This window comes from Anopheles maculipalpis, chromosome 3RL, assembly GCF_943734695.1.
Source record: "Anopheles maculipalpis chromosome 3RL, idAnoMacuDA_375_x, whole genome shotgun sequence".
Taxonomy (NCBI): Eukaryota; Metazoa; Arthropoda; class Insecta; order Diptera; family Culicidae; genus Anopheles; species Anopheles maculipalpis.
The window spans coordinates 46,215,857-46,278,942 of record NC_064872.1 but is presented as its reverse complement, the minus strand read 5'-3'; the positions used below and the strand labels follow the sequence as shown (position 1 = coordinate 46,278,942).

At 41.9% G+C, this 63,086-nt stretch overlaps 12 protein-coding genes across 12 annotated transcripts in view; 8 read left to right on the top strand and 4 right to left on the bottom strand.

The window, feature by feature from the left end:
• Positions 1 to 116, bottom strand: part of LOC126560679 (golgin subfamily A member 6-like protein 6) — a 1,986-nt gene extending 1,870 nt beyond the window's left edge. Inside the window, exon 1 of the mRNA XM_050216635.1 lies at positions 99 to 116. Within this exon, the coding sequence (XP_050072592.1) occupies positions 99 to 116 (18 nt within the window). The remainder of the gene's footprint in view (positions 1 to 98) is intronic.
• Positions 117 to 19,341: 19,225 nt separating this feature from the next.
• On the top strand, positions 19,342 to 20,659 carry LOC126565194 (proteasome subunit alpha type-1-like). Its single transcript, XM_050222344.1, has 2 exons — positions 19,342 to 19,428; positions 19,580 to 20,659. The coding sequence occupies exons 1-2, from the start codon at positions 19,426 to 19,428 to the stop codon at positions 20,411 to 20,413; spliced, it is 837 nt and encodes a 278-aa protein (XP_050078301.1). The 5' UTR covers positions 19,342 to 19,425; the 3' UTR covers positions 20,414 to 20,659.
• Positions 20,660 to 21,701: 1,042 nt separating this feature from the next.
• On the bottom strand, positions 21,702 to 22,796 carry LOC126565584 (60S ribosomal protein L23). The gene is made up of 3 exons (XM_050222776.1): positions 22,685 to 22,796; positions 22,213 to 22,424; positions 21,702 to 22,075 (listed from the first exon to the last, which is right to left on the bottom strand). The coding sequence occupies exons 1-3, from the start codon at positions 22,695 to 22,697 to the stop codon at positions 21,878 to 21,880; spliced, it is 423 nt and encodes a 140-aa protein (XP_050078733.1). The 5' UTR covers positions 22,698 to 22,796; the 3' UTR covers positions 21,702 to 21,877.
• A 482-nt stretch (positions 22,797 to 23,278) lies between these two features.
• LOC126563902 (coatomer subunit alpha) lies at positions 23,279 to 27,132 on the top strand. Its single transcript, XM_050220693.1, has 2 exons — positions 23,279 to 23,375; positions 23,455 to 27,132. The coding sequence occupies exons 1-2, from the start codon at positions 23,296 to 23,298 to the stop codon at positions 27,068 to 27,070; spliced, it is 3,696 nt and encodes a 1,231-aa protein (XP_050076650.1). The 5' UTR covers positions 23,279 to 23,295; the 3' UTR covers positions 27,071 to 27,132.
• A 438-nt stretch (positions 27,133 to 27,570) lies between these two features.
• LOC126565094 (uncharacterized oxidoreductase Mvan_2161-like) lies at positions 27,571 to 28,587 on the top strand. The gene is made up of 2 exons (XM_050222233.1): positions 27,571 to 28,331; positions 28,396 to 28,587. Exons 1-2 carry the CDS (start codon positions 27,585 to 27,587, stop codon positions 28,585 to 28,587), a joined length of 939 nt encoding a protein of 312 aa, XP_050078190.1. The 5' UTR covers positions 27,571 to 27,584.
• Positions 28,588 to 29,544: 957 nt separating this feature from the next.
• LOC126564038 (solute carrier family 12 member 9) lies at positions 29,545 to 32,866 on the top strand. Its single transcript, XM_050220942.1, has 7 exons — positions 29,545 to 29,844; positions 29,964 to 30,098; positions 30,177 to 31,788; positions 31,862 to 32,239; positions 32,312 to 32,390; positions 32,457 to 32,587; positions 32,664 to 32,866. The coding sequence occupies exons 1-7, from the start codon at positions 29,559 to 29,561 to the stop codon at positions 32,860 to 32,862; spliced, it is 2,820 nt and encodes a 939-aa protein (XP_050076899.1). The 5' UTR covers positions 29,545 to 29,558; the 3' UTR covers positions 32,863 to 32,866.
• A 1,462-nt stretch (positions 32,867 to 34,328) lies between these two features.
• LOC126560677 (zinc finger matrin-type protein 5) lies at positions 34,329 to 34,912 on the bottom strand. Its single transcript, XM_050216634.1, has 3 exons — positions 34,782 to 34,912; positions 34,579 to 34,716; positions 34,329 to 34,495 (listed from the first exon to the last, which is right to left on the bottom strand). Exons 1-3 carry the CDS (start codon positions 34,906 to 34,908, stop codon positions 34,329 to 34,331), a joined length of 432 nt encoding a protein of 143 aa, XP_050072591.1. The 5' UTR covers positions 34,909 to 34,912.
• Positions 34,913 to 35,187: 275 nt separating this feature from the next.
• LOC126565308 (exosome complex component RRP40) lies at positions 35,188 to 35,924 on the top strand. Its single transcript, XM_050222475.1, has one exon. The coding sequence runs from the start codon at positions 35,208 to 35,210 to the stop codon at positions 35,922 to 35,924; it is 717 nt and encodes a 238-aa protein (XP_050078432.1). The 5' UTR covers positions 35,188 to 35,207.
• A 362-nt stretch (positions 35,925 to 36,286) lies between these two features.
• Positions 36,287 to 37,929, top strand: LOC126565092 (probable serine hydrolase). The gene is made up of 3 exons (XM_050222231.1): positions 36,287 to 36,371; positions 36,461 to 36,529; positions 37,085 to 37,929. Exons 1-3 carry the CDS (start codon positions 36,347 to 36,349, stop codon positions 37,927 to 37,929), a joined length of 939 nt encoding a protein of 312 aa, XP_050078188.1. The 5' UTR covers positions 36,287 to 36,346.
• Positions 37,930 to 38,385: 456 nt separating this feature from the next.
• LOC126565661 (uncharacterized) lies at positions 38,386 to 38,822 on the bottom strand. The gene is made up of 2 exons (XM_050222859.1): positions 38,737 to 38,822; positions 38,386 to 38,662 (listed from the first exon to the last, which is right to left on the bottom strand). Exons 1-2 carry the CDS (start codon positions 38,820 to 38,822, stop codon positions 38,386 to 38,388), a joined length of 363 nt encoding a protein of 120 aa, XP_050078816.1.
• An 18,235-nt stretch (positions 38,823 to 57,057) lies between these two features.
• Positions 57,058 to 57,876, top strand: LOC126560676 (protein G12-like). Its single transcript, XM_050216633.1, has 3 exons — positions 57,058 to 57,421; positions 57,500 to 57,666; positions 57,730 to 57,876. Exons 1-3 carry the CDS (start codon positions 57,058 to 57,060, stop codon positions 57,874 to 57,876), a joined length of 678 nt encoding a protein of 225 aa, XP_050072590.1.
• A 2,042-nt stretch (positions 57,877 to 59,918) lies between these two features.
• LOC126560675 (uncharacterized) lies at positions 59,919 to 61,523 on the top strand. Its single transcript, XM_050216632.1, has 2 exons — positions 59,919 to 60,023; positions 60,129 to 61,523. Exons 1-2 carry the CDS (start codon positions 59,919 to 59,921, stop codon positions 61,521 to 61,523), a joined length of 1,500 nt encoding a protein of 499 aa, XP_050072589.1.
• Positions 61,524 to 63,086: the final 1,563 nt, after the last annotated feature.

Here is a 63,086-nt window from a genome sequence, read left to right as displayed (position 1 = left end):
TGGCAAACTAATCCACACACTACACTTCTTGACCACGCTGGTCTTGATACTGTCGATAAATTGAAGAAGATCGTGCATTTTATACCGAAAAAACGTACCAATTGTGCACCTTCCATTTCTCCTGCGAAAACGAACGCATGGTGCAAGTGGATGGGGGTTCTGCAATAGCCAGCCGAAGGCATGGAGGCTCCAGCCATACGATACTGCCAACTGACTGCTGCAGCGAACGCTAGCGAAGTTCTCTAACAAGCCCCCACCTTGCTGGCGCGCTGGCTGGTGCCGGGTCGCTCTCATAGCTTGGTCGCTGATTGAAGTCTCCCCCGTTCAGTACAGTTAGGGCGCGCAGAAGAAAAGCGAAAGCACTCGCCAAAAAAGCTGAAAAGTCTACATAAGTATGCTGGTTTTCCGCGTTGATGAGAGGGACAGCGTGGCGTACGTTGGCTGTAGAATGTGGCTTAGAGCCGCGGCCAAACGAAAGTGACAGTGATATCGAATTCCGAAGTAGCCCCACCATCGGTTAGTGGCGGCAGACACAGCCGGCCGCAGGATGCAGTTGCGTGAAACGAACTTGCAGTTCGCACTTTGGTTACACTGTGGTACGACGGTGTTTGGTGCTGCCTGGCATGGAGCCTTTGTGAGGCGGATGCGATGTGTGGTTTGGGAGTGCGAGCTTCAGCAATGTGTTTTGAAGTATTTGGGACAGTGTGTTTATTTTTGTTGACTTTGATTTAGGTGATGCCTGTAGTACACCCGCATGGTCAGACCAATCGGTTTTATTTTTCTATTTTCCAATGTAAAATTAACTATGGATAGAATTTATTAAAAACACAATAATGGATAGCTCACATTTTTTCTTTAAAAGTTTTTACCAATAAACTGAATCTAGTGTCACGAAAAATTTCACAAACTGTTCATCAGATTCTCACATCAGATTATCTACGCACAAGGTTAGTGGTATGCCAAGTGACTTGAAAACCTATTCGGGTCAGAAGTTGACCGAGTCAGAAATGGTCGGAAATACAAATCATTCACCTGCGAGGTTATTTGTTTAGCCGTATAGCCGATAGACGCCCCAATACCATTGTAGTTGGACTTGGATAAAGATTCTCACAATTTCTTCTTTTGAAAGATGATAAAGATTCAACCGGAGGAATCTAGATGTGGGAAACTTCAATGGAAAGTTGTATTTATTAATAACTTTTAACATTTGTACATTGGGGCCGGCCCGGTGGTGTAGGCGTCAGCAGCGCCGTTCTTCAAACGGCAGGACCGGGGTTCAAATCCCATCCAGACCGTCGTCCCCCCGTAGTGAGGATTGATTAACCACAATTACGTAGTTATCGGCAGTCTAGTAAACCATATTTCGATGGCCGGCATGACCTTTAGTGGTCGTTAAGCCAAGAAGACGAAGAACATCATTTGTACGGGTGCAAAAACCTATTTTTTATATTCACCAATTATCTTGCTTTATTTACCCTTGCTGTTTTATTTCCGCTTTCCCAAGGATGAAACATAAATCGAGTCTGCTAGTTTCTTCGATTCGTAACGCTCTGTGCAATTACTTTTTGAGTTAGAAATTTATCAGTAGAAGAAACCAATCCAGCAGTACTATTACTTCTTCTTCTTGGCTTAACGACGTCTAAGGTCTTGCCGGCCATCGAAATATGGTTTTCTAGACTGCCGATACCACGTAGTTCGTTAGTCAGCCCTAACTTCGGGGGGACGCTCCGGATGAGATTTGAACCCCGGTCCTGCCATTTGAAGACCTGGGGCGGCCCCCAGCAGTACTATTTATGTTTATTAAATATTACAAAACCTTCACCTTAATATAAGTAATCGACCTTTTTTTAATACGGTAATTTGAAAAATTCCAAGAAGAAAAATGTGACTTGTTTACATACCAACTGTGATAAAAGTGAAACAACATCATTAAGTAAGGGCTTCCCAAGTATGCAACATGCAACATAAAGTACAAAGCAATACGTCCTAAGAAGATCTCTGTAGAGCTCTCATAAAGTGTCATGTACGCCAAAACGGTTGTTGACCTTAACATCTTCCACCTTTTCTGTCACGCCTCAAGAGTATCCTTGATGTCAGCTAAATCGTCTGGTTATTTTTAACCATGCATGATTTGCATTTTTTGTTGTGATGTTGGCAGCGGCGATGGCAAAGAGATCGCCAAAAATCAACCAAGGAATGGTTGGTTCACATAATGAATGCGCTGTGATGGATTGCATTTTTCTGTTACATTCTAGACCTGTTTGTATTAGAATGATATATATGTTTTGCTTTGTAACACGCCCAATTAATCGCGTTTATCATGTTTTAAAAAAAAAAAATCCTTTGAAAACACTATTTGCAAACCGGCACATGGGTAAACTAATTTAAGCGAGGCAATAGCAGTCTCCATGCGTGTCGATCTTCATACGCCAGGAACGAGTATCAGCACCGCCATTATCGGTAAGTTTAGCAAACTATTAGATGATCGGCTTAACCCAACAGATAGCAAACCTAAAAACAGAATAATAATAGTTCACAATCAACAAGTTTAGTCCGATCTTTTGCATTCTAAGATTAATGTTGTTCAATTTAATTGCAATCATATAGAGATGCGTCTTTCTGCATCTCACTGCTAGTCTGCTAGTAAATTGAAAGAAGCAACGCGCTCGTTCGATTGAGGGTGTTTTAGGGTACATTCAAAAGTGTCTGCTTTATGATCATTCTTCATTCCCTTTTAGGATATCAGACACATAAAGCAACGCACGTACCCCTATTGCATAATAACCACTCCGTACAATAGGGGGACTGGATTTTCCTTCAACATGATCTTCTGACTTGCTGGTAAATAGGGGCTTTTTTTCGGTAAAATTTTAATTTTGTTTTCGTTTCTGGCTGCTCGCCTCTTTCTCATTTAACCTCTTCCTACGCTCTTCACTCATTATGGAGTTCAACGATACGAATGATACAGCTCCTTTTCTCGGTCACGTCACAACCCGAGGCTGCGTGGAATGCGTACAATCACTTTTTTGGGGATTGTTTTTTCCTGCTTCCCCAACAGCGTCCCCATGGGAGGCAGGGTTACTTTTTTTTTTACCGATCGTTTCTGGAACAGCTTTGATACTAACTTTTACTTTTCTTTTCTCGTGCTTGAAGCTGTAGCGCCTCTTCTTTGTACCACTTTTCTGCAGCAATAATCGTCTCGAAGGTCAAATCCATTTCGGGACACAGAGAGATGTATCAGTGACCGTAAATTTGCGACGCTTTTGTTACATGTACCAGTAAACGTGAAGCTGACAAGAAATGTAATCGTTGTTTCATACGTGTGTGTGTGAGCGCCGAGCTGATCGAAATGCAGCCATCACTGTTGAGGAACAGTAAAAACAGGGCGATTAAAACAAAGTCATCCTACTTTGTAGTGTGTTTGTTCAAATGCTCACACCGCTTCGGTTAGAGTCCATTAACTGTTTCAGCTACTTAGGATTATTTGTCACAAGATTATCTGAAATTTTCGGAACACTGGCACTTATGTAACCATCCCTTTTAAATCCGATCCAGGATAGTTCAATGTGGCGCTGCATAATAGATCATATAATAGGGGCACCTTTTTCCCTATAAAATTAGAGCTCTGACACATGACGAGCGATCTGAAACAGATCGATGTCGATGTCAGAAACTGAGCAAAGAAGCGAGGCAAAGGAAGCAATGCGTAATCATATTTGGATCGGTTGACATAGCCCAAATATTACCATGCACGAGCAACCAGAGCTACATGTTAAAAATAGGCCTTCGGGAAGCTTATGCTACGGCTATATAAATCACTCATCAAGCAGACAGGCCGTATGACGGATATCGTTTATTGATCACCTAAACACTTGCGTGTTCAGAAATATAGATCAAATCAAAACTATGTGATCGTCTGTCTGAAGTGTTATCCAACGATCGTCAATCAAAGTTTGTCGCCGTCTTGCTTTGCCGGATGCAAGATACCAGGGGATACCGGAACAGGTCTTTCGAAAAGCGCCCGAAACAAATAAAACAAATATAGCAATTATGTTTTTGTTGAATTAGTGCTTTGTGAAGTCGGTGCATTGGGTGTAAGATGTCGTGAAATGTTTGACGTGCAAGTAGTGCAAATTAGCGCTAGAGAAATTTCGAAACCACACTTTTTATAGCATAGCAAATCCGGCTTGGAATGGAGTCCCGATAAGCTGTAATATTCTACGTTATCAAAATGACATTACTCGCTTCTCCATTGCGCATATTAACAATTGCATCACATTTTAGCAGCTGAAAAGCTAAATCTTATCTAATAATTAAAAAAACAAGTGATTACAACTGGCCCATCCCTTGGCCGTGACTTCTACCTCGCGTGGTGTGGCTCCCGTCGCGTCCCGTTACGAAGAACGGACGCTTGATGATGCTTGCGAATTGTGGCAAAGAAGTAACAGTCGTCCACTTTCTTGCGGGAAGCCTTTACTGTGCAGGATTGAGCACAGCAGAGGACCAACCGTCGTCTACGGTATTGCATAATGTCTCCCATACGCTACCATACGCTCACGAATACGATTCGATAATGGACGGTCGCTACTTGCACGCTGAAAATAACCACCAAGTCGAAAATGGCCCGTGCTCTCACTCACTAGCCCCACTCCCATCCAGAAGCCTGCTGAAATTGAACGGATTACCAGGCTCGGAGGAAAAAGTTCATTCCGTGCGAAGGATAGATAGGGAACCTGTTACTCGTGCAGGCAGTGTGAGCTTAGCACTTTATCGGCTGCAGCGGTAACCAGGAAATCAAAATGTCATACCCGAACTCGTTGCATCGTTTGGCTACTTGGATGGAGCATACGCGTTGATAGTGACAAGACGCGCAATTCGGTAATGGAATGAATAACCCATAGCTCGTCGAAATTCTATTTCTGCGCTTACAGCTTCAAGATTGGCACCTGTGCGTTGCATTACGGACTCATGGGCGTGAGGTTCGGGCAAAGTATCGCCTCTTCTTGTTCCCTTCAAGTATCGCCATTAACTTTTACTTTCTTCTTGTTTCGTTAGATGAATTTAGTCAAAGTTGTGTTGCAAAGTTTTTGGCTGGAAGATGCGATTTAAATTGTATGTTTCGCAGCTTTTCCACTGTTCCGGGTATTGATTAAAATAAAAAAAAGACGTGTAATTATGATATTATTCAAGACATCCAGAGTCATGTAATCAATTTACATAAATTTGAGCTACAAATATTTGGAAAAGAAGATGACAAACATGTCAAGTTAAGAAAAAAATTGTATTTTTGAATCAAACAAACAGTTCGTATTTAAACAGAAGTCTAGTAAACTTTTGTGGAAGAAAATGGTTTTTCTCAACCCTCTCAAACTTTAAATACTCGCTTTTCTATCGATTCCGTGCACGAAAAGCTTCAAGGAGGTTTGGGTTAGGTTTATTTGCAAACAAAAATCAAATAACCAAACCACGTCACTTTAATTAGCCTCGGTGGCGTTGCTATTAACCTTTGTTACGCATTATCGCGTGCTCGATCATCATCGTCATTCCCACCGATTCATTGGTTGTGTTTCGTTCACGAAGAAAGACCGACCGCCATCAGACCGCTGCCTCATCGTGCAGTTGCCTGTGCTGGTGATTTTATTATTACGTTTGTCACGCCTCGTTCGTTTGTTCAGTTGATCGAAAGTGAGACAGGATTGTTTGCGCATTAAGATGCTATTTTGTTTGAATGACACATCGGTAGAAGAATTAGACGAAGCGAACCAGTGTCGTGCACCTTAGCCCCCAAAGTACCCCAAACATCCTGCAACAAATATGATATAAACAAGGAAGAACGATAGAAAAAGGCAGGTTCATGATCCAGTGGGTAATGTTATGCCAAACGCGCACAACTGCATTACCCCGTTGCGTGAGCCATTCCGGGGAAATTACCCCAAAAAACAAAACACCGTTCTCTGCCGTACGCACGCGTTATTGGGGAGAGCTCATCGGTACGAAATCCGCGGGCAAACAGGGCAAATGCGGCATGATCGATCGATCGTGTCTTGTCCACACATGCTTCACTGACTTTGCACCCGCATTGCGTCGTTCGCAACACGCGGCCGAAAACTGGCAAATGTTAAACATGAACCTTCCGATCACCAAACATTTGCCTCGTACGTTGGCTGCTGGCGCCTTATGCGTAACAATGCACAAAAACATCTACGTATGTTCTTTGGCAGTACAAATTGTACAGTGTGTTATGTGTCGAATATTCGAATGAGTTTGTTTGTATCGTGTTCTACCGTGCTTGCGTATATGGTTGCGTAAAGATTACACACAAAGTTATAGCCATCGATTAAAAGCCTTTAAAATATTGTAACGAAACAAAACTTGGTGTTTCGGTTTGAACTGAATAAGATGATTAAACATTTTACACCGAGAACCACCTACTGGGTGATTGATGAAACCTTATCGCGAATGAATTGGAAGAAAAAGAAAGGTGTTGTGCGTCTAGTGTTGCCCACAGACACAGTGTTATTTAAAAGTTTTACATAACTAGAAGCAGTGACAAAAATGTTGATAAATATTTGAAATATTGAGCAGCATTTGGGATACAGTTTATCGAAGTTAGATACGTTCTTACCAGTACGCATAGCTCTTGGTATTGATAAATACACTTTACCATTTTTTTTTTTGAGTTTTCCAAAATTTAAACTTTATTAAATTTCCCGATAAGACTGATTTCGATCAATGGAACAAATAATTCAGATGAAGCAAGTCATCCTTACAAGTATCAGGTCAATAGCTTTACTTAAATCTAATGTCGCAAGCACAAATGTTGCAAAAGAATATTCATGTCGTCCATGAAGTGCGTATTCTGCATATTTTATTATACTTCCAATTATCTATAAATAATGCAGATGGCGTACGATGCGCAAGACTGGGCCAATGGTTACTTCAAGTTCGAATTGAAGATTCCACGGCTGTGCGACTACTCAAGCACACACACACATACACCTTTTAAAAAAAAAACATCGAGCTTCAAAACATGATCATCAACATGTATGTAACTGGTGGCAATAGCAGTAAGCAAGTTTATTGCCGTGCTGCAGTAATGGAACCCAACCCCGGCATTACAGGTGTGATTACAAGAAGCCGTGTAATGTAGCTGAAGTAATGTTTGGATGTTTGAAGTCAGTATTAGTTATTGAGAATAATACGTCCCAAAAGTAAAAATTGAAAAAAACGGACAATTTGGCATCACTGCCGAACTCATCGCCTGCTATACGTTGAGTTGAACCAATGTGGAATAAAGCGTTCAGAAAACCATCCCACTGTGTGTAGTGTTCTGAAGAAAGCGTTTTCGAAAGACATTATCCAACGTTTTCCCAATATTAGTAGCAAAGTTAATTTACTATCCTTCCAAACTTTATGCAATTGTTTTTCATCTTGTTATCTATCATAAATCCTTTCAAATTGGAAGCAACCACCATGTTTTATTTCATCTAAACGTAATTTATGTTTCGATAATGCGATAGTAACGTTCCTGACAGCCCAAAAAGGTCAAAGAATCGCGATGAAATATCATCGCACTAAAATGTTTAGCAGCCATCCGTAGGTGGTTCCTTTCCCGCCAACTAAAACATTTCATCTGCTTCCTCGAAATCTCGAACGTACTCAGATAAAGAAATGATGGAAATAAGGATATGAAAAATGCACAAAATGTGATGCACTTTTCATTGGATCGCACAAGTCACCGGTAATATTGCATCATAGCGGTTCAATGATAGCGAAGCTTGCAAGTCACGAGTGCACCAGGGCGCAGTATAGACAACTATCCCGCGACAACAGCAAAATCACCATCTTTACCAAGATATCGTGTGTTTTTTTTCTTCCACTGAATCTTACGTGATTGTGTAACTTTCAACTTTAAGGCGATCTAACACTGTTACACTCAAGATCCCTTCTTCATTCCAGCGTGCGTGGGGACCGTACCGACGGCGTCTTTAAATTCTCCATTCGCAAACATTGCCTGTGAAGTGTAGAGCTTACACCTTCTCCAGGCACACGGGGTCGGGTGAGCGAAAGTAAACAAATCACATGTTGACTCCTGTACTGTGTCAAAATATCAAGTTTGTCGGTCACGAACTGCATAGAGGCCTGCGGGAAAACAAAACACAGAAACAGTAGTATTTACAACACACCCTTAGAAGCATAACAGCTGAACTAGATCATTGTTGGTAGTTTGGGGTGCTTTTGAGTCACCCCAAATGAAGCTCCAAATATAAGATCATCTACTTCGTTCCATTTACGTGCTCGAAAGTCATTAAGCGATGGGTGTAAATATGCCAGAGCAATTGTTCGCCCGACTAGCATAATAAGAGTTTGCGCGGGAAAATATGAAAGCAGATGATGGCAACGCAGCCGCATGGTTAGCGCTTACCAAACAGAAACATCGTGATTAATCGCCTTTTCGTTATTTCTTAACATTTTTTTTCGCATCAGTTTCTGTTTGGGAAAAGCAAAGACCTATAAAACCGAACAAATCATTTAATGATTCCCCATTCATCAGAATAATGTAGGGGCATTGGTTAACTGCAACCCAACGTAACTTCGTCCAAAATAGTTATGTGTCGAAAATTCCAAGACGTATGGAGGATTTAGCAGATCCGACTCTTCAAGGACAAGAAGCGGAGTTTCGAAGCGTCGGACGAGCAACTGATGCAGCATTTATCCCAGTCGGGGGAAACTCGCAAGTTCTACAGGATGTTGAATGCGGCACGGGGCGGTTTTACTCCCATAGTCGCTATATGCCGCAGTGAGGAAGGAGATATCCTGTCGGACGAGTGAGAGGTGATCAACAGGTGGAAGTGCTACTAGTGCACCGAACTAGGCGCAGGAAGCAGAGGAGTGCAGGACTACGACAGCCAGCATGACGATGACGAGGTACCCCCGCCATCCCTGGACGAAATCATCAGTGGAAACAGGGTGTCATACACCCGGTGTACAAAACGGGCGACAGCATGGAATGTGCTTACTTCCGGGCCATCACAGTCCTGATGGACCGATGGTCCTGATGAATCTTTACTCTACGGCAGATCCTCCAGAAGTGCCGAGAGCGCCAGATCCTTACGCACCACATGTTCATTGACTTTAAGGCGGCCCACGATACCATAGATCGAACCGAACTATGGAACACCATGCAGCAGTACGGATTGCCTGGGAAGCTGGTACGGTTGCTAAAGGCCACTATGGACGGGGTGCAGTGTAAGGTGAGAGTTTCGAGCATGCTGTCGGAATCGTTCGAATCTCACCGGGGTCTGAGGCAAGGAGACGGACTCTTCTGTTTGCTGTTCAACATCGCTCTGGAGGGTGTCATGCGATGCGCGGGCTTCGACATCCGGGGCACGATTTTCACCCGAACCTTCCAATTTCTTGGCTTCTCCGGATGACATCGACATCATCGGACGGACAACTGCGGCGGTGTGAGAGGCGTACACTCAACTGAAACGCGAGGCCAATAGAATTGAATTGAGCATCAATGAGACGAAGACAAAATACCTGCTTGCCGGAGGCTCTGACCGTGATAGAGCCCGAGTGGGAAGCAGCGTGTTAGTCGACGGTTACAACCTCGAGTTGGTAGAGGAGTTCTGCTTCCTTGGTACGATCGTAACTTCGGACAACTACGTAAGCAGCGAAATCCGAAAACGCATTGTTCAGGGAAATCGTACCTACTACGGACTCCACAAACTTCTGCGATCTAGAACACTCCAACAAGACACGAAATGCACGATTTAACGCAGCTTGATACGTCCTCTGCGGGTACGAGTCTTGGACTATGCTGACGGAGGACGCCAATGCCCTCGCCATTTTCGAACGGCGGGTGTTAAGGACTATCTTTGGCGGTGTGTGCAAACAGGGCGTGTGGCGAAGGAGAATGAACCACGAGCAAGCTGAGCTGTTTGGCGGTGCTGATATCCTGACGGTAGTCAAAGCCGCAAGAATACGTTGGCTGGGACACGTGATGAGGATGCCGGACTCATGCCCCACCACGAAGGTGCTCGTCAGCGACCCGTTCGGTACGAGGCGTAGAGGAACACAGCAAGCTCGTTGGCTGGATCAAGTGGGGTCTAACCTGTCGAAGATCGGATGCAGCCGTCGATGGAAGACTGCAGTCCTATGCCTGACCTGACCATGACGGCACGACGTTTTCAATCCTGAGCAGGCCAAGAAGAAGAAGATGGAGGATCTCTTCTGATCGATGAAAGAATGATTATGTGATCTTAGAAAAGATAAAAAAATATCTTAGTTGTACGAATGTAAGCGTTTAAATGTATAAAACAGTTATAATAAACGGCGACACCGGAACCGATCTTCATACGGCACGATCGGGACACAAGTTCCATCCAGACCGTTCCGCATAGTGAGGACTAACAATCCAACTACATGGTATTTTTTTTGTATTTTAAGACACTAATCATATGTTTTTAGTTAAGCATAAATTTCCTGTTTGTATTCTATTTTTGATTTAATGTCTAACATTTACAAATCGACTTGTGTTTCGGTAAAGATAATTGTTTTCAGTTTTTTGATTTCCAAATTTCATTAAAATAGCTTAACAAAATTAAAAAACAAACACAAAAATACATCAGAAAGCGCCAAAAAACGACTCGAGACGTTACCAAAACTATGCTGGAAAGACTTAAAACAATGTCGGTAATAAAATGTCCGAACTATAGACAATTTTTACTTGAACTTTTGTTTCAGAAAAACATTTCATCGCGGTTTTACCATGCCCATCAGTGATACAGCAACCTTTCGCTAGAGTGTCAATTAACACACACAACTTACCTCTATCGATGTATTAATAATTCCACAAACTCCTACCGCCCTATAAAACCATCACCATTGGGTCCAGATTTGACGCTTCCAGATTTGTACTCTTCGTCAATCACCAGTCCGTCACATCACATTTCCAAGCCGGTTCGCTGCCGATAATTTTCGAAACAGCTTAATGTATCCAAACTAATTGGTTGTTTGTGTTGAATAAGCATGTTTATGGTGATTGATGCGCAAATAAAAACTATTCAGCACCGGCGAACGGCCGGCACCCGGCTTGTTGGGTGAATATTGGTGTGTGCCGTTAATATTTACACTAACATCCTCTACCTAAGCGCCATCTCATCGCTCTTGATTCATTGTAAACCATTGTGCCTCAACAGGTTCATCGCTGTTTTCCGATACGGTAGCTACCATCAATGTTGTTTGTCGCTTAGCATAGCTAAGCTGTTATAGATTCCAATGTAGACCGGAGCTAATTCGCCGCCGCAAACTGAAATGTGGAATTTATATCTCTTGCTCTGGTTTTAACAATTCCATCCGTCGTTCAGTGCGCCGTGTGGGGTATGTTTTGTGGACTGCTGCTATAAAGCAACAACCAGACAGCAACAATGAATGAGCGTGCCATAAAGCCTATGTTAATGGATTCATTTTACACGGTCCTCAACGTGATGGGTGTCCTGTGGCTGGGATTGGTTATGGTTCCAATAGTTGCCGTATTATTATTCATTACCAGCAAACAGTTTTACGATCTACTACTGATCTACTGATCTCAATCCATTTCTATGATACGGTGTAAGATTTTCTGAATTTGTAGTACCAAAATACATTTCACCAGTGAATCAATTAATTATTTTTTCGGCGTTAGTAAGCTTGTTGGCTTTACTAGCAATTCCCACAGGACAAATGAAAATGATTTGTTAATTGTAAATTGTAAATTAATCTGGATTGACTTTTCTTTTCAGCATTTTTGATGATGTCATCCCTAATTTTATGGATGAAATTTTTAACTAATTTAATTTTGTGAATCTATTTTCCCTACAAGTTTTTTTTAGATATTTCACATTTTTCTTCATCAAGTTCATTAATTACCTTAGGGCGGCGGTAAATGTATGTTATGTAATTTATATTTTTGTATGATTTTTGGTTCGTTTTGGAAAAAAAATCATCATCGATTCAAGTTCGTTGACCAAGTAATGCAACGAGTTTTAGCAGTGCAGGAATTAAAACGGAACCTGTGATAAAAAGAGAACTAGCTGTTACGATACAGCCACCACTACTGGCACACGTTTTGTATGTGCCTAGCATACGGTGGAAGATGTTCCTTTTACTGAGCATTAGCTAAGCTTCTGTCCTCGCACAAATTGCAACTCGACAGCAGAAAAATTAAGCAAATTTTTCACCTTACGCAATCAGCGCGTAAAGACGCGCGTCGGTTCACTTTCCTATCAGGTTGTGGCTAAAACGAGTGCGCAAAGGTAGTAAAAGATAGTGAAACCGAACATGCAGGGAAAACATTTTACCAGTTTAGTTTTCATACATATGTACGTGCAACACTGGTGCGAAAGATATACTCGATAGCATAAGTGTTAACATTTTTTACTAAATCCGACGACGCGAAAACTATTTCAAAATATGATAATATGATACGACACAATCAATGCTTTATAAAGTGAATTCTGTTGTAGCAAATGAAAGATCTAGCGTTATTTCTTGAGTGAAGTATGCAAACTACATTTGCAAATTTTAAACAAGTTTTCAATTCACCTTCCCCAGATTACAAAACGTTTCCTGCAATTATTTGACGAGTTTAACGATCGCGGCAGGTCCTCAGACGGGTAACAGTGATTGTAAGGGAATAGACATAAAAAATCGTCAGCCCAGTCTTCCACACTGGACCAACAGCATTGAAGCTTCGTAACGGTCCTTTCGCGCCATTCGATGTCGTTTGATTGCGTAGGACTAGCCCGTGAAGAAGTCGCAAGTCTTTCGAATATTCACAGCTCACAATACGCACCAGACGCTCACATTCACTTTGTGTAGCTTTGGCTAGCGAAACACTACCATCAATAAGGTTACTAGTGCTTCCTATGCACGTAGAAAACGTTAAATCCATTTTGGCTCGCGTATTGATCAAGTGATCTTCCCGTGCAAGCTTCACCACAGACCGATGGTTGCATAACAAACTGCAATGAACTTTGAAGGAACGGCTTCCAGCAGGAAGAAAAAAAAAAGGTTGTTTGTTTACATTTGCTGGCTGCAGCACAAAAGCGCTAAGACCAGTGACCTATTTGCAGACCCATTCTCGAAAACGATTGTTACAGATGTACAGTTAACGTGGCGCTGTTTGATTTTGATGATGTTTTTGCACCTATTTAAACAATAACATTCAGCAACATTTTGAGAGGATGCAATTGGTACGAAAGTAAAGTAAATTGTTCAACAATAACTCCTTAATAAAGTTATCAATTCATTGCGAAAAGTTGCTATTATGATGTCCAAAGATAAAGTTTCACTGTCTTTTTATGTTGTTTCATTTTTAATACTGTTTAAAAATCTATTTCGGTAGCCCAAGCGATAGCGGCGTCAGTCTTTCACACTGCAGAACCGGGTATCAAACCACAATCGGGACCAGTCTCATCTCATCGTACGCAGGTCTGACTATGCTGCTTTATACAGATACAATCATGTTCAAGAAAGTCGTCAAGACTGATGTGATGTTGATGATGACCTCTCGAGATCACTTTTTTATAGTTTGTGTTGATAATAATGCTAGAATGTGGTAGAGAAGCACAGAAGCAAACTATTTAACATCGAAATTCGTTGGAATCGGAATGAAACAAAAACAATACGGTGCTGCACATTTCACCGATATCATCAACGGTGAGCAAAACCAGTCTGTTTCAACTCTTTCACCTTGACACTACAAAACGAAAGAAGATTTTTAAAATGCATTTGCCACTATGCTATCGCCTCTTTCGGATTTTGCTATCATCCGCTGGATCCATTAGCTCTTGACGTTCAAGGTCGTATCACGTAACGGTTCAAATTGATCTGCCTGAAGCAGTTCTATAGTAGCAATGTAAATTGGTCGTCCCTCTCAAATTCAATACCATAATAATTTTTATTCAAAAAATTAAATCATTTCATCTGGTGTCATCCAGTGTAGCAAAACAGGCACAATCATGCATAATTTTCTATGTAAAAAAATTTAAAAAGCACTTTAAATTTAACTTGACATATTATATGTAAAAGCTTTCTCATTTGAAACATTTTTCCCATGTGCTTGAAGGAAGATAAATTGCCGCGGCGATTATTATAGAATTAATTAGTTGTTAACTTGATTTGCGCTTCAATTTATCCTATGAATTTTTATGATGGAAAATTGAATTTCAACCCACCCCCAATTTCTGTTTCATGAGGTTTAGCATGAATGAGTGCCGCATGCAAACGAGTTTGGATGAAATTACCCACCAAAATGAGGTTGCAGGGTCCGAACGAAAGCTGTGGAATAAAATATCAATTCATTTACTGTACTCAAATGGAAGCGTTTATTGTTTGACCGATTAATGTTCATTACAGCGTGATTCATTAAAATATTACAACAGAGTCACCAGCGTGATCACAAATTAGAAGTATCAAATGTTTTTCACTTTAAAGCAAAAATGCACGTATGTGGTTTTGCGCTTGACGCTGCTCTTGATATCATTTGAATAACACTACGCTTTTGGAAATAACGTCCTCGCTTAATCTGCGCCACCCGGCATGATAGATTTGCCCCTGCACGCATAATTCAAATGCAATTTATTCGCTCCCATATGCGGCCAGCCGAGCCAGTACCGCTGACTCTTCGGTCGGTCGGTCGCAGGTGTGACAAAAAATAGGGTTGTCTCTGTGTGATAATGTCTTCCGAAGGTAGCGGCAGCTTAAGGGAAGCGATAAAATTACCATATCATGCACCACCCCTTGCTTCCCATCGACACTTGGCAGCCCAATGGCAATTCATCAACGTAGTGTAGCTGCCTCGTAACAACACGGCACTTGGCCACGGTGTTGAACCGAAAAAGTGTGTCTATGTTACAATCGGTACAAACACTAGCACAAAACACAACCCAGAAGTAATGTAGCACAGATCAGTCGGAGCATGAAGACAGCATAATTCACTACCGGAACCACTCCATGGAACCGTCCCTAGTCTGCGCTTTCCAGCACTTTTCATATCATGACCGATTTCCCTCTCCCCACGATCATCTTACTCAACACTGACCACGGACAATCACAGGAACGCAAAGCGCCACACGTGCAGCGTTGGCCTCACACTAGAAACCATTGCCAACTCGCAGAAATGAAGCAGGGGGTAGGAATGAAAGTGATATGGGGTTTGTCTATGCGAATGTTTGGTGAGAAAGGGAGAACATGTGTGAGTGTGACGCTTTGGACTGTTTAGGGATTACTCAATCAATCACCAAGAGGCAACAAATAAAGGTAGGTATGGCGTGTTAGATTTCAATTACAATATTAAGAGTACAAACAATTCCTGTTGTGTAAACTGCGTTCCAATCTTTTATTTCTAGCATTTTATATTTTATAGAAAAATTTACACACCTTTTTCTGTGGGGTTTAGAATGTAATACACAATGGAAAATCATAAACTAGGATTGGTACGCGAACTACAATGCCAAAGATGTGTTAGAAACAATGAATGAAATTAGAACATTTGAACACTTTGGGTTTGATCCATGGCCCAAAAACCCCAAAAATGCTGCAAAGATCACTAAAAACCCTAGATGATATCCACAAAGGACTTTACTCGTATAGTTTTAATCAAATCGTTGAAACAAAGCCTTGTCACCAAGGAAGAATGTGTCACTGTACTCCTCAATGTCAAGTCCAAACAGCCAAAGTCAAAGCACGCGCATTTACTTAATGTTTATGTGTACTATTAGGTCTACATATTAATACACATATAAGCCGTTCCGTGTTATTTTCGCTGTAATAAAATGTTACGAAAACAACAAATTGTCTGATAATGGAGTACACCCCTTCTTACTTTGGATTCGCTTTGCAACGCTGCGATTTGACCTATTTTCGTTTATTGTAAGCTGAAGCTAATGTTTTACTGCTGGCCACCAAGCGCACTCGGTGCTTTATTAACTCAATTGATGAGGCGGCTTGATGAAGTCCATATTAGTCATCAATGGGAATGATGCGCATCTCCTACCTTTCGCTTCGTCTTGCTTGGTACATGTTACCAAAACTAACTAAAAGAAGGATTATCTAATATGCTTCGGCCATTCAACTACACTCTGCAGCAGTCCGTGTGAAACCAACATTGCCTACCACTCAGCTGGTCCAATTGATGAAAGCACGGTGGCTTTCGGTATCACCTAAAGCCGGCAGACGTGTCCGAGCGAGGGCACGTCCCGGGTGAGTTAAGATGAAATTAGCCGTTAAACTTCGCTTTGGCGTTTACTAGATTAATACCCGCAGCAAAACCTAGTCACTACAAAACATGCTGCAGGTCAGCCGGGAATGCCAGTAGCAATCAAAACGCGTGGACTGTATTAATCGTCGTATTTTAATCGACGATCGTATCGTTAGTTGAGGCCTCGGAGGTTCCTCCATTGAGTGAAACGAAAAGCGATTGTAAGGTTGGCTCGTAACTTGTAGGAAAATTGTACCTCTTGGAGTGTTTTTGTTTTAAATTACATAGATATTCTTACAACCTACCCTCCAGTGCTGCGTAACAAATCATCCAACGTAGCAAATGAGTTGATGAATGATGGAAATTTTAGGATCATATCTTCTTCAATGCGGGTTGGTTGAGGTAAAACTATTAGGAAGCAATAGAATGATTGTAAAATATTATCGAAATGTAATAAATTTTGCTATTTTTTGAAATTTTTTATTGTTAAGACAGCTATTGGACCGTATTGTCAACCCCGCATGTATTGACTGTTTTTATAAACTAGATAACCGGAGCGTTTCCTGTGGGTGGGTTAGGATAGCTATGTTACTGTTGTTATTATGGCCAGACCGTTTCTTTATGAATAAAAAAAAACATCAATTTTGTCTCATGTTCTCTTACCATAATCAAACAAAAAAAGCAAATGTATTAAAGTAAGTTTATTCATATATTAGCTGTTACAGAAACGAAAATTTAAATTGAGGTTAAACATTTTGATATCAAAAACACGCTAACCACGCACCTCTTTTGCGCATTTCGTCCTCGTGGGCGTAAAGTGATCGCATGTCAGTTAATGGAAGCAAAACGAACGCAAAACACAACTAAGCCACACATTTACAGCTCCTAATGTTATCGACGGAATGTTTATGCTTTGGCGTGGTACCAGGAAATCATGCCAACATCAATTTGCCGCATTCCTAGCCTTCGTACATTTATTTGATAGCGTTTTAAACCTGTATAACAAGCGCTGGTAAGTGATTTTATTCAATTGCACACAATCAGAAATATTCAAACAATAACACAAACTGCCGAAATTTATCGAGGTATGTATATAACCTGGAAACACATGGTGCTATTGTTTTTCTCCCATGTTGTTTCGATAGTTGTGTGTGTGTGTGTGTGTGTGTGTTGTTATTTATTTTACACACTTGCTTCGTGTCAATGGCAAGCTGCACAAATTTGAGGGTAAAGTAATCTGCTTCTGACGTAACCTAATCTACTCACAACCACCACATACCAAATGCGATACGAGCCCAAGTCTTAAGCAGGAGCATTACCTGTTTGCTGCGAATCCCGGCAAACGAAAAAAAAAAGACATACATGAAGCTACAGTTGGGTCTGTAATCGCTACACGATTTAGGCAGGAGATCGCGTCCGGAAAGCATCGAAAGATACTTTCACTAGCCGCAATAAAAATAAAGTAACACTGGCGACATACTGATTACGGCATACGTGGTCGTTTGGTCAGGCCTGGTTTGTGAATCGGGCAGCGGGAGGGAAGTAGAACATTGGGCTATTTCCCTAAGCGAATTCCAGACTCTTTCTTCATAATTCAAAACTTTTTTTTTAAATGTACTGCTTAACATGTTAGTTGATGAAAAATATATATCTTCCTGTGCAGAAAACAAAACAGAAAATTCATCTAACATTTTAAGGCTGACAAAAATGTTGTCAATGTCAACTTAAATTATTTTGTGATCTTCAATTTAATCTTTGATTAAGGTACGATCCCCGATAGTCAAAGAAGTAACTTTGATTTTTAAATTGATGTATACATAATCTTGCGCCACATTTGTTATTCAGTTATTTGAATAGAGGAATGCAAGGAACTGTAAATGAGATTCTAATATAAAATATAAACTATAATAGAACAAGCTAGTTCTTTTTTTTTGTTTATTTAAAGAGGCTTTGTGTCTTTGAGGCTACGTTCGACTCTCTTAGTTAGTACTATTTTATTTTATTTAAATTATAGTATTACGTTTTACCGCCGTATACTTAGTTAGTGTATTGCTGTTGCTGAGCTACCGGTGGATTTATATGATGAAGCTTGGTCTACACCGAATTGAGCACGTCTTCGACCAGGGTGAAGTTCCTCCATCCACGGCTGAGGTTCGATCACCGACAGGTCGATTCCACTGCTGCTGTGCCTCGTGTCGAACATACATACTCAGCATACAACATACTCATCACGTGCTTTAGCCATTGCATTCTTTCGACTTTGACAACCGTCGGGATATCAGGACCTCTAGGATACTATTTGAGGCTTACTTGTCTAATGTAGAGCACACAACTAGACTCACATACGCAATATGAAACACCTTGTCTGTCCGATAGCACAACAGCAACAGCAGAAACGGATATTGTATCCCATACGAAGTGTTTGCCTAGAAGAGGACTTTAAAGATTGTTTAAACACGAAAAAGAATAAGAACATGTATAACCTATTCATTAACGCTAGCAGTGCCTGTTTTTGCAAGGCATGACGGGAGTTCAAATCCCATTCGAACAGTTTCGCCCATTCGTCTGTCTATTCTGGCTTACTGTATTAATACGTGGTATCAATAAATCTTTCAAGCGATTAGATGACCCGCACGATCTAGTAAGTCGTTGAGTCAAGAAGATGTAGAACGGCATAACATAACTTTTACTTCAACTTTTTAGTTGATGGAACCCGATGAGCTGTAAACTCATGCTGTAATACAAGACCTGCGTCGTTACTGCTTCGCCCACGTGATCGCTTCAAACCATCAACTACCAAAAGTAATGAAACAGCCGCTTTGATAAAAGCGGCTAACGTGCATTTCAAAGATGTTGGGCGTTCGGAAGACTATCGATTTAAAATCATTGTTCACAGTCTTAAATAATAAAAATTGCTAAAAAACAAATCTTTTATTTTCATTTTTTTTCCAAAACCGTCTTTTCTCATGAAAAGGATTTATTTTCATTTCAAGTTGTGTGCGGGCCGAAGCATCAAGGTTGGTATATAAAAATGACAGCACATATCAAGACTGTCAACGGAGATAGCCGTGGTGTTTTCCTGCAGTGAAGTGTGCAAAAGCGGTTGTCATTTGTTGTGAAGCCCCGAAATTCGTGACAAAGCAATAATATTGTAATTTCAAAGAAATCAAGCGAGAATCATGGTAAGTTCGACATACTTTGCAAAGTGTAGATGCTTATGTATCTTTCTTCATTATATGGATTCAAGATTGATTATTTGCTTTGACTTTCGGCTGCATTAATCTATTGCTCTACTGCGCTTACTTTACAATTTGCCGTATTTTCTATTTAAAGTTCCGCAACCAGTACGATAGCGACGTGACGGTATGGAGTCCACAGGGCCGTCTTCATCAGGTCGAGTATGCGATGGAGGCCGTAAAGCTTGGTTCCGCGACGGTAGGATTGAAGAACAAGGAATATGCTGTGCTAATTGCACTGAAGCGTGCTTCATCCGAGCTATCGTCGTACCAGAAGAAGATAATTTCCATCGATGATCATCTTGGCCTGTCGTTCGCCGGCATCACGGCCGATGCCCGAATCCTTAGCCGCTATCTGCGCCAGGAATGTTTGAACTACAAATATTCTTACGACGCGTACTATCCCGTGGGGCGCTTGATTAGCAATCTTGGCAACAAGATGCAAGTCTGCACGCAACGGTATGACCGGCGCCCGTACGGTGTGGGACTTCTCGTGATCGGGTACGACGATCAGGGCCCGCACATCTATCAAACATGCCCGAGCGCCAATTTCTTCGACTGCAAGGCAATGTCGATTGGATCCCGTTCCCAGAGTGCTCGCACGTATCTCGAGAAGCACCTGGCAACCTTCCCAGATTGCACTAAGGATGAACTGATTCGCCACGGCGTGCAAGCACTTCAGGATACGCTGCCGAACGAGGTGGAGCTGAACAACAAGAACATCTCGATTGCGATCGTAGGCAAGGGTGAAAACTTCCACGTTCTGGACGAGCAAGCGAACGATAAATACTTAAGCAACATAGTACGCCGTGGTGGTGGTGGTGCTGCTGCTGAGGCTTCCGCCGGTGGTCAACCGCCCCGTGACGACGGTGACGATCAGCCCCCAAACGTACCAGCGGATCCGATTCCGGTAGTGGCGATGGAAACGTAAATGAATCGCATCCGCTTACTGAGGGGTCGTGCGATATGGTACGTGCAACGTTTCCGGAGCATCGCTACGATTTCAGCCCAACCTGGAATGTTGCTTTGCATTTAGAAAACTGAAGGGTGGGAGTTTGAAATGGCGTTTCATTTCAAACTCCCACCCAACTTCGGTTTATCAGAACATAAGAACACTCTCTGGGTGATTGTCTTTACTGCGAATTATATTTTCAATAAAAACTGTAACGAATGTTCATTATCATTTGCACACTGCAAGTTTTATCATGATCATGTGTGGTTGTGAAGTCAATACTTTGGTGGGAAGTTTTTATCCTCGATTTGACTTGGTTCACGAGGGGATATCACAAGCGGCTTGATGATGTAGAATCCTATGTGTAAAGCGACGATTGTTCCGGCCAACAGCTTTAACATGCCTTTGCGATCCATTTCTTTTTCGCCTTTGCCCTTGAGCCGATTCTGTGCGTCTCAAAATATCGCGGCTTTTGTAAGCTATCCGTAGTTTACGCACAATCGTGCCGGGACCGGCAACTTGCCTACGATTTTATTCAGGCTTTTTGACAGTTCGTGTCGGGATTGGCTGAAAACAGTGCTGCACACAAAAATGGCAACCGAACAATTCAAATTGCGAAAAAGTTGCTATTTTCATATCAGACTTTTTGAAAGCGACATGTGTGCTAGCTATTTTAAAGTTATTGAGATGCAAGATTTGTTTCCATTCTGCAAATCGATTAGTTTTGATAAAAAAAATGCATTGATGGTAGCTTCCATTCTCAGTTGTGATATTATTCTAATTGTTCCGCTTATTTACTTAATTCAAAACACTTCACAACAAAGGAAGTTTGATGAAAGATGAATTGAATATGACAAGGGAATCTAATTTGTGTAAAATTAAGAAATGACGTTTTTCGACATGGACGTGATATTCAAATTTTTAAGCGCTTTACGCTTTTGTCGATACTTGCCGATGTCCACTACTTTCTGGGGTAGAATGGGTAGAATATCACTACAAGATTCTCAGCTACTTGCCCCGTCTTCATTTATAATAAAATTGAATTAAAAAGCATTCCAGGTTGCTAGTAATACCATAGCTATAAATGAAGTTAGCGGAATGCATTTGGTGTTCGATCTCATCACTCTTGAAGCGTTTTTGGAGACGAGCGCAGTCTCAAATCCGGGACAAAATCACTGTACAATCAATAGACTTCCAAGCTACACACCAACTCTCCTTCTGGCTTCTCCTAACTATCATATCACACTAGAAACACACAAAACTGAACTAAGTTTGGGATCCAATAGGTTTTATATTTGCTTTTGCGGTTCATGAACTGCAGATGACACTTCAATCACCGAGCAATGTTGGATGTTTCACTATCTTTAGAAACATAACAAACTCTCCGGCATTCGGTATGCTGATGTTGATTAGCAAATTTCCTTCTCCTTGTGCAGCTGTCCCTTAGGCTATGGAGCCTGCATTGGATGCGATACGCGGCCACAGGTCAGCGCATTCTTTCGCCACGGGTCCAGTGATAGCAGAGCCTTTCATTTCACCCTTATTGTTCACTATCACTCCGGCATTATCCTCAAAATACAGGAACACGCCATCTCGCCTGCGGAACGGTTTGCGTTGCCGAATGACGACGGCCGGCATTACCTACGAAGAGAACGGTTTATAAGAATGATGCACTCTTCGAAGCGTAGCAGAATCAATGCAACAACACTGGGGATTCAACGCACTTGCATTGAATTAAATTATGTTGACTGGATTAAACTAGTTTTCGGAAATCTTACCTTCTTACGCAGCTCCGGCTTTCCCTTCTTCACCGTAGCTACGAACATGTCACCGACTCCAGCGGCAGGCAGACGATTCAGGCGACCCCGGATGCCATGGACAGCAATGACGTACAGGTTCTTGGCACCCGTGTTGTCAGCGCAGTTGATGACGGCGCCAACCGGCAGACCAAGCGAGATGCGGAATTTTCCTCCCGCGGATCCTCCACGTCCTGTAGGTGAAAGCAAGTAATACACACTGCATTAGCAAACTTCTAAAGGACATCGGCTTCGACCACCACAACAGCCAAGACATCAAAAACCACCGCATTCATCACAGTTGCTATTAGGTATGCTTGGGCCAAACAGGCCTGTTGACTTGTTTGTTACCCGCACATTAACTACGATTTGCACATGGTTCGACGTGACGAGACACTGCGGCAGTTTCGAAACATCATTGCAAACACTTTGTACGGAAAGTAACGCGATTTACCTCTCTTCGACATTGTTTAAGTCTGCAGCAAAATCAAGTGTGTCTTTCACACAAATCCGATTGCCGGAAAAAGAACGCAAGAGAGCCACGATTGACAGATCGTTGACTTCCGCTATTGTAGATGACAGTCGGAGCAAGCAAACGTTGCACATGCTTAATCATTTCAAGCAAGAAATAAAAAGCTCTTTTGAAGAATTACGGAAAAACAAATCTTTTAATGTACGAATATAGCAATACGGCCTGGCCGTCCCTTATGAATAAAAAAAAAAAAAAAAAAAAAATGTACGAATACCCTCTAAAAATGCTATTACACGATCAAGAAAAAGGCCACTAATTTAACATCTAAAGGCTTTGAATTGAAAGCACATAATTTTGTTATTTTTAAACCATTTATTGAATTGATACTTGGGTAAATGATTGACACCGATGACAAGTTGACGTGTCACGAAAAAATATAAAAAATTTTCAACAAAAAGATAGGCGATTGGATTCATTATCGAGAATTGGAAGGAAATATTCACAGCTAGGCTCACTGGTTTTAATAAAGTGTGTCACAACGAATATCCGGTGCAAGTGAGTGTATTTCCACATAGCCAAAGTAGTGTGACGGTATGTTGACTAACTTTGAAACGAAATCGGCTCGCGTGAAGGGCTTGTCGTTTCATCCAAAACGCCCATGGATTTTGGCTAGGTAAACCCATTAAAGATACGTTTACGTGTTTCCGAATCGGATGATGCCATAGTAATATTTTTATTGTTACCGGTTTCAGTTTGCACAGCGGCGTTATTCAGTTGTGGGACTATCGCATTAGTACACTGATTGAAAAGTTTGATGAACATGATGGCCCGGTACGTGGCATTGCGTTCCACAACCAGCAACCCTTGTTCGTGTCGGGCGGGGACGATTTTAAGATTAAAGTTTGGAACTACAAACAGCGCCGGTGCATCTTTACCCTGCTGGGTCACTTGGATTATGTTCGTACCACTGTGTTCCACCATGAGTATCCGTGGATCTTGAGCGCTTCGGATGATCAAACCATACGCATCTGGAACTGGCAGTCGCGGTCGTGCATTTGCGTCCTGACCGGGCACAACCATTACGTCATGTGCGCTCAGTTCCATCCGAGCGATGAAGATATCATTGTCTCAGCATCGTTAGATCAAACCGTGCGTATTTGGGACATTTCTGGTTTGCGCAAGAAAAACGTTGCTCCCGGGCCCACCGGTTTGGATGACCATCTGAAGAATCCGGGCGCTACGGATCTTTTCGGTCAAGCGGATGCCGTGGTAAAGCATGTGTTGGAGGGTCACGACCGAGGCGTCAACTGGGCCAGTTTCCATCCCTCGCTGCCTTTGATCGTGTCTGGTGCGGATGATCGGCAAGTGAAGCTGTGGCGCATGAACGAATACAAGGCATGGGAAGTGGACACGTGTCGTGGCCACTACTACAACGTGTCCTGTGTATTGTTCCATCCACGGGCGGACCTAATCATTTCAAACAGCGAAGATCGCAGCATACGCGTCTGGGACATGACCAAGCGCCAGTGCATTCACACATTCCGGCGTGAAAATGAGCGCTTCTGGATACTGGCGGCACATCCCAATCTGAACCTGTTCGCAGCAGGTCACGATTCGGGTACAATTGTATTCAAGTTGGAACGCGAACGTCCGGCGTATGCTGTGTACGGTAACTGCCTGTACTACGTGAAAGAACGCTTCCTTCGCGAGCTTGATTTCAACACAAACACCGATTCGGTCGTCATGACAATAAGAGGTGGAGGAAAAACGCCCGTCTACAGTATGTCGTACAATCCCGCACTCAATGCTGTGCTGCTTTGCACACGCACCTCCAACCTAGAGAACAGCACGTACGATCTGTACAGCATCCCGCAAAAAGACAGCGGCTCGCAGAACAAGGAAACAGACAGCAAACGCTCGTCCGGTGTAACGGCTGTCTGGGTTGCGCGGAATCGATTCGCCGTGCTGGATCGCGCCAACCAGTTGGTGATTAAGAATTTCAAAAATGAAGTCACGAAAAAGATTCAGACCCCAGTTTGCGATGAGATATTCTATGCTGGAACTGGCATGTTGCTGCTACGCGAACCCGAACACGTGACTCTGTTCGATGTACAGCAGCTGCGCTCTCTCGCACAGGTAAAGATTGCCAAGTGCAAATATGTCGTCTGGTCTACCGACATGAGCCACGTGGCACTGCTGGCAAAACACACGCTCAATATCTGCAACCGACGATTGGACTTGCTCTGCTCCATTCACGAAAGTGCGAGAATCAAGTCCGGAGCGTGGGACGAATCGGGTGTATTTATTTACACAACCTCGAACCACATCAAGTACGCGATCATTAATGGTGACCATGGTATCATACGGACGCTGGATTTGCCGATTTACATCACTCGCGTAAAGAACAGTCAAGTATTTTGTCTGGATCGGGAATGCCGCACACGGTTGCTCACGATCGATACGACCGAGTACAAGTTTAAGCTGGCGCTCATCAACCGGAAGTATGAAGAGGTGCTGCACATGGTGCGTAATGCTCGACTCGTGGGGCAAAGCATTATTGCATACCTGCAACAGAAGGGGTATCCCGAGGTGGCGTTGCACTTCGTGAAGGATGAAAAGACGCGCTTCGGGCTCGCCCTCGAATGTGGCAACATTGAGGTAGCGCTGGAGGCAGCTAAAGCGATGGACGACAAACAGTGCTGGGAGCGTTTGGCCCAGAGCGCACTAATGCAGGGCAATCACCAGGTGGTGGAGATGTGCTATCAGCGCACGAAGAACTTCGACAAACTCTCCTTCCTGTATTTAATAACGGGCAATCTGGAGAAATTGAAGAAAATGAACAAGATTGCCGAAATACGCAAAGATGTCTCGGCCCAGTATCAGGGTGCATTGCTGCTTGGTGACGTTGCGGAGCGAGTGTCTATACTGAAGAATTGTAAGCAAACCTCACTTGCTTACCTGACCGCGAAAACTCACGGCCTGGAGGAGGACGCTGCGCAGATGGCCGAAGAATTTGCGACGGAAGGTAAAGATTTGCCGGAAGTCAGTAAGGATGCTAAATTCCTTCGGCCACCGGTTCCAATTCAGCAGGCCGAAAGCAACTGGCCGCTGTTGACCGTTTCAAAGGGATTTTTCGAAGGAACTATGATGTCGCGCGGCGCTACTACCGTTCATCAGGCTCTAGCACCCACGGAGCTGGTAGCCGAGGCTGCTGAAGAGGAAGATGGTTGGGGTGTAGACGATGATCTGCATGATGTGGACCGGTATGAGGACGCGAAGGACGAAGACGGGGCTAAGCCCGGCGAAGGTGGGGAAGGAGCTGGCTGGGATGTGGGTGACGATGATCTGGAGCTGCCGGAAGAATTGATATCGAAAATTTCAGCTTCGAATGCTGGCGGCAATAAGAACTTCTTTGCAGCCCCACCGAAAGGACACCTACCGTCACACTTTTGGACTATGAACTCACAGCTAGCGGCGGATCATGTGCGGGCCGGTTCGTACGACTCCGCCTGTCGCTTATTGAACGATCAGGTTGGCGTTGTTAATTTCGCTCCATACAAAGAACTTTTTATGGAATCGTACGTAGCATCGAAAACATCCTACAGCAGCTTGCCTCACGTAACATCGCTTTCGGCCCACCCGAACCGGAACTGGAAGGAATTGAACCCCAAAAACTGTCACCCCACGCTTGCCTTCAAGTTGAACGATCTGGTTCAACATCTGCAAGCCTGTTACCAACTAACAACGACCGGCAAGTTCGTAGAAGCGATCGAAAAGCTGCAAAACATCATACTCTGCATACCGCTGCTAGTGGTGGAAACAAGGCAGGAAATCGCGGAAGCACAACAGCTGCTCACCATCTGCCGCGAGTATGTGGTGGGCCTGCAGATGGAGACTGTACGAAAAACGCTTCCGAAAAATACACTCGACGAGCAAAAGCGAATTTGCGAGCTGGCTGCGTATTTTACGCACGTGAATTTGCAACCGGTGCATCAAATTCTTACCCTACGTACGGCGCTGAATCTGTTCTTCAAACTAAAGAACTACAAAACGGCCGCTTCGTTTGCGCGTCGTTTGCTGGAGCTTGGTCCACGGCCCGAAGTGGCACAACAGGCGCGGAAAATATTGCAAGCCTGTGAAATGAATGAAGCCGACGAGCATAATCTACACTACGACGAACACAATCCGTTCACACTGTGTGCCGTCACGTACAAGCCGATCTATCGCGGAAAGCCAGAGGAAAAGTGTTCGTTATGCTCTGCCTCATATCAGCCGGCGTACAAAGGCGTAACGTGTGCCGTTTGTAAGGTGGCCGAAGTGGGCAAGGATGTAATAGGCTTACGCATTAGTGCGTTGCAGTTTAAGTAATGATAGTATTTGTTCTCCTTACGGTGATGTATAATTAAAGTATCTAACGCATTTTACAACAATGTTTTGAAGAGGTATCTTGTCTCACACTGAAAATGATACAGCTTCTCAAACATTCCCTGATGCATCATCCGTTCTTATAAACGTTTGGTAGACCCTATAGAATGGACATCATTTATTAACGAGGATGGCATGAATCGTACATCTTCTTTTGGGAAATAAATTATAACAATAAAATATAATCTTCCTTTAAAAACGCATTCTTCAGTTTTGGTATGAGAATTTAATTTATAACAGATTTTGAGAAATAATTATCGGTTTAATGTTTATAATTCATAAAAACAAGATATCCATTTTGATCAATAATATGATTTATAGCATACGGGATTTTTGGCATTTAAATATTTGTGTTCTGTCTGTCATCTAACGATGAGTTCTTTCTTCGCCAAACATTGTCCAATCTTCAGTAGTGCAAGCTACAAAGAGTGAGATCCTTTCGTGTTCAACCCCAATCATGATACCTAATAGATGTATCCGATTAAGTGAACAAAATTCCATAAGCTTACCCTGGCTCGGGCTTGGTACTTACTCAATGACTGACGAGGAAGGAAAGGAAGCCATCAAAATGGCCATCGATTTTGGTTACCGAATGTTTGATACGGCTGTAGCGTATGGTAATGAAGCGATCGTTGGCGAAGCTATACGTGAAAAGCTTCGCGAATATAGTCATTTGACACGTGAAGATTTCTTCATAATCTCCAAACTGTGCGGAACGCATCATCGGTTTGATTTGGTTGAAAAGTGCTGCAATGCGTCGGTGGAACGTTTGGGTTTGGATTATGTCGATCTTTACCTGATGCACACACCTGTTGCTCTGCATCGCATAGAGAAGAATAGCTCGACCAAAGGAACGGAAGTAAACTCCTTCGACAATACTATCAGCCCAACTGAAACGTGGTTTGGATTAGAAAAATGTTATCAGGAAGGTATCTGCCGTTCGATAGGCGTGTCCAACTTCAGCGAACCTCAGCTTAAAACGCTCCTGCAGAAAGGATCAATTTTCCCGGCAGTAAATCAGATTGAATGTTCGGTAGGATTCAACCAAAAACAAATGCGCCAATTTTGCCATCAACAACAAGTGCTCATTATGGGATACGCACCGTTGGGAAAACAAAAGCTTCCGTTCCTAGCGAACCAAAGCGTAAATGAAATTGCATTGGCGGTTGGTAAAACTCCTGCCCAAGTCTGTTTGAGATATCTCGTGAGTATTGTTGTGCTAATAGCTTAACGTGGCATTGTCATTGTATGTACTTTTACTATTTCAGATTGATGGCGGTGTTGTGCCTATAGTCAAATCTAGCAATTGCTACCGCCAGCAAGAAAATATGGACATTTTCGATTTTAAGCTCACCGCACAACAAGTGCGGGAGTTGGATGCCGTTACAGGCAATCAACGAGCCTGCAATATGCGTCATTTAGCAGCGGCGAAACATTTTCCCTTTACCGATGTCGCTTGAAGCCATGTGCTGAGTTTAATTGCTAATATGCACAGCGGAGCGGTTGGAAAGTATCCTCAAATACTCTTGAACAGGAAAGTAAATCGAGTAAATGATACAAAATGCAAATAAAATCCATGTTTGAGAAAAGCACTTCTCCAGTCGATCTTTTCAGGGTAACTGTCAAATCCGAATGGATTATTTGTTTCCAACAACAACTTAACAGCTGAACGATTTTTGGTTTTGTTTATACTTGCTTGTTCAATTGTTTCGTAACTGAATAACGTGACGAATTTATTTATTTCTTTCGATTAAAACACTGTTGCGCATTGTTCTGTGCCTTAAACCACGACCAAACATGCACAAAATTGGTGGACTAAATAATATATGATCAAAATCCACTGTGAAACAAAAGATCCCTGTTTACGTTAGCTGGAACAGTGCAGCCGATTTGATGGATAGAGAAGCTACTTTGTTGACATTCCATCTCATTATACGTTTTTGTATTGCATCCGTAGCTATGAATCAGTTGTTGTAAAGTGTGTTTACCAATATCATATGTACGCCATAACTGAGGGTTCTAAATAGTTGAACTGGCAGTAGAACACCATCTGCTGTTGAGGAATCTATGTATATTTAACAAGAAAAACAGTGGCATAATGTATTAGTTGATGTCATACCGTCTCTACGCGGGGCACCGTTCCAAACAAATTTGGCTATGAGTTTTATTGTCATAAAGTCGTGCTAGTTATATTTCTTGTGGAACTAAACGCTCGTGCAGGAGTATGAGATAACATCCTTTGTGCGCTAGATTAGCGTCTTGCTAAAGTGCTTTGTTTCTCTTTCCAGAACAGCTGTTCGTTCAGTGAGCAAATCCGGTCGATCAGCGTCTCTATCAGGGTGGTGATCATTGCAGTTTGATCGAATTGCGAAAGAATCTCGTTGTAGGTTGAAGTGTCGACGAGTCAACGACCCACAAACTAGCGATCAGAATGATCGCCCAAAACAATGTCCGAAGCACTAATAATGATCCCGTAGAATCGTCTGAATCATACCCAATTACTGGAGGATCCAACGGTGCGGGAACGTCTCGATTGTTTAGACAGTTTGGAAGCCTATTTTCGTCTCCTGCTCCACCGACAGATCCGGCCGGCTATGTCGAGTTCGGTAGCATCTCCGATCCCGTGGCTAATTCTGGTCGCACTTTGGGCACGTTTGCTGGCGTGTTTTGTCCCGTAGCATTATCAATGTTTAGTGCGTTAGTGTTTATTCGAGTGGGTAAGTGATACGCCTGCCTACAATTACCATTACACAACAAGCTATGGTTTTTATTTTAATCTTGAAATTTTAATCGCTTCTGGTTCAATAATTGTTTCATACGATCTATCCGCACGCAGGTTTCATCGTAGGCAATGCTGGTCTCTACGTTACGCTGCTGCAGTTTATCATCGCTTACGTCATTCTGCTTTTCACCGTTTCTTCCGTCTGTGCGATTTCGACCAACGGCGCCGTTGAGGGTGGTGGTGTATACTGTGAGTATACGCCCACGCAAATCATGGGCGACTTCATACGGTAGCAGTATGTGCTGATTGGGTATTTTCTTCTTCCAGTTATGATAAGCCGTACATTGGGACCGGAATTTGGTGGCTCGATCGGAACGCTTTTTTTCCTGGCCAACGTTGTAGGCTGTGGTTTGGCAATTTCGGGATGCGCCGAAGGCATTATACAAAACTTTGGCCCCTCAGATGGTACCGGCAGTGGCACAATTCCAGATGGCCGGTGGTGGCGTTTTCTATACTGCAGCTCACTCAACACTCTGATGCTAATCGTCGTATTGATTGGTGCAGAAATGTTTGCCAAAACTTCCATGATGATTCTTGGTGTGGTGGTCATTTGTTTGCTCTCCACTTACATCAGCTTTCTCACCCAGGGACCGATGGAAGTTAGCATACCGCACGAGAACAATTTGGTCAACTTCACCTCAGCAGCCTATACCGGGCTACAGGCGGACACGTTGTGGTCGAATCTGCACGCAAACTATACGAAGGATTACACCTCGAACGGGAACCAGGTGAATTTTGCCGTTGTGTTCGGTGTGTTGTTCTCGGGTGTCACTGGCATTATGGCCGGTGCAAACATGTCGGGAGAGCTAAAAAATCCTTCGAAAAGCATTCCAGCGGGCACCCTGTCGGCCGTACTGTTCACATTCCTGTGCTACATGGCCCTGTCCGTACTGATAGCGGCTACCACAACGAGCACTCTGCTGCAGAACAATTTCCTCTTTCTAGGCCCGATCAATCTCTGGCCAACGTTTGTGACGATCGGCATCTTGACAGCGACCTTTTCTACCGGACTGAGCAATTTGATTGGCGCTAGCCGCGTAATGGAAGCGCTCGCCAAGGATCGTGTGTTTGGGCCGCTGATGAGCTTTGTCGTGAAGGGCACGTACAAGAGTAATCCAATCGCTGCCGTAATCGCCAGCTGGGTGCTGGTGGAAGCAATCCTGCTGATTGGTTCGCTCAACACGATTGCACAAATCAACTCGGTGTTATTTATGCTTTCCTACCTGGCGACCAATCTGGCCTGTCTAGGTATCGAGATTACGGGGGCACCCAACTTCCGTCCGACGTACAAGTATTTTTCTTGGCATACCGCATTTATCGGTCTGCTCGGGACCGCCATTATGATGTTTGTGATAAACTCGATCTACGCGTTGTCCAGTATTATTTTATGCCTTTTACTTGTGATTGCGCTGCACCTATTTTCGCCAGCCTCACAAGGCGCACAGTGGGGCTCTATTTCGCAGGCGCTGATGTTCCATCAGGTCCGCAAATACCTGCTGATGCTGGATTCGCGAAAGGATCATGTCAAGTTTTGGCGCCCCCAAATGTTACTGCTCGTGTCCAGTCCGCGCTCATGCTGTCCACTAATTCATTTCGTGAACGACATGAAGAAGGGTGGTTTGTATGTGATTGGGCACGTGAAGGTAGGCGAATTCGTGGACAATGATTCATCCACTGATCCAACGATCGAGGAATACACACAGTGGCTGTCATTGGTGGATCATATGAAGGTAAAGGCATTTGTGGAGCTAACGCTGTCGAGAAGTGTGCGGGAAGGAATACAACATCTGATACGTATCGCGGGCATGGGAGCAATGAAACCGAACACCACCATCCTCGGATTCTATGATGAAGAGCAATCGAAGGACTTTTTTGAGTAGTAAGTTGCTATCCATATCGATGGCGTTCGATCGACTAAACGAACTGTTTTTTTTTCTGATGCATCATTGCAGTGAGGATTCACCTTATAAAACGAATGAGTTTGACGGGAACGGGATTAAGCTGTTTCCGTATCGGAAAAGCGGAGAGTCCAAATCGCTCGGAGTGGTCGATTACGTACGCATCATTGATGATGTGCTGAGGATGAGGAAAAATTTGTGCCTGTGTCGCCATTTTCATCGATTAGACAAACAAATGATTGCGCGCAATAACCACATCCGCTACATCGATGTGTGGCCAGTGAATATCTTCGAGCCGAAGAATGAGGATCCGTTTGATGTCGTTTCGCAGTTTATGATGCAGTTGGCCTGTATCATAAACATGTTGCCGGTATGGAAGAAACTGGAACTGCGTGTATTTCTATGCGAATCTGAAACCTTGTCGGAGAATAGGTAAGAGTCGAGCTGCTAATCGTTATATGTACAAGCAAGAACGTGATATGCACAACGAACTTTTCATTCCAGCGCTGCCTTCGAACGTCCGGCAGAGCATAGACTTGATCAACGGTTAAAGTTGTTGAGAATATCAGCATCGATCCATAAGGTAGGTAGGCCGATAATTAGGAGGATTTTTTTTTCATTGTGGTATACGGTGCGTTTTTTTTTGTAGATTCCTGAATGGAACAAGGACATTGATTTTGCAAAACATCGCACTATTCTGAAGCAGTTTACTGGCAACAGCGATAGTAATCAGATGATGGCAGAGGAAAATATAAATCGCTCTAAATTGTATATGCAAAGGTAATAAGGCGCTGTAAACGATCGGTGCTAATGCAATGGCTAACACAATAATGTTTATTCGTTACTCTTCTACCAGAATCAATCAAATAATACGGGATCGATCTAACGCAACGGCTGTGACCTTTATGTATCTTCCGACACCGCCAGCTACTCCATCCGTTGACTATAAGGAAAAGTGTCACCATTATCTCGATCTATTGACAGAGCTTACGTTCGACCTTCCCCCAACAATACTGGTGCATGGTATTGATGCTGTGACTTCAACAACTCTGTAGGTTTATACATGTACCCTATCCTCATATAGAGACATCAGTCTACTACACTACATGTGTTTTGTTTTTGAAGCATGTCGCTAAATCTGGATATTGTAACAAAGAGGATGCAAAACACAATTATTAGACGTAAAACATGCATAAGTGTGAGGAAAGCAATGTTTGAAAGTAATTTAAAATTAATATATACATACGTCCAACAAACAGGTATGCAAAACGCATTGAGTGTGTAACACTACACAGAGCAATTCCACGTTTTTCTCATTGAGTTAAGTTATTTTAATTTAATTATTTCTATAACGTTAGAACCTTCTTTGTCATATATGAAAATGCAATAAAAAAGCCCAATGAACGTGTAGTAGAATCTGTTTTTTTATCACATGACTTATATCATTTTGGGAAGCGAAGAATATGATCTTTATGAGCAAATGTAGAAAACATTAACTGAAATAAAGAGAGTGAATAAATGTATTTTAGTAAAATTGTGGTGTCGGTTCATACGTTTGTGTTTCATGGGAGTTGATACTGACTGATACATTCCGAGTTAAGCACTATCACGGTCAGAAGCTCCCGCAAGCAGGTACGTTGTCTTCGATTTCATTTCCAATATCAGTCCAGCGTTTCAGTCGGGAGTTCTCACACCCTCACACACCGCAGCAGATGATGTCATTTTCATCCGCGAAGCCAAGGAATTGGAGAATTCGCTTGAAATTCGCCGGATGTCGAAGCACGCGGTTCGCACGACGCCTTCCAGAGCGATTTTGAAAATCAAACAGGAGTGTCCGTCCCCTTGCATCAGACTCCGGTGAGATTCAGACGATTCCGACGCATGCTCAAAACTCTCAGCTTGCACTGCACCCCGTGCAGTGCATAGTGGACCTTAACAGCCGTATCAGCTTCATAGGGAATCCATACTGCTGAATGGTGGTCCATAATTCGGTCCGATCTATGATATCGTAGGCCGCTTTGAAAGCCAATGTACAAGTGGTGCGTAGGCCTCGCGTAACTTCAGGAGGGTAAACCATAGAGTAAGGATTTTGTCTCCAAGAAATCTAGCATTGGTAGCTTTCGACTAAATCTTTAGGCCTTTTCTCTGCAATTATCCAGTCTGCTTCCTGACATGTTTGCAAAATATTATTCGCAACAGGATCTTGTAGGCAGCCATCAGAACTTGGCTCAGAAATTAGTACTGTTCAGCCTGTTGCTATGTTTTATACAATAGGGATTGACACCCAGCTTCCACTCGTCATATCTTCCTGGTCCCAAATCTTTGCGATTAATCGATACAGTTCAGGCACCAGCCGATCGCTGCCGCTGATTGGTTACATTTTAGCTGGTTGATAGCGTTGATGATTTCAAAACAGCGGGGCATTTCATCTTTTTCAGACAGTTTCTTGTAGAGCTGCTCTTCCTTGATTCAATCCACTTTCGACACAAAGTGAATATGCTAAAATGCTGTTTTTATCTTATTAAGGTAACTTAAAGTCTCCAAATCTACGCAGAGACGGTGGTAATGTATCAATTGGAGGTCGATCGAATCGTTTTTGAACGAATAATTCCGAGCGCACTTTTACATTGCGCATGTATTTGCGTAGACGCTCGGATCGTTTATGACGAATGTCCTGTTTGGTTTTAACTGATTTTGTTTTTAAGAAAGGATAAAAAAAACCATGTAGTCACGATGTGTTAGAATAGCAATAATACATTGCAGATACGTACCTAATTGTTGCATTTCCCAAATTTGTTCTGGCGTGTAATGACGATACCGGCAAAGCACTCCAAATGTGCATTCGCTGCCGTCCTTTAACGATCGACAGGGAGCTTTATGTTTGATTTCTTCAAGAATTTGTTCGAGAGCTGGGTGAATGATACGTTTTGTATTTTAGAATGGAATATATCGATTTGGGATGTATCGTACATACATTTAAATTGCTGAAAGTATTCGGCTTTGGCACGAAGATGTGGAAGTCCCACATTATGTTGTTTGATAATGCTGTAGTCATTTTGTATTCTTTTGTCGCAATAATCACAGTAGTACTTTCTACCCATGTCGAACGTTTCGTTTCAAACAATCAACACCAACTTATCACAAAATTCAGCACACGAAGAGAAGAACGGCATTCGTTGGATGCAGTTTCCGGACACTCAATTCCGGGGCATTGCTTGTAATCGCGCTGTCCAGCATAACGACGAAAGAGACAGCTGACAAATACTGTTTCATGTGTCATTTTCGGTTGCTGTCAGTTTGGATGTAAATAAACAACACGCCGTCCGGCAAGTTCGATCGTGCTGCGAAGATCTCTCTCATTTGGTGCATTTGCAAAGCGGTTTCTGTTCAGCAAGCCGTTATGACGTTGGAAAACAGTAGTAGAACAGTGTTAGCTGGCGACATCATAGATGAGCCAATGGAAATGATGAAGGCAAGCAAAAAAGTAATCCTTGGTCCCGGCCTACGAATAGAAAAGGACATCGTGCGGGCTAGCAAGTGTGGACAGCTGAAGATTAAAACTCCCAACACCTTCTGGATTGACGCGTACCAGAAACGTTATGTACCGAATCGTGGCGAGTTAGTTATTGGCGTTGTGATTGCAAAAGCCGGAGATATATTCCGTGTGGATATTGGCAGCTGTGAGACTGCTTCGTTGTCGTACATGGCCTTCGAAGGGGCAACGAAGAAAAATCGACCGGACGTGAACATTGGTGACATAGTGTATGCCCGCCTACTGATTGCACATTCCGACGTGGAACCGGAGCTGGTGTGTGTAGACTCCCACGGGAAGAAAGGCAAATTAGGCGCTCTGCACGAAGGTTTCATGCTATGCTGCAGCTTGAACCTGGTACGAAAGATATTGAATCCGAAATGCACGTTTCTGGCTCAGCTCGCGAAGGAACTGCCCTTTGAGATAGCGGCCGGGATGAATGGACGCATCTGGACTCGAGGGAGGACGATTAAAGAAACAATTGGTGTAGGAAACGCTATTTTGGCTTTAGAATATCTATCAAATGACCGTATACGTGAGCTTTGTGATGACATAGGCGCCTATGTGTCTGGATTTATAAAATAAAATGTGTGCGATGTCAGAGGAATTCGCACATTTTGTTGTTTCATTGTTTTCTTTGCAAGTTGTAGCAAATATTTAACTGCAATGGAAATAATTTTGTAAAGAAAGAAAGTGCCAGCATTTTTTTTAAGCGCGTGTGTATATTTCCTCCTTGAAAGTTTACGTTTGACACTCAATTTCGCCGAGAGCAAGGTGCTTATAGAAGAGGTGGCTCGCAGAAACCTTGGTAACGAAAAAAAGAACAAACGAAAAAGAAACTGGCAAACGCTGAAGCTTGTCATCAGCTGTGCGAGGATTGTGTACACGCATAGCTGTGTAGTCCGTTCAAACAGAGTGCAAGCACTGGTTGGTCAAAAAGCGAAATTGATTCGTGTATCGTGTTAATTTATTGCATAATAATATAATAAACACATTATCCCAACATTATGAGTGAGCCGACAACGTCGAATGGTAGGCAAGAAGGGGCTACATAATACATATTAATTTTATAACATCGCTACAGTAGTAAGAAGGTTTACGTTCTGGTTATTATATTTTAGGTATCAATAGTCCGGCGGTGCGCAATATAAAGGAAATAGAAATCCCCGTCCCATGGGGTGTTGTTGCAGGTAAGGGTTAAGAACGTGATAAAGCAAGTAGGCGAAGAATGCGGTATAAAATCTTATGATCAAAGGTTGTATGAGATATGCGTGTTCATGCTTGACGTAATTGTTCCATAGTTTCGTCACGCTTCCGATGAATGGTGTAGCGGTGCCATCGGCGTGTAGTGCTTAGCTGCATGCTGATTTACTATGATAAGCTAAGCCCCAGTATGATAATACAGTTGATACGATGCTCCTCATACGCCACACATACTAGAAGAAGTAACAATAGATTACAGCACTACTTTGTTGCTAGAAACTAAATTTGCAACACAAATGATCTAATTCTAATTCCAAGTTCTAATTCACTGCTGACGCTCACGTTAACTAGTGAACAACTGCAACAGAGGTCAGCTCGTAGGTTAAATGATCTTTGTATTTCAGGTTTGGGGTTTCCTTATCATGTAGTGAAATTGCATCAATTTTTTAAAAATTCAAGTAAAACATTATTTATTACTGTAATTTTCTGCGATGGGAATTTTAAAATTGAATCAAATTTCGTTGTCTTTTCTTGCGTTGCAGGTAAATGGTGGGGTTGCCAAGTAAAGCAACCCGTACTAGCACTTCACGGTTGGCAGGATAATGCTGGTACGTTTGATCGGCTTTGTCCTCTACTGCCCCCAGATATACCGATATTGGCCATAGATCTACCAGGGCACGGCAAATCATCCCATTATCCCAAAGGGATGCACTATTTCATCTTCTGGGATGGTATCACACTCATCCGACGGATCGTCAAATATTATGGATGGACAAAGCTTACACTACTAGGCCACTCGTTGGGCGGTGCGTTGAGTTTCATGTACGCTGCCAGTTTCCCCGATGAAGTAGACCGATTCATTAGTATCGATATTGCCGGGCCAACGGTGCGAGATCACCATAAGACGGCTGCTAGTACAGGTGATTGTATTGACAAGTTCCTGCACTACGAGACGTTACCGGAATCCAAAGTGCCTTGTTACGGGTACGAAGAAATGATCGATCTAGTGCTAGCAGCTTACGATGGTTCCGTAGATTATGATTCTGTCGAAGTGTTGATGCGACGAGGTATGGCCCTAGCTCCGGCACATTTCAACAAGGAAGGGTACCATTTTGCTAGGGACCTTAGACTAAAAGTGGCCTTGTTGGGTATGTTTTCCATGGAACAGGTACTAGCGTATGCAGAGCGTATAAAATGTAAAGTATTAAATATACGTGCCGATCCGGGAATGAAGTTTGACAATCCTGAAGTGTACAAGAACGTGATGGAAGTGTTGAAGCGAACTGCGTCAAAAGTAGTGTATTATGAGATTCCCGGGTCGCATCACTTACACCTAGTAACTCCCGACAGAGTATCGAAGCAGATTAGTGAATTTCTGTTGGAATAAGTTTATAGAATTGGTGGATGAACTAGGACAAAATTTATGATGCTGCAACAAACACACACGTACATGAAATATCAATCTCCGCTTTCCAAACACTCAAGGAATAGAATTTGTGAATCGTTCTGAACGATACCTTCAAACATACTCGTAGATAGTTTAGTAATTTTGCTTCATTCCCAGCACAAAGACTTCATACTTTGTTAGCAATACGTTTAAGTCTAAGCGTTTAGCAGCTGTACTTTTGGGTGATTTTTTCTATCGGGTAAAAAAACATTATGCTTATGAAAAAAAAAACAAAATGTTTCAGAAACATTCAAGGTAGCATACAAAATAAAGCATAAGATGCATTATGATTATTTAATGACAGCGTTCTTGCATTGTGATAGTTTATTTACGTACAAAAAACATGAAACACAATCAAATGTGAGCATCCAATTATGGTGTCGATGTTTTTTCATACTAAACATAGGTGGGTCCGTAAAGCTTTTTGGTGCTGCAAGGAACTAGGGATGTTTCCTTTAGATAACTTCCAATGGCCTTTTGAAGAATGGCTTCCAGTGGACTGAAAGTAGCGCGGGATCGCAGTCTGGCTTTGGAAATTTCCAACGATTTCAGCAATTCATAGTTTCGTCCTTTTGCTATTGTCAGCGAGAAATTTGCAGATTCTTGTTTCTTTGATGCGGTTCTGTTATTGATTTTCACTTCAACAGGATCAAGAGCACGTTCTCTTTTCACACTGAAAAGATACATAACAAGGGAAATTAGCATTAAACTTTTCCTTACGCGAGTGCTGTATATCGCATAACTTACACTGCTTCAAGCTTCTCTTCCAGTTCTAACTCCAACGCGGTATATTTATCATTTATATCACCGATAAAATCTAAATCTTGTACCATGTTTGGTAAGTAAAATATCTTTGCGTAAAAATGGTTTTTAAGGTTCAACAATATTGAGTCAAATGCTGTGTTGTTTGTAGAGACAGTTGTCATGGCAATAAGAACACGATGGCTTGGATAGGATAGGCCCTATGTTTGTTTGCATGTTTGGCTGGCAAACCCTGAATATTTTCTCTCCAAATAGTTCAGCGTGATTGGCACGTGTTTAATGCAATGGGACATTTTGTTAGTCTTTTTTTTTTGTTAAAGACTATGTTGAAGAAAACAAAAACAGCATCGGTAAAAATACGCCACGTTGTTACGATTAACTTAATTTCACTTAATTTATTGACGTTGAGGCTCGCCTGCTTAGTAGAACCAAAGATCGTCTAAGCAATACAAATCCTCAGGTTGAACCGCCGTGGCCGTACTAACAAACGCTGATTTACGCAGGTTTCATGTACAGATAGGTTATTACACTACTTCATCCAAAACTTCACCTCTGTGTGGTCAAAAGTCAGCACCAACAACCAGAGGCAGATTTAGCCCTTCGGAGGCCCTAAGCGGAAATGGTGTTGGGGTCCTTTCATGGATGAGCCCCTGTAATTTTACATCCTGCGACTGGAGGTGTGAGAGGGGTAGGAGGAGGGGGGGGGGGGGAGTGATGCCTTTGATGTCATCGTTCATGTGTATAAGACTCACTAAGTGCTGGTCAAGCCATGAGAATGACATTGGACAATTCAGTCCGTAAAATCTTTTTAGGCCACCCACAGGGACCGATGAGTTAGTAACTATTAAAAAGACTGTTGTTGGACATTTCTGGGTCTCTTTTACCGTAAAAAAAACTTCATGTTTGTTCAGATGCTTATGAAAGCGTGCAATGGTATGCTTCATGTGCCTTAGGTATGTTGATTTAAATCTTGAACCATCTATGGTTTAAGAAATGTTTGCAGTATAAAAAAGACAGCCAATTTTCATGCTCGTGAAACATGTTAAGATCATAATTCATCCATCGATACATTCATTCATTCAAACATATATCTGAGAAATTATACATTATACAATGTATGATATCACAGAGCGGCCCGGCAGGTATAGGCAATTCCCATCCGGACCGTACCACCGTAGTGAGGACTGACTATCCAACTACGTGGTATTGGAGAGTCATGTAAGCCATTCGATGACCGGCGTGACTTATAGAAGGTCGTTAAGCTAAGAAGAAGACGAATATCACAATAATATAATTAATAAAAAAAATTCTGTAATTACAAAGGTAAAGAATCTGTTTAAACCTGGCACATATAACAAATTAATGTGTTATGGAAAAGATTAAGAATTGTACATGTAGAAACAGACGATAATGTTATTAGTACAAAATTGTTGGAATAGTTTAAAATTATTGAACAAAATAAAACTCTGTAGGGCTTATTACAGAGTTACAACACAGGTGAAAGATAGATAGGGCATGAATATTTTAAATTCCACTGGACAAAAATGAACCGTTTCATACAATTATCAAACCAAACATATGAGAGTACATTTTGTTCTAGAATAAGCACGTCGAGGATCGACGGACTCTAAGCAAACTAAAACCATAGAAGGTAAACAACGCCACATCCGACGTCAGTAACCCACGGGCTGAAACTACCGTCGTGCCCTCTTAACGGCACCCGGTTACCAGGCTCCGGACAACCCAGCTGTAGTCAAATACTAGTCGTAGGTTTCGCTTTTTATACACGTCATCTAGGCAAGTGTTTTCTCGTCTAGAAAGCGCATGGTTGTGCGTGTGAGACGTTCTTTGATCACCACATCATCATCAAGACGATCGTATCTTCTCACTGGACAAAAGTGGATCAGTTGTAGCAAGATTGAACCTAATGTTGCTACAGTTGAACCGCAACAGCATGTATATCATGTCGTTTCGAAAACCACGTTTTTGTAGTGTTTTCTTTTGCCTTCAATCAACACAGACGCATGCTGTGTACTTCGTTACCGTTGTAGTCTTACTATTGGCTGCCACCCCCAGCGTGCGAAGGTGTATTGGAAGTTTCTGTTGGTTTTGTTGGATTCTTTTCGATTTGTCGACTGGTAGCATTAGTGCTGTTACCAATATTTCCCGAACTGGTGCTGATAATGGTTGTTAAGCGCATTTGTATAAATTAAAAAAATACCGTACATCCAGTTTCATTTGTCCGTGGTTAGCAAATTGGAGAGTAACGAAACAACGTGCGCGTAAGCGTTTGCCTGCACTTATCGAAGCACCGGTAGCACCAGGCAGTTGGCAGTATATATGGTTAGTGTTGTGTAACAGAAAATGGATCGACGAACTAGTCACGTGGACATTTTAGTGTCAAGCATTTAGTGCAGGTTTTAACGGTGCCTTTCAAGAGACTTTGAAGTGAAGATGATGTGTATCGTATGCAAGCTGACGTATGGATGATACAGTATCTTACTCATACGCAGACGTGATTTTTAATGTCGGAATTATGAGCACAGATTTCGGATAACTTAAGCCAAGCGTACAGAAACTTTTTTAAATCAAAGAGTTTGTTCGTTTGGCTCGAGTTAGGCGGATTCTTACTTGCAGCATACTATCGTAGTTCCGTCTCTCAGTTTAAGCAACGTATTGGACATTCTAGTTAAAAGCAAAAAAATGCTTAATAAAGCTAGTGCATTAAAAAAGGCTGAATTTTGGAGGATTAATGTACTTCATAATTTACAGCCAAAAGTATCGCATTTTTTTGTGTAAAAAATTTTAAATCTTAGCAACAAGTTTCAACTAATTATGTTAAATGTATAAGTTTTTACGTGTGTGTTTGTTTCTCAAATTTGAACCATTCTGTTTCACAGTCATCGAACATAAATAACCAACCACGCATTGCACATGCAAGTATAATGCACACGCTGTTTGATTTGGTACGCACGATTCGCGTATCAGTTTTGCATTTAAATGCATCGAATGTGGGTTGAGTGGGAGAAGTAAAAGCAATTTTTTAAACACGAACGTGTGCAGCAGTATTAGTTAAATACGAAGGAATAATAAGCTATTGCACATTGTGCATCAGTGTTGTATATTGGCTGGAGTTACAATGTAATTAGCTTGAATGAAGCTTTGGTGTAGAACTGGCACTAGCTAGTTGCGATTTATAGTTGAACACACAGTATTTTCAATCGCATGTTCAAATCCTAAAGAAATTGAACATCTATCCCTTGATACAAAGTATTGTTAAGACTATACGAAAAATAGTCGATTACCAATGTAGACTGTAAGCTTCGTTAAGCACTCACACGGTTCGCTCTGCGCTTCTGGATGGAGGGAAGTGGACTACGTTGGAGGCTGTGTGCTTCTAAGTATCGAATCTCTCGAGTCGCTGAAACAGTGGAATAGCAACGCTCAGAGACTGCTTGTTGCGGGACTTCTGGACAACCGGATCAATTCGACGGCGCAACTATCTGCCCTCAGTCTGTACGTTACGTTGAGATCGCAGCAAGCCAGATCGATGCTCCACATGAATGTTGCTCGCCGTACCCAATTTGGCAACTCTGGTCCTTTTCTATGTATGTGCCGTGAATTCAACGTCGTCGCCGCGTTATTAAACTGTACAATTTTTAAATACATGCATTGTGCTTTTTTCTGTTGTTGTCCCGCTTTAAGAGGGCCTTACGCCCGGCCTTACAACAAAACCAATACATACATAAGTAAGTAGCGATATAAAAACAAAAATTGACTAAAAATGACTGTGTACCTTGTCTTTTTGTGAATAACTTAGGAATAGTTTTGGAACAGTGTAAGACTTTTTTTTACATTTATAAATTTCTAGACATTTCAGAAATTTTTATAAAATTCGAAAGGTTCTGTTTGGTGGTTTGGTAGAGACGTTAACGGCGCCAATCTTCACACGGCAGGAACGGGGTTCAAATCCTATGCGGATCGTTTCCTGGACGGATTCGGCTGCCTAATTACGGTGGTATTAGATGGCCGGTTGGTCATTACCATGACCTGACATGACTTAGCTGATCGTTATGTCAAGACAAAAAAAAAAGTAGAAAAAGCAGAATCAACCGCCACATCTTGAGAGAACCCTTTATGAAATGCTGCATAAATTCTTCCTGATCAACGAGCAACTTCGTAAACGATGACCGTTTCGAAACCCGAAACAAATACTCTTCTTCCAAACATTCTGGTTTGAGGCAGATGTCGGAGGGCATGTAAACTCGGTTAAATTTCGTAGCAAGAGATTGCAAAGGTGTTGAAAACGTGGCATAGTAATTCTTCACTTGTTGAAACAGTAGCATTACGACTAAATGACGCATCGTAACGATTGAACTTTCCCACTTTTTTAAATATCCAGAGATCGATTGCGAATAATTTTTTTTTTCGTTTCGCCTCTCTACTGTATAAAAAAAATGGTTTAATCTAATACAAAACTATCGTATATGTGGCTTAAATATTATGGAAAACTATTGCGATTATGGTATATGGTATCGGATAAGTTTAAACTATTGCTTAAATTTCTTTAAATGATAAATTAATGATGCGTAAAAATAGAACAATGCGGCTCTGATGAAAATTGTCAGTTGATAGAATTGTCGTGTAATCGGTGTCTAGTTGGCAGGTGGCTCTGTGTGTCGTGTATCCATGGCAATCGGTGAGGATGAGGTTGACGGTGATCTCAACACCACAGAAGCTGCAGAGTGGAGGACTAAATTTTTCTAGGAGGTAAGAGTGTGTAAGGCGGGTTTGACCTATACGAAGGCAGATCTTCCCGTGAAGCGGTGTTGTGCTTAATGGGACGGAGTTTGTTGCTGAGGTCTAAGTTGTGCCAGGTGGTGTTGGGAGATGATGGTGTTGGTGAAGCGGATGGCATCACGGCGTGAAAGGGTGTTGTATGGTTCGTCAGGACGGAGCCGACCATCGTTGGCAAGTTGGTCGGTTTTCTCGTTTTCGTTGATTCCGGAATGACCCGGAATTCAACAGAAAACGATTGTCGGGGACGCAGGTTTGGAGTCTAGGAGCTGGATGTGTGGGTCTTTGGAGGTGCCGTGCTCCAAGGCGGCCAGAACACTGGCACTGTCGGTGAAGATGTCGTTCGGTCGGTCAGTCTGTAGCCCTTTGTCGGCGGCTAGTTGAATTGCTATTGCTTCGGTGGAAAAGATGGAGGTGTGATTAAGAAGTTTGATGGCGCAGTTGTCCGTTGTGGAGTGGATCCCTCAGCCGGCTGAGTCCAGATGAACAAAGCCGTCTGTTCTGTGTTTGCTCTGGGTATTATTTTGCGAATGGGTATTATTTTGGCGTCGAACAAATGATTTCATTTTTAATAAAAACTGTATATAAAGAAATTTCTGAAGAATATGAGTATTATTTTACTAACTAAAACACTTTTTTCAAACAGAGGAGCAATACAATATTTTCCCTTAATACTTTTCAAGAAATTATTTCTCTTTTCTTCAAACTCTGCTAATGATAGATGATTGTATTGAAATCGAATTCTTTCGCCGTGCTTCTACTATAACGCTGCAGACCACGTACAACATTTACGTCTGTATTTAATGGGGCACATAAAGTAATTTAACTTTCTATTTGGCAAACTTTTGTTAGAGTGTATTTGTCATTTGTCGTTTCTATTCTCACATTCTATTTTCGTTTTGGGCTCCTACACTAATAGGGAAAGTTTGCTGATTTTATTCTTAGACAGCACAAACGAGCAGGTGTGAACAGGTGGACGCCTTGGTTTAAACAAAAACAAAAAGTAGAATGATATTGAAACAGTGCATTAAGTTTCGTTTTATCACGTTGAGAAATCCTCGCTCACTGGTGGCTTATTCACCTTTGAAGGTAATCTCGGGCGACAACGGTCTGGGGTTTAGGATGGCTCCAAAAACCATTTGCAGCATCAAACGAATTTTTCCTCGCAAAAGCAAAACGTCACATAAAATCCTATCGAATCTACATTCGACCATATGTGATCACACTCCGTTACGTTGCAAACGACATAAATGTTATCGTTGCTGTCATCATCATTATGAGCCAGCATTAAACAGCAATCTTCGGTTCACTTGTCCTGTGGCGTGAAACAGGAATCGTTGGGAAGTCGCCTGTCAAGATACGGGTTTTTTTTTCTGCAGGCGGAAAACTTTATCACACGTACGACGGGGACCATTCGAAGAAAAATATGTGTACGTGTGTGTGTGAGCATATGGTGCGATTGACCACTCTGAGAAGGGTGTGAGATACATATTGGGACATTCGAGATGGTTGGTAATAGCGAAGTTTCAAACCGTCTCATAATCGACCAGCTGGGACACACAGTTGGGGAGGTTGGAAAGCGATTTGCAGCAAAAGTCACAAGATTGATGATTGGTACAGTGTCTCAAAAAAAAACTACAAGCAATAGATTATGGACAAAAAAAACTCTAAAAGTAAGGAAGAATTTTCTTACAGGTCTGCGGCATACTAAGAAACCGTGAACGACTACCAGTTTGTATGACACACAAGAGTGTGCATAGAGAGATGCTCTGATTTGAGCTTAAATCATGTTTACCGATTACATAGTTTCCAGTGTGTATAACAGGTAATTTCGTGACTACGAGAAACAAATTTAGTTATAAGCAAGATAAGTACGACTGAAGAAGGTATACAATTGTTAAACCCGCATTAAGATACAGCCTGAGAAGTATCGTAAGCAAAACACTCGAAATACACTTTCACAGTTCTAATGTACGATACTGTATATCTCAATTTTTAATGGTACGGAAAGAACCCTTGTTTCACGTTCGCTTCTGGTGTATTCCTTGCGTTACTAACATGTGCAGATTTTATGTGGTGCGAATATGTACACACACACACATGTGGCAATCCAGGATTTGAATGGGGGCTTCGCGAAATTTATCTCCTGTTTGTTTCCCATTGGCGCTAGCGGTTGCGATGGAGGAAAAGCATCATAACTGATATTTATGCGTAAATAAATCGTTTTGTACAACTCGAAGAGAGCTATAAAAGCCTGTTTATTTGATACATTTTGAACGGAGCACATACTTTTGAGCAAGTTAGCGTAATTTATGATTCTATTATATGTAATATAAAAATGGTTTAAATGCTTGAAGACTGCATTTTAAAGCACAGACAATGGCAGAATTTCAGTTAACCAGCAAATTTTTGCAGGAAGCAGCTGAGAGCCAGCTCCGAAGCGCGTCGGGAAGAACTAAAGCTGTTCTACAAAGCTGCCAGATCGGCCCGCAAAAGGGAGATCAAAGCAAGCAAAAGGCGGTGCTTCCTGGACTGCTGTCGCGAAGCCGAAAGCAATGTGTGGGACAATGCGTACAGGGTCGTTATGGACAAGCTGAAGGGCCAGTACCCGCAGGACAGGTGTCCAACTAGGCTTCGGGGCATCATCGAGGAGCTGTTTCCGCAGCATGAGTCTTATCGCCGTTACCAGCCGTGGAGCAGCCAGCGGAGGTAGTGCCCGTGACCAACGAGGAGATGCTGGACGCGGTCAGGCTGCTGAAGCTAGACAAAGCTCCGGGACCGGACGGGATCCCGAATGTGGTGCTAAAGACTGCAGTTCAGGCGTACCCGGAAGTGTTCAGGGAGACATTTCAGCGGCTTCTGGAAGTGGGAGAGTTCCCGGCGGTAGTTCTTTTGCCGAAGCCAGAGAAAGTTACGGGGGGTCCTCCCTCGTTCAGACCTCTGGGGCTGCTGGACACAACCGATAAGCTGCTGGAGGGGATTATCTTGAACCGCCTCAGCGTCTTCACGGAGGGTCAAGTTGGACTCTCCGATCGACAGTTCGGTTTCCGCGAGGGGAGATCTACAGTGAACGCGATCCTCGCAGTTCTGGGGGAGGCGAAAGCAGCGTACGAGACGAAGAGGGCTGGGGATCGTTGCTGCGGAATCATCACGATCGACGTGAAGAATGCCTTCAACAGTGCCAGCTGGGAAGCGATTGACTTTCCCCTGCGGAGGCACAATGTACCCGAGTACCTTTACAGGATCCTCGAGAGTTGTCTCAGCCAGCGTCGCCTAGTCTACGACACAGAGCAGGGCCAGGAGTCCATGGCTATAACTTCAGGTGTTCCACAGGGCTCCATTGTGGGGCCTACCCTCTGGAACATTATGTACGACGGGCCGCTGGAACTCGACCTCCCTAAAGGTGCCCAACTCTTTGGCTTCGCCGATGACATCGCCTTAACTGTGCTTGGGGAGGTCGCAGGCGATGAGGAGATCCTTGCGGCCGAGGTCTGTAGTAGGATAGAGTCGTGGATGAAGCAGCATAGGCTCGGGATTGCTCACCACAAAACCGAGTATCTACTGGTGAGAAGCCACATGCAGAGGCAGCATTCGTCTATCTGGATGGGTGAGTCCCAGATCATAGCGTAGCGGAAGTTGAAATACCTGGGAGTAATGCTGGACGACCGACTTTCCTTCAAAGTGCATGTCGAATATGCGAATACTTGGAAGCAGTCGTGGTGATTGCCGGGATGGTGCCCACGTGCTTGTTGGTGAAGGAAGACGCTGAGTGCTATCGACGTGCTTGTTGGTGAAGGAAGACGCTGAGTGCTATCGACGGAAGGCGGCAGGAGGTGGCAGCTCCAGTGCTGTGAGACCAGCGGTCCAGCAGGAGACGATGCGGAAGTGGTAAAGCAGATGGGACAGTTCTGTCAGGGGACGATGGACACATACCCTTATCCCAGTCCTCGCATCGTGGGTAGGGAGGAAACACGGAGAGATTTACATCTACATCGCGCAGTTTCTCTCCGGTCATGGGTGTTTCAAGTTCTACCTGCACCGGTTTAAGGATGCCAGTGCCCCGTGGTGTTGCTGGTGCAGCAAGATAGTGGAGGAGGCAGAACATGTCCTGTTTGTTTGCCCGTGGTTACGCGAGGAGTGCGTCGAGATGGTGCTGCGAGCTGCGACAGAGCTGCGGAGTGGTGCTGACGACGAGAAACCTCACGCAAGTGATATGTGCTTCGGAGGAAAAGCGGGAGGCAGTTGGTGCTGGAATGCGGGCGATTGCAACGAAGCTGCAGATCATGTGGAGAGAAGAGCAGAGGCTGGCCCGTGTTGGGCATTGAAGAAGGATTGGAGCCACTAACCAATCGCTAGCCGTGTAAAGGATGTAAAACCTTGCGGCAGATTCTCAGGGGATGTGGTCGAGGAGTGAGGTTTTAGTGGGTAAGACACTACCATGTGTGTGGGGTGTCTTCTTGAAGATTTCCTCTCCGCGTCAAAAAAATACGGCAGGACCGGAGTTCAAATCCTATCCGGACCCATCCCTCCGTAGTGAGGACTGACCATCCAACAACGTGGTATCGGGAAGAGTGTAGTAAGCCATTCGGTGGCCGTTATTTCAAGAAGAAGAAGAAACTGAATTTTCTATAGCATCTTTTTTTTTGTTCAAAAGTTTATCAACAATTGTGTAGTAATAAAAAAAAGTTTGATAATTTTACGACCCAAAAAAATACCAATTTTATTTTGACAAACCTAATCAACCCTAGAGTTGAAAAATGTGAAAAAGGGATGCTGTAAAGATCCATTTTATCACTCAAACTGTAAAGATTTTTTTTGTTTGAGTTTTAACATTAAGAATGGTCTTAGCTTATGGGTTCATGTGTTTCATCCATATGTTTTTCAGAATCAAATAAAGCGACTAATAATTGTACCGATTCATACAATGCCAAGAACAAAATGTTCATATATGTATTTACTTTTTGCAAATTTATGCTCAAACTATTATAACATCGCGTCTAGCTTATCATATGGTGCTATAGTCTAAATTTGAGTTTGAAATCATGTTGAAGTTTTCATTTACTTTACAAATTTGGCTATACGATCGTTGCTAAGATCATAGCGATCGTGGAGCGTGTTTGATGCGTGTATGTGATCTGAATCTGCATTGCTAAATGGTTCATACATTTATTTAGTCACACCCCAACTTTAATGCAAACATGTTCCAGATGGACCGTTTAAGAGCAAGCAGAGGAAATTTAAATTTAAACCAACAATTTATTTAAAACAGTTTTTTTTTCAAAGGTCGTGTGAGTGACAAAAAGCGGGAAAGAGAAATTAATAGAGCGGTTTTCTAAATTAGCGGTAATTTATGTAGTGCACCGTAACAGGTTCCCCCACGTGTTAGTGACCATAGCGACTATAGTGCAATCAATATGGATAACAGTTTTAAATGTGTCCTCACCAAAAAATTATGGGACTCGATGAGGTTTGAAAGGATTAAGCAGGAAACTAATCGAAGAATGTGAAAGCGACTGATAATTAATGATATCCTTTAAAGACTGATGCATTACACCAAATGGTTGAACTGATGAAACGGACGAAGCCTTGTGCTTAGTATTTATTTACCTTAAATTGTTTATCTGTCGTCTGTTGTGGTTGTTGTGTACACAACATTGTTAAGCATACTAAAAGTAAGATATACCTAAGAAAAGCAAGGGAACATCTTAAAATGTGTATGTACTTGTTCTTTTTCAAACCATGATATCATCATGAACGCCGGTCTTCACACGACAGAACCGTGGTGTCAACTACGTGGTATCAGCAAGTTTAGTAAGCCGATGTGACCTAAAAGGTCGTTAAGCCAAGAAGAGAGAGGAGAGATAGGTTAAAAATGTCTTAAGAGAGAACCTAGAACATATTACAGTCATCTGAACACTTAAGATTACCTAGACTAATCCGCAAAAGATTAAACTTCCTAGGAGAACCAAGAGTTGGGCACTTGTTGTTTTTGTTTTTATTATATCGTCTGTTGCATTTTTTTCTCAAGGTTTTTATTAAGAAGATATTCGAAAGGAGAAGTTTTCTTCGGTTATTCCTTAAATGTGTTCCTCTAACGAGCTAAAGATTCAAGATATAAAGAGAAAGTCTAGCCAATTGATGTTGGTTAGTGTGTTCCTAAGCCAGTGATTCTGTAACGCTCCTTTACTTGAAACTATTCCCATTTAGATGTAATCTAAAAAAACATTGTTTTGATGACGATGCAAGTAGTTTTTTCCTCCTAATGGTATTAGATTGCGTGATAAATTTTAGTTGCAATTAGCTAAATGGTGGTATTTTTTGGAGTGCAATTTTTGAGTACTAAGAATTCTTCTTCTTCTTGGCTTAAGGACCTAATAGGTCATGCCGACCGACATACCACATAGTTGGATAGTCAATCCTAAGTACAGGGAAAAGGTCTGCATGGGATTTGAACACCGGTTCTGGTGTTGATTGGATGAAAATATATACGCTCCATATTTGCAATGCATCATCGTAAATCGTGTGCAAATCGTAGCCTTAAAGTTTGAGTCTGTAAACATTATTCGTTGATTCGACGTTATTGTCATTTTGGCTATCACAACCAAACCTAATATAGCTGACCCATAACCAGAAAATTGTTGGAAGGGAAAAATGCAAGACACAGCGCAGTCTTCGTTTTAAGCGTGTCTGTTTATTGAACGAAATACTTTGGCGGAATGAATAGTTTTCGCTTCATGAACAGGTTGGGTAATGCTTCCCTCCCCAGGTGACATCTGTCATATGCTTAGAGGGGTAGAAAATTGCACCCATCCAACAAAAATGTCATTGTGGAATGGCAATCACGATTGCACTACCAATTAAGTAAAACTATAGGTAATGTTCTATTGTAGGTCGTGTACAAAATATTCAATTTATTAAATATGTATATGTCATTGGTTTGTAAATCTCTAAAAACGCCATACTGCTCCCTGATTCAAACTCCGTTCCTAGGATCATCGACTCGCTTTGGGTACGGGCAATGGTGGCAATCAGCGAATCACGGACCTCTTTTGTCTCTCACGACCCACCTAGTATGTATGTGTGAAAGTTTTAGCGCTCTTTATGATGTCTTTGGATTTCTTCTGCCGAGTTCGTAAATCGGGCCAGTGTCCAGCGTCTGTTCATCTCCGCCTGCTAGCGTTGTTTTCCGTTGTGGTTTCGTGTAAAGTGCGTTTAATCATACAAACTGCAAAATTTTAATTGTTGCACGCTGTAAATAAATAAATAAATTAATTAATTAATTATTAAATAATAATACAGAAATCTTTTTAACTTATTCAACGAATCTCGGCTTTTGGTGTTTATTTTGTGCGTTTATAAGACTTTCTTATAAGTTTTTCTACGTTTTGATGATTCATTTTTCCGTGTAAAAAAACTAACTTAATTTACCAAAACTGTACTTTTCTTCATACCAGCATTTATTTCACATTTAATGTTTTCCGAGCAGCACAGGAAGCATAACTTTGGTTTTTTGACATCATGATAGCTTGATAGCATGCCTTTATGGTCGTTGTTTAAACTTTAAACTTTCAAGTGCTGCGGACGCTACGCACAGCACATTAAATATAAATGTTTTGTTTGTTTTTTTTTTTCAGATACTTTAAAAAAGTTTCTGATGAACACTTAGTTGATGAGTGTGAGAGAGGATACGGTGACAGGAAAACATCAAGCCAGAAAAGTTGTCTGACTTTCCTGCAAAGTTGTTACATGAACAACGGGTAACATAATGTTATCCAAGCAATTAAGGTGCAGGTTGAGTCTATTTGAATAATGTTCAAAATTTAGAACAAGTGTGGAAAACTGGTTAGCAAATTAGATGTGAGCGTACAGAGTGTAAAGAAAATGAAGGAAAACTGTAGCGAAAAAAAAAGACGAGAATATCCGTTAAATCTCGGTTTTATCCGTCGCAAATTCCTGCTGTCTGTTTTGGTTGTTGGATGCCAGGTCAAAAGCAAACCAGGTAAGCGTTTTGGAATTTCATTAAGCTTCAGCTGATTCTTTTTCTCACCATATAGACCACAAAAGGTTTGGGTGAGTTTTACACACACACACACACACACACATAGAGCATTGTTGAATCTTGAAGGCGATCGTGATTTTATCATGAGTACAACAAATTTTCTGGCATTTTATGTATAGCACCAATGGTAATTGAAGAAGAATCCTTCTTTATACTAAATATTGCGAAATCTAGCAGCAATTTACCATTAGCGTACTAGCAATATTGTAATTGTAATTGATTCAATACCGTCTACAAGCGGTGCAATTTAGAGAATAAACTTGGTTTTGTTTGCAAAAAGCAAAAGTGAACAGTGTAGTGTGTATGTGTGTATTGGACGGACGGAAAAACCACCATCAAAGAACGAACTCTCAGCCTTAAGGAAGTTTTACTTCCTTTTTGGCAGCTTGCAGTCTTTACTTTTTGTTTGCTATTTTTCAGTTGGTTGATATTTAATCAACACTCGTTTAATTATGGTAAGTGCTTTCCGGTCTTATTGATTGAGGGACGGAAAACGGAAAACTTAAACACTTAGAAGGAAGGAAAAACCGAAGTCAAGTGAGCCATCCATGGGAAGGAGATGGGGCTCAAACGGCAAGCAGCTAAGGATCAAATTTAAGGAGGAGGGAGGGGCTTGCGAGAGCAAGATTCATCTGGAAAAATATACCATTCCACAGCGTCCATCTTGGTCACTAGTGAAAGTTAACGAAAATTTGGAAGGTTTCATTTAATTCTGTTGTCGGAGGTTTTTGGGCATTTTCATATCTTTTTTTTTGTTAATTTTAAGATGAAGCATCAGTACAAAACATACAGAAACGTAAAATGTATAGCTATTTAAAGATATTTACAATGATGTGAGGAAAACGAGCATCTATAATCTTTGCCTCGAGCAAGCATGACCAATGGACCAATATTTTTAAAGTTATTAATTAGCATGCACCAAACAATACGTTGTCCGTTATACGACTTTCTAAAACTGTAGACATAACCTTAACATAGCATAACTTCGAAGGACACCTAAACGGAGCAGAGAGACAGGAGAGGTTGGTACAAGTAGCAGAACAAGCCAACAGCAGCAGCAACACAGCAGCAACAACATCAGTGACAGCAATAGTGCAGAAGACGAAGTGCCTCCGCCATCTCTGGATGAGATTGCCATCGCCATCAAGTAGCTTAAAAGCAACATGGCTTACCGTCACCCAGTCTACAAAAAGGGCGACAGCCTCCAGAAGTGCCGAGAGCACTTGATCCCTACGCACCACCTATTTATCGACTTCGAGGCGGACTACGATACCATAGATCGAAATGAGCTATGGAACATAATGCAGCGGGACCACTTTCCTGGAAAGCTGATCCGGCTGCTAAAGACCACCATAAAGGCCACCCCATGTGCAGTGCAAAGTGAGAGTATCGAACATGCTGTCGGAATCGTTCGAATCTCACAGGGGTCTGAGGCAAGCGGACGGACTCTCCTGTCTACTGTTCAATATAGCCTTGGAAGGTGTCATTCAAAGCGCGGGGCTAGACAACGATATCCGTGGCACGATTCTCTACCGGTCTCTTCAATTTCTTAGCTTCGCCGATGACATTAACATCGTTGGTAAGTCGACAGCGAAGGTGTGTGAGGCGTACACCCGACTGAAACGTGAAGCAGCATGATTTGGATTGATGAATCAATGCGACGAAGACGAAATACCTGCCTGCCGGAGGCTCTGATCGTGATAGAGCCCGAGTGGGAAGCAGCGTGTGAGCGGACGGCGACAACCTCGAGGTAGTAGAGGAGTTCTGCTATCTTGGGACTTTGTAGCTACTACCGTCTGCCGAGATCCAGAAGACTTCGAGACTGCACGAAATGTACGCTCACTGGACCATCCGAGCGGAGGATGGAGGAACGCTCTTGGCGTGTTTGAGCGTCGCATCCTCCGGACCATCTTTGACGATGTGTTCGAGCATGGAGTGTGGAAGAGAAGGATAAACCACGAGCTTGCTGAGCTATACGGAGAACCGGACTTCCTGACGGTGGAGAAGACCGGCAGGATACGTTGGCTGGGGTATGTTATGAGAATGCCGGACTCATGCCCCGCCAAGAAGGTATTGGTGAAGGGTGACCTATCGGAGATCGGGTGCCTACATAGATGGGAAGCTGGAACCAGGGATCGAGTTTCCTGGAGATCTATTGTTGACCAGGCCATGTTACGACGAAGAGCTCTTTAAAAGAGCAAGCCAACATGAGTGAGTGAGTGAGTAGACATGACCTAAAATAAAGGTAACGTTATGGCTCAAACATTTCTAACGGAATTGGAGTATGCAATACACCTCTTGTGCAACATTTTGTAAAACGCACATGCATGTGGCATGTGACGCTTTACGGTTACCAGGCTCGTGGTTGCTCGTGGTTCGAGCATTGTAAGCGGATTTGTCGCTCGCGATTGATGTTTCATTATGTGGAAAGTCAAAAGACCTTGTCTGTTCCACCGTATAGGTTCTTCACTAAGTTTTGCCTTTTTATGTTTTATCATGTGCATTAGCCGCATTGCTGCTACCGTGTTGGAATTGATGTGCTTCTACTGTGGTACTGCAATTTCCGCTACTTTTTGCGATATGATTGAAATTTGCTTCCCATTGAATCATAATGAAAACCACGGTGACCGATGTCATAAAAGCGTTACCCTTTTTTGTAGTAGTCAGATGCAATTAAAGGGCGCTCCGATTCGTATTATGTTGACGATGAGCCCCGGGGACGGTGCCTTACAAAATGGGAAAGCAAGAAGAATCGTACTCAGTGTACTGAATGCAAGGCTTTTCGTGCAGGCCGTTCGACATCATTCAGCTCTATTCAGGAGTGTAGTCTCAAAGATAATAATTTAATTACTACAGACAATGACGGATTAAGACGCAAAGAAAGGCAGGATTATTGTAGAGGATTCGAGGATTCGTTTTAAGTACATGGAGAAGTAGGGAAATGTCCGTATGGAGCTACGCTGTGTATGAAACAAATAAAAGAATAATCTTCTAGGTTCATTTAAAGTGAAAACGTAAATATTAATTCATTTAGTTATTTTGATTCATGGTTAGGTTGACCTGCTTCAAGCATCGTACATGTGGACACATAATATAGTTTGAAAATTTTTATTAAATAATACAATAAATGCCCACATTCGTATTTGCATCGCCAGTAGTTTTCCTGTGGATAAAAAGTCAGTTCGACATGGGCTTAAAATTGCGAACAGTAACAACAGCTAAAAAGAAACATTTTCGAATACAGCATCACGGCTACAATCACTGCTGTTACATCCAATCGATTGCACTATTAAACATTGATGATCTCTGGGATAATCTGAGCCGGTAAGCTATCTGGGCAGCTATTTATGATACTGTTGGTAGTTTAACTAGGCAAAGGCAGTCTGTAAATTGGTTTGCAATGAAGACCGGCCAAATGATTGCACGGAATCATTGTCGTAAATCGTTAGGTTTTATCGTTAGGATGAGCTCATCAAAGGATCATAAATATTATCAAGGCAAGGTGATAGATACAGTAATATAAAACAAACCGTTTTGTTGGTGTGTAAGATTGGATGAAAAATCAATATAACTTTGTGGCCCCGATCGGATATATTGAACCAAAATCAGCGTCGGCGGAGAATGATTTTTATAAGCGTCGGTGGATCATTGCCTATCGATTCCACCAGGTGCTATTATTGTTTGGGTATTGTTGGGAGAGTGGTAAAGAAACTGGCCACAAGTTTGAAAGGATGATTGTAATGTATATTTAATTTAGTCAACATTATCAATGCTGTATGTTCAGACAGTAAGGAATTTAACTGTGCAAGATAACATAGGATACAATAAATCAACAAGCAGCTCGTCAAACTATATGTTATTCTCTATTTTGCTCTAGTTGCGTCCATTTGTCTAAATAGGTAGAGATATGGCGGCTGGAATCAGCTTAATTCTGGTACTTCGTTTCGCTGTTACTTTGGAGAGATTTCACAGAACAAGCGGTCACAAACAGAACAGCAGTGCCATATTCACAAAATACAGCAGGTAATATTGAATGACAATTGGTGAAATGTATATGGGCAGTGCTTTCTAAAAAGTGAGGAAAAATTGGATTGAAATATCATAGAATGCGATTAACCTTTTTGCGAATCGGTAGCCACTGTAGCTGATAGCTGTTATCCGTCTAGGGGTGACGTTCTCGATTTTCAGCTTGTTACCATCATGAAGAGCTGATTATGGTTATAAATGGGGTTTCCTTTTTTTCTGGGAGTAGGTAAAAGGCGGTTTTAGCCTATTTTTAGTACGGACCTAAACGTTGTCAAAGATATTTGCATTCGATTTTGATTTGATAGAACAGGGAGTTACTATGTCTTGGGATTGTTGAAAAGAGTAACAAAGCTCCGAGATCGAAAATAGCATTTCCTTGTACTATCTACATACTAAATGAGAAAATAGAACCAAGACGAAGTTTAGCACATTCATGGCCACGCACGCTGGTACAACTTATCTTGATTTAAATGTGCGTATCGTAGGAATTCTTTGTTCCTTTCTCTCGGAAGGTTGCGCGAGTGTCGCGCTCCAAATTTTAAACGAATAAAGTTATCGTTCGATCGACGGTGCTACCGTGTAGCATTGCATTGCAAAATTTCCATACAATCGTGATGTAGCGCAGGAAATGGCGTATTACCTGCTCGGTGTCATTTACAATTTTATTGGCAATGTAAGAGGGTGTAGAAAAGCGGTCAGCAAAAAAGAAAAACCCAGACGATAAATGTCGTGCTCGAGACTAAGAAACACATTAAGGTTGGTCTACTGATTGTCAAGTCGAAGAAAAACTTCGTTAAATCCCTATCACCCTTAATCTATGTCCCTTGAGCAACCGTCAGCGAACATTCCGATGGAATTGAATTCCGAAGTGAACGATAATTTTTGAGTTATTTTTGAAAGAATGCGGGCTTTCACGGATAACAAGGGCGCGAGACGATACGAGAAGTATCGAAAAAAACATAACAGAATAGTTCGATTGATTAAAAGTAGGAGGAAAGATGGGGCAGTTGTGTAGTGTGAGCGCCATGTTTTGCAAAAATGACTGTGTTTTAAGAAGACTTTTTATTTGCTTGAAATCTTTTTGGTGATGTACTATACTTTACTGATAATGAACAATGTTCACTAGCTTTCCTGGTACATGAAAGGGTGGTTTTGACGTGTAAAAATGTAAGGTAAATTGAAATATTTCACTCTGCACACCCTGAATGCATATGCAATGAGAGTAATTAGGTTCAGCGGCTGTATTGCCCAATCGAGCGACCGTAACATGAATGCAAGACTTTGTTCTATGAATTCTCTGTTGCATAACCATGCGACGATCGGATCCATCATCACATCACATCACATAGGTATATAACGAAAGACTGCACACATAATGCGATGCAGTTGTTACGTTTGCGGTTCATACAAGTGTTGTCTTTACGATGATGAAGTTGAGTTTCTTAGTTCTGGTGATAATTTATATTTCACAGAATGTTTTAACAGAACATTCAACCCGTTTGTCGAGGGATATAGAAGATTTTGTCAATTTGTTAGATCTAGCCCAGATTACGCGTCTCACCAATAGCTACTATCTCAACGATAACGATTTTCAGTCGATGTTGGAGTACTTGCAAAGCATCGAGTTTTCCGCTGTATGGAATGGTTTCTTCAATTTGACGATGATACGTGAGGTAGGCCTCTATCTGTCTCACGAAGGTGTTCCTTTCTACGACTATGTGGATCTTGTAGCAAACTTTATTGGACAACCGCCGCTCAATCGTCGTGTGGTACAACATCTACAAAAAAGTATGTGAAGAAACTAAACACTAACATTTAATCGTTACAGTAAAAAAAAATTTTTTTTATTTTTCATTAAACACAAAGCAAAATACCGTGGTGTAAAGACGTATGTTGAAGAAATGTTTGCTGTGCTGCCATGGCGAGAATGGCATCGTTTGTATGATATTAAGCAAGCAAATAGTGTACCGTTCAGGGCGTTGGTTAACAAACTTCGGCGGATTAATTATGTAGAACTAAAGCAGTTTTATGAGGTAAGGATAGTGTACGAAGTGTATGTTATTTTGTTAATAATATTTTTGCTCATTCACGTATAGGACAGCAAAGACTTCAGATCATTCGTGCAAATCCTGCGAAGCTATGGATTGGATGTTGACTCATTTTCACAGTATTTGAGAAAATATTTGCCGTGGGATCATACTGGTAAAACTGCAGGCCGATTTGAAATTGAAAGGAACGTGTGAAAACAATCAACAATGTTGAGACATGTGACTTTAATTGAAAGTAACATTGTATGCAAAGTTGAAAACTTTGAGTAATTTGTTATGTGTTCGGTTCAAATAAAAACCAGTTTTACATGTAGCAAAACGTCGTTTCGTTTCATACAAACTTAATTTATATCCACACAATATTTTTAAAACTACCCCTTTTTTAATTGACTAACAACAGCTAGGAGCCATATAAGAAATAATCGATTTCAAAGCTTGTTTTGCAATCTACCCTACATTCATTTTTAGTACCTCGCACGTTATGTACCATTGCGTGTTGCATACCACTACGCCTGTAATCGATTTTAAGCTGTCTAGTAGAAGGTTTTTCAGCGTTTAACACAATCAAAACTGTAAGGATTGATGTTTTTTTTTTCGATTTTTTTTTTCTGACCAATGTCGGTGTTTTGTGGAAATAAATCTTTGACAACAAACCCGCGTGTACTGCTGCTAAACCAATTGTTGGGGCAATTTGTGCACTGTATCAAATGAGTCCCTATCCTGTTAAAACGATGCAACGCACGAATGAAAGCAACAAAGACAAGTTGGAACAAGGAACAGAAAATCACAAACCGTAGAAGAATTCCAGCGGTACTGGAAATAAAATCAAGTTCCCATCAGGCAGGAATACCGATCGGCACGACATGCACGGACGTGACGTCCTTTTCGCACGTAGCACCAAAGATTGACAGGAGGGCGCTTGTGATCGGAAAACGTACAACAGGCAATGTTTACCCAATGACATGGTGCCTTCGAAATTAAACGAATTTGTTTGTTTTTGGAATCAAGCTCAATTTGGTCATGCGTAAGGGCGCGACGGAAGAAGCACAGGTCGTTCCGAAAAGGGTTTTTGGGGCCAGGCCAGTTTGCATGAAAAATTTTCTTATTCCGTGTTGCGGAAGTGTTTCTGCCATGATCTAATAAAAAAGTGTTGATCCATTGTGAATCTATTCGCTTCGTTCGAAATTGAAAACCCCAAAACGAGTGTAGTCTATATTAATGGTGTTTTAGTTACGCGTTCGTACGCAGTTGGTGGTGAGAAAATTTGTTTATCTGTTTTTTTTTTCTGCGCTATCCGGGACCGGGTTTTGTGAATCCTATCCAGACTATTCTGGATCCAGTAGTGGTTCAGGACTGACTATTAAACTACGAGTTAAATCAAGTTGACGGTATGTCAACGTGAGGATAAGTCTGATTTGGTTTTACCAATACGAAGAGACAAAACATAATTTTACAAAAAAATCTAGTAATTTCTTTAATTTGAACTCGATATCTAAAAAAACTACTGCAACACGATGTCTGTACATGCTATAATAGAAGTAAAATAATGAATCATAATTCACCCTATATCAGTGGATTTCAACTTTTCATTAGTTAGGAGAAAATGTAACTAAATAAATTATAATGTTATTTCATTTGTTATAGACCGTTTTGTATTTTAAAAAATTTAGCATTGAATTTTACTTTACTTACTTAAGATTTAAAGCTTTAATGGAGGTTTAAGCTTTTACTGCATCGTTTACTTAAATCCTCTCCATGAGAGTGCTGGTTCATGTCAACTAGGGTCATCTCCACAAACTAGTTGCATAACCCTGAAATGTAATAGCATTAGAAGTTTATTTTTTGTCAAGCTAAAGCTAATAGTTTATAGAAAAAGAATCGAGATCGTTTTAGCTTATCAATCTAATAAAACAATTAACTTTAACCTCTCGAAGCAATGGTTTGCAGGATCAAAAACGTGCTTTAGAACCGTCCTTCAAGCGTTGTTAAAGCACACAATCTCGGGACACTCGGAAGTCGTAAAAGAAGTAGCAATGCTCCGAATACTTTCTCGTTTCGCCATTGTGACGTTTTGGGCCCACACTTTTGCACTCGCTTACAATTTAGAGTCGTTAAATGTACTATCGGAAGTTGTAGTTCGATTGGACGAATCCGTTACCCATGACGTGCTCTGCATCGATTGTCATGGAAGTTGGGTCGAGGATTTGCTGGTCGCGTTTCAAAAACGTCATCCGTACATGCCGACCATCAACATTGATAGCGCATTTGGTGGATTTTCCGTTATCGAACAAAGGGAACGCAAGGCTAGCATCGTGTTTGTAGCTTGCATATTCGACGGACAGGTATATGAATTGCAGGATATTTAAAATTTTTAATTTTGAAATAACTGTAATACGATTAAATTTATTGTTATACTATAATATTGCTTTTTTCCTTACACTTTGCAGTGTAATGTACGGCAGCTGCAACAATCGTACATGTTAAACAAATATGCAATACATTTTTTACTGTCCAACAACGCCTCGCAAATCATACAGGACCAAGCACTCAGTGAGGCAAAGAAAAAGGGCATTTTGTTGGTAGTGCAGCTGTTTGATCATCAGGTTAAGAATACGCATGTTAAGGTACGCTGTGGGGGATTTTTTTATACCTCATACTTAGAGCCTCCGTTAGCAGAATTGCCAAATCTGCTGTTCAACGGAACGCTCACGAAACTGGACAACTTTCACTATCATGTGGCGGCTGTACCAATTCCTCCGAACTTTTTCGTTTTTCACGGAAAAATTGTAGGCTTTGAGGTGGAAATTTTTCGTTTGATAATCGCCCGCCAAAAAGCACATGCACGGTTCATGTTTTCGAAAACATCCGAAGTAGCAGAAGCGCTGCAGCAGTTGTACGTAGGGCAGATTGATCTGTTTTTAAATGTTCTACAAACTAAGCAGTATTTAAACTTTGTCCAATCATTTTGGCAGGTACACCGTCCTTACTGCATTACCTTGCCGAAAAGGATGGAACGGATGCATCTAGAAGTACTCTTACACCCGTTCGAGTGGCAAATTTGGTTCGTATTTCTCAGCGTGTTGTTGTTAATGCAACTGATAAATCTTATTTTCCCGAAGAAGTTTAATCACAACCTTATTATGATTTGCTTCTTTGGGAGTGGACCTTCGGAGCATATGCTGCCATCGTCGGCCCGACTGATGGTTTGTGCTGTGTGTATAATAATATTTTTACTAACCGAAACTTATCAAGCAATTCTACTCTCGCTGATTGCATCCAACTCATACATGAAAAACCCAGAAACTGTTGACGAGTTTATGAGCTCTAATATGACGCTTTACTTTTTCAAAGGGTTAATGTACATGATGCCGGCCAAATTGCACCCATTAATGTATATCATACCGTCGAGCATATCAATCTACTCCATGTTTGACAAAGCCACAGTGCAACCCTGTTCAGATGCATCATTCTGGAACACCAATCCGTTGAAAATAAAACTTCCAGCAAGGGACGAGCTGATTGCGCTGCAGCCACCAATATTTTATCTCCCACACTATGTTACATTCAATCACCTGACTCCTCTAGCGCAGGGATACCAGGAGTATATGGATCGATTGTTTGAGGTTGGTATTTACAATCGTATACATAGGAAATGGTACCCCCAAAAGATGCATCGTAAGAAGGAAGCTACATTTAACGATTCTATTGTTTTGACGGATGATTTAATTCCTGTGTGGGAATTGCTGGGCATTGGACTGTTGTTTAGTTCAATTGTATTTGTAAGCGAGTGGACAACATTCTACATCAGATTACGTTGTATTAGACAAAAGAATGCAAAGTAGAGCGATAGTTTTTGTATTACACATAATAAGCGTTTTGCACACACATTTGTCCTCTAAGTCGTCATTCTGGTACACACACACACGTTTGTTTTGCTTAATATCGTTGATTAAAGAATGTAAAAGAATGTTACTGTTACAATTATCTTAGCAGAAGACAAAGTTTTTAGCAAAAAATAAAGTGTTTGTGTATTAGTAGTTAGTGCTATAGCGTATAGTTTTATTTAACACAACCATTATATAGTTTCGCTTGGATCCTTCGATCTAGTACAACACAAGTCGTTATTTCGAAACGACTCTGAATCGTTTGCCTAGTGCAATGCTGGATTACACCCGAATAAAGCAAATATAAGAAATAAACAAAAATGAAAAAAAAATTGTAGCATTTTTCAACTAAACGGATGGATGTGCCCTGAGAAGCAAAAGAGTTTACAAGATCAGGCAGGCTCGGTGAACTATTGACATGATCGTGTAGGATCAGAATTTGCAAATTACTGTTGCGAATTACTGTTAAAATTTAAAATTAAATTACTGTTTTAATTACTGTTAAAATTTATGACGGTCCAGAGCCGTATTTTATGATCTTATTGGTAAGGCATTTCCTCCTTATTCTTTGCACTATTCCCGGGCATACTCGGTTGTGGATGGGTGGGTAGTTCATGGTTGATGTCCAGTCCTATTTTGGCTGTTGCATGTTGGTTGTTCAGATGGGTGTAATTGTGTTTGGTCCGGTACTACTGTTGTGGCATTTTGAAGGTTAGTTGATTGTTTCCGGTTTCTGGTGTTTTGGCTATTATCGACTTTTTACCATTTCGGGATTGTAACAAAACTAAAAAATGGTAGAACATCACACCTACATTTATCTCCCAGCGTGCAGTGTTCTCCAGCTATGGCATTCCAAGCTCAATATAGTCAGCGTCCAATCTAAGGATGATCGGCAACCTCTATCCAGCAGCAGTGAAAGCGACTTCACTACTCTCGAAACTGAACCCCCCAAAACACTCCGAACCCGATGCCAACGTTGTCAAACTGGTTTTGTCAAAGCTGGACTGAACCAGAGAAGCACTGTAAATAGCGCCTACCTCCATTTTACGGCAGTGTTGGAATCGCCCTCGAGTGCTGTTGCCCAGTCATCGGATTACCCGTAGCACTACAAAGAAAAACACTTAAGAAATAGACTACCCAACATTTAACAAAAAAGGAATGGTGGAATACGAATAAGGATTGAAAGGATACTAGGGATGTGGAATCATAGGACAAGACCGTTGTCTCTGGCGAATCGGTAAATGATCCTCATGTAGGGGAAGTCACTGGTGGCTAACACTTCTCTAATTTAAGTACCCGTTCGTTTGCCAATATGCTCGACTGCGCTCAAAAAGGAGGGTCTTGCGGTTTCAAATTCCACGCAGGACCACAGAAGGTGATCCACATCGTGGAATCCGTCACCGCAGCCACACAATTTTGTCTGAGCCAGAGTTATACGCTGTAGATGAGTTTTCAACGCAAAATGATTCGACATCAGTCGAGACATCATCGCGCCTTCTTTGACGCCTGTTTTGCCTGCCC

Bases quoted from the DNA above. Each gene is read 5' to 3' on its own strand.
- LOC126565584 (XM_050222776.1), bottom strand. The intron at 22,076-22,212 runs GTAAGATTTCCG...TTCTCTTCGTAG, and splicing joins AGCCGGAGCTGCGTAAGAAG to GTAATGCCGGCCGTCGTCAT.
- LOC126563902 (XM_050220693.1), top strand. From the start codon at position 23,296: ATGTTGACTAACTTTGAAACGAAATCGGCTCGCGTGAAGGGCTTGTCG. The intron at 23,376-23,454 runs GTAAACCCATTA...TACCGGTTTCAG, and splicing joins CGCCCATGGATTTTGGCTAG to TTTGCACAGCGGCGTTATTC.
- LOC126565094 (XM_050222233.1), top strand. From the start codon at position 27,585: ATGATACCTAATAGATGTATCCGATTAAGTGAACAAAATTCCATAAGC. The intron at 28,332-28,395 runs GTGAGTATTGTT...TTACTATTTCAG, and splicing joins AAGTCTGTTTGAGATATCTC to ATTGATGGCGGTGTTGTGCC.
- LOC126564038 (XM_050220942.1), top strand. From the start codon at position 29,559: ATGATCGCCCAAAACAATGTCCGAAGCACTAATAATGATCCCGTAGAA. The intron at 31,789-31,861 runs GTAAGTTGCTAT...GCATCATTGCAG, and splicing joins TCGAAGGACTTTTTTGAGTA to TGAGGATTCACCTTATAAAA. The intron at 32,391-32,456 runs GTAGGTAGGCCG...TTTTTTTTGTAG, and splicing joins TATCAGCATCGATCCATAAG to ATTCCTGAATGGAACAAGGA.
- LOC126560677 (XM_050216634.1), bottom strand. From the start codon at position 34,908: ATGGGTAGAAAGTACTACTGTGATTATTGCGACAAAAGAATACAAAAT. The intron at 34,717-34,781 runs GTATGTACGATA...TCATTCACCCAG, and splicing joins ATACTTTCAGCAATTTAAAT to CTCTCGAACAAATTCTTGAA. The intron at 34,496-34,578 runs GTACGTATCTGC...AAACAAAATCAG, and splicing joins TTGGGAAATGCAACAATTAG to TTAAAACCAAACAGGACATT.
- LOC126565308 (XM_050222475.1), top strand. From the start codon at position 35,208: ATGACGTTGGAAAACAGTAGTAGAACAGTGTTAGCTGGCGACATCATA.
- LOC126565092 (XM_050222231.1), top strand. From the start codon at position 36,347: ATGAGTGAGCCGACAACGTCGAATG. The intron at 36,372-36,460 runs GTAGGCAAGAAG...ATTATATTTTAG, and splicing joins TGAGCCGACAACGTCGAATG to GTATCAATAGTCCGGCGGTG. The intron at 36,530-37,084 runs GTAAGGGTTAAG...CTTGCGTTGCAG, and splicing joins CCCATGGGGTGTTGTTGCAG to GTAAATGGTGGGGTTGCCAA.
- LOC126565661 (XM_050222859.1), bottom strand. From the start codon at position 38,822: ATGGTACAAGATTTAGATTTTATCGGTGATATAAATGATAAATATACC. The intron at 38,663-38,736 runs GTAAGTTATGCG...GTATCTTTTCAG, and splicing joins GAAGAGAAGCTTGAAGCAGT to TGTGAAAAGAGAACGTGCTC.
- LOC126560676 (XM_050216633.1), top strand. From the start codon at position 57,058: ATGATGAAGTTGAGTTTCTTAGTTCTGGTGATAATTTATATTTCACAG. The intron at 57,422-57,499 runs GTATGTGAAGAA...TTAAACACAAAG, and splicing joins GGTACAACATCTACAAAAAA to CAAAATACCGTGGTGTAAAG. The intron at 57,667-57,729 runs GTAAGGATAGTG...ATTCACGTATAG, and splicing joins AACTAAAGCAGTTTTATGAG to GACAGCAAAGACTTCAGATC.
- LOC126560675 (XM_050216632.1), top strand. From the start codon at position 59,919: ATGCCGACCATCAACATTGATAGCGCATTTGGTGGATTTTCCGTTATC. The intron at 60,024-60,128 runs GTATATGAATTG...TACACTTTGCAG, and splicing joins CTTGCATATTCGACGGACAG to TGTAATGTACGGCAGCTGCA.